A 72,089-nucleotide genomic window follows, 5' to 3' on the forward strand; every position below is an offset into this window, starting at 1 on the left:
CTTATAAATGTGAAAGTGGGACAATTGGACTCCAATAAATAACATTCTTCTTATTATGAAATGATTGTCGAAACTCAGCGATTACACTGGTCGCTGTGGTAGCGCTTCAATTAAAAATTAAGATAAAAAAGTTGTTCTTTAATGTGGGACCAATCCTATCCGTTATCGCGCGCTGAAGAAATAGCAACAGTTTCAAAAACTACATTTCATTGACTTTCTAACGGTGTCAATCCGTTTGAGTTACAACGGTTGGGTCACATATTCGTACCAACATGTATTTAGCGATAATTTTCCGATATTACTAGGTTGCATCGCTTTTAACTATGAAAAAATTGACTGTTGGACTTAATTGAATTAACTTTGGACTGTGACCTTATAAATGTGAAAGTGAGACAATTGGACTCCAAGAAATAACATTCTTCTTACTTTGAAATGATTGCCGGAAATCAGCGATTAAACTGGGCGTTGTGGTAGCGCTTCATTTAAAAATTTAGATAAATAACTCGTTTTTTACTGTGGGACCAATCCTATCCGTTATCGCGCGCTAAAGAAGTAGCGACAGTTTCAAAAACCACATTTCATTGACTTTCTAACTGTATCAATCCGTTTGAGTTACAACAGTTGAGTCACATATTCGCACCAACATGTATTTAGCGATATTTTTCCGGTATTAGTAAGTTGTATGGCTTTTAACAGTGAATCGATTGACTGTGGGACTTAATTGAACTGATTATGGACTGTGACCTTATAAATGTGAAAGTGAGACAATTGGACTCCAAGAATTAACATTCTTCTTCATTTGAAATTATTGCCGGAAATCAGCGATTAAAGTGGGCGTTGTGGTAGCGCTTCATTTAAAAAATTAGATAAATCAGTCGTTCTTTACTGTGGGACCAATCTTATCCGTTATTGCGCGCTGAAGAAAAAGCGACAGTTTCAAAAACTACGTTTCATTGACTTTCTAAGGTGTCAATCCGTTTGAGTTACAACGGTTGTGTCACATATTCGTACCAACATGTATTTAGCGATATTTTTCTGATATTACTAGGTTGTATGGCTTTTAACATTGAAACGATTGACTGTGGGACTTAATTGAACTGATTACGGACTGTGACCTTATAAATGTGAAAGTGGGACAATTGGACTCCAATAAATAACATTCTTCTTAATATGAAATGATTGTCGAAACTCAGCGATTACACTGGTCGCTGTGGTAGCGCTTCAATTAAAAATTAAGATAAAAAAGTCGTTCTTTAATGTGGGACCAATCCTATCCGTTATCGCGCGCTGAAGAAATAGCGACAGTTTCAAAAACTACATTTCATTGACTTTCTAACGGTGTCAATCCGTTTGAGTTACAACGGTTGGGTCACATATTCGTACCAACATGTATTTAGCGATAATTTTCCGATATTACTAGGTTGCATCGCTTTTAACTATGAAACAATTGACTGTTGGACTTAATTGAACTAACTTTGGACTGTGACCTTATAAATGTGAAAGTGAGACAATTGGACTCCAAGAAATAACATTCTTCTTACTTTGAAATGATTGCCGGAAATCAGCGATTAAACTGGGCGTTGTGGTAGCGCTTCATTTAAAAATTTAGATAAATAAGTCGTTCTTTACTGTGGGACCAATCCTATCCGTTATCGTGCGCTGAAGAAATAGCGACAGTTTCAAAAACTACATTTCATTGACTTTCTAACGGTGTCAATCCGTTTGAGTTACAACGGTTGGGTCACATATTCGTACCAACTTGTATTTAGCGATAATTTTCCGATATTACTAGGTTGCATCGCTTTTAACTATGAAACAATTGACTGTTGGACTTAATTGAACTAACTTTGGACTGTGACCTTATAAATGTGAAAGTGAGACAATTGGACTCCAAGAAATAACATTCTTCTTACTTTGAAATGATTGCCGGAAATCAGCGATTAAACTGGGCGTTGTGGTAGCGTTCATTTAAAAATTTAGATAAATAAGTCGTTCTTTACTGTGGGACCAATTCTATCCGTTATCGCGCGCTGAAGAAATAGCGACAGTTTCAAAAACTACATGTCATTGACTTTCTAACGGTGTCAATCCGTTTGATATACAACGGTTGGGTCACATATTCGTACCAACATGTATTTAGCGATATTTTTCTGATATTACTAGGTTGTATGGCTTTTAACAGTGAAACGATTGACTGTGGGACTTAATTGAACTGATTATGGACTGTGACCTTATAAATGTGAAAGTGAGACAATTGGACTCCAAGAAATAGCATTCTTCTTAATTTGAAATGATTGCCGGAAATCAGCGATTAAAGTGGGCGTTGTGGTAGCGCTTCATTTAAAAATTTAGATAAATAAGTCGTTCTTTACTGTGGGATCAATCCTATCCGTTATCGCGCGCTGCAAAAATAGCGACTGTTTCAAAAACTACATTTCATTCAATTTCTAATGGTGTCAATCCGGTGGAGTTACAACGGTTGAGTCACATATTCGTACCAACATGTATTTTGTGATATTTTTCCGGTACTACTAGGTTGTGTGGCTTTTAACAGTGAAACGATTGACTGTGGTACTTAATTGAACTGATTATGGACTGTCACCTGATAAATGTGATAAAGGAGACAATTGGACTCCAAGAAATAACATTCTTCTTAATTTGACATGATTGCGGAACCTCAGTGATTACACTGGGCGCTGTTGTAGCGCTTCATTTAAGAATTAAGCTAAAGAAAGTCATTTTTTTACTGTGGGACCAATCCTAGCAGTTAGCGCGCGCTGAAGAAATAGCGACAGTCTCAAAAACTACATTTCATTGACTTTCTAACGGTGTCAGTCCGTTTGAGTTACAACGGTTGGGTCACATATTCGTACCAACATGTATTTAGCGAATTGTATTTCTGATATTACTAGGTTGCATCGCTTTTAACCGTGAAACGATTGACTGTGGTACTTAATTGAACTGATTTTGGACTGTGATCTTATAAATGTTATAAGTGAGACAAGTGGACTCCAAGAAATATCATTTTTCTTAATTTGAAATGATTGCCGGAGCTCAGCGATTACACTGGCCGCTGTGGTAGCGCTTCATTTAAGAGGTTAGACAAATAAGTCATTCTTTACTGTGGTACCAATCCTATCCGTTATCGCGCGCTGAAGAAATAGCGACAGTTTCAAAAACTACATTTCATTGACTTTCTAACGGTGTCAGTCCGTTTCAGTTACAACGGTTTGGTCACATATTCGTACCAACATGTTTTTAGCGATATTTTTCTGATATTACTAGGTTGCATCGCTTTTAACTATGAAACGATTGACTGTTGGACTTAATTGAACTAACTTTGGACTGTGACCTTACAAATGTGAAAGTGAGACAATTGGACTCCAAGAAATAACATTCTTCTTAATTTGAAATGATTGCCGGAAATCAGCGATTAAACTGGACGTTGTGGTAGCGCTTCATTTAAAAATTTAGATAAATAAGTCGTTCTTTACTGTAGGACCAATCCTATCCGTTATCGCGCGCTGACGAAATAGCGACAGTTTCAAAAACTACATGTCATTGACTTTCTAACGGTGTCAATCCGTTTGAGTTACAACGGTTGGGTCACATATTCGTACCAACATGTATTTAGCGATATTTTTCTGATATTACTAGGTTGTATGGCTTTTAACAGTGAAACGATTGACTGTGGGACTTAATTGAACTGATTATGGACTGTGACCTTATAAATGTGAAAGTGAGACAATTGGACTCCAAGAAATAGCATTCTTCTTAATTTGAAATGATTGCCGGAAATCAGCGATTAAAGTGGGCGTTGTGGTAGCGCTTCATTTAAAAATTTAGATAAATAAGTCGTTCTTTACTGTAGGACCAATCCTATCCGTTATCGCGCGCTGAAGAAATAGCGACAGTTTCAAAAATTACATTTCATTGACTTTCTAACGGTGTCAATCCGTTTGAGTTACAACGGTTGGGTCACATATTCGTACCAACATGTATTTAGCGATAATTTTCCGATATTACTAGGTTGCATCGCTTTTAACTATGAAACAATTGACTGTTGGACTTAATTGAACTAACTTTGGACTGTGACCTTATAAATGTGAAAGTGAGACAATTGGACTCCAAGAAATAACATTCTTCTTACTTTGAAATGATTGCCGGAAATCAGCGATTAAACTGGGCGTTGTGGTAGCGCTTCATTTAAAAATTTAGATAAATAAGTCGTTCTTTACTGTGGGACCAATCCTATCCGTTATTGCGCGCTGAAGAAATAGCGACAGTTTCAAAAACTACATGTCATTGACTTTCTAACGGTGTCAATCCGTTTGAGTTACAACGGTTGGGTCACATATTCGTACCAACATGTATTTAGCGATATTTTTCTGATATTACTAGGTTGTATGGCTTTTAACAGTGAAACGATTGACTGTGGGACTTAATTGAACTGATTATGGACTGTGACCTTATAAATGTGAAAGTGAGACAATTGGACTCCAAGAAATAGCATTCTTCTTAATTTGAAATGATTGCCGGAAAACAGCGATTAAAGTGGGCGTTGTGGTAGCGCTTCATTTAAAAATTTAGATAAATAAGTCGTTCTTTACTGTGGGATCAATCCTATCAGTTATCGCGCGCTGCAGAAATAGCGACTGTTTCAAAAACTACATTTCATTGACTTTCTAACGGTGTCAATCCTGTGGAGTTACAACGGTTGAGTCACATATTCGTACCAACATGTATTTCGTGATATTTTTCCGGTACTACTAGGTTGTATGGCTTTTAACAGTGAAACGATTGACTGTGGTACTTAATTGAACTGATTATGGACTGTCACCTGATAAATGTGATAAAGGAGACAATTGGACTCCAAGAAATAACATTCTTCTTAATTTGACATGATTGCGGAACCTCAGTGATTACACTGGGCGCTGTTGTAGCGCTTCATTTAAGAATTAAGCTAAAGAAAGTCATTTTTTTACTGTGGGACCAATCCTAGCAGTTAGCGCGCGCTGAAGAAATAGCGACAGTCTCAAAAACTACATTTCATTGACTTTCTAACGGTGTCAGTCCGTTTGAGTTACAACGGTTGGGTCACATATTCGTACCAACATGTATTTAGCGAATTGTATTTCTGATATTACTAGGTTGCATCGCTTTTAACCGTGAAACGATTGACTGTGGTACTTAATTGAACTGATTTTGGACTGTGATCTTATAAATGTTATAAGTGAGACAAGTGGACTCCAAGAAATATCATTTTCTTTAATTTGAAATGATTGCCGGAGCTCAGCGATTACACTGGCCGCTGTGGTAGCGCTTCATTTAAGAGGTTAGACAAATAAGTCATTCTTTACTGTGGTACCAATCCTATCCGTTATCGCGCGCTGAAGAAATAGCGACAGTTTCAAAAACTACATTTCATTGACTTTCTAACGGTGTCAGTCCGTTTCAGTTACAACGGTTTGGTCACATATTCGTACCAACATGTTTTTAGCGATATTTTTCTGATATTACTAGGTTGCATCGCTTTTAACTATGAAACGATTGACTGTTGGACTTAATTGAACTAACTTTGGACTGTGACCTTACAAATGTGAAAGTGAGACAATTGGACTCCAAGAAATAACATTCTTCTTAATTTGAAATGATTGCCGGAAATCAGCGATTAAACTGGACGTTGTGGTAGCGCTTCATTTAAAAATTTAGATAAATAAGTCGTTCTTTACTGTAGGACCAATCCTATCCGTTATCGCGCGCTGACGAAATAGCGACAGTTTCAAAAACTACATGTCATTGACTTTCTAACGGTGTCAATCCGTTTGAGTTACAACGGTTGGGTCACATATTCGTACCAACATGTATTTAGCGATATTTTTCTGATATTACTAGGTTGTATGGCTTTTAACAGTGAAACGATTGACTGTGGGACTTAATTGAACTGATTATGGACTGTGACCTTATAAATGTGAAAGTGAGACAATTGGACTCCAAGAAATAGCATTCTTCTTAATTTGAAACGATTGCCGGAAAACAGCGATTAAAGTGGGCGTTGTGGTAGCGCTTCATTTAAAAATTTAGATAAATAAGTCGTTCTTTACTGTGGGATCAATCCTATCAGTTATCGCGCGCTGCAGAAATAGCGACTGTTTCAAAAACTACATTTCATTGACTTTCTAACGGTGTCAATCCGGTGGAGTTACAACGGTTGAGTCACATATTCGTACCAACATGTATTTCGTGATATTTTTCCGGTACTACTAGGTTGTATGGCTTTTAACAGTGAAACGATTGACTGTGGTACTTAATTGAACTGATTATGGACTGTCACCTGATAAATGTGATAAAGGAGACAATTGGACTCCAAGAAATAACATTCTTCTTAATTTGACATGATTGCGGAACCTCAGTGATTACACTGGGCGCTGTTGTAGCGCTTCATTTAAGAATTAAGCTAAAGAAAGTCATTTTTTTACTGTGGGACCAATCCTAGCAGTTAGCGCGCGCTGAAGAAATAGCGACAGTCTCAAAAACTACATTTCATTGACTTTCTAACGGTGTCAGTCCGTTTGAGTTACAACGGTTGGGTCACATATTCGTACCAACATGTATTTAGCGAATTGTATTTCTGATATTACTAGGTTGCATCGCTTTTAACCGTGAAACGATTGACTGTGGTACTTAATTGAACTGATTTTGGACTGTGATCTTATAAATGTTATAAGTGAGACAAGTGGACTCCAAGAAATATCATTTTTCTTAATTTGAAATGATTGCCGGAGCTCAGCGATTACACTGGCCGCTGTGGTAGCGCTTCATTTAAGAGGTTAGACAAATAAGTCATTCTTTACTGTGGTACCAATCCTATCCGTTATCGCGCGCTGAAGAAATAGCGACAGTTTCAAAAACTACATTTCATTGACTTTCTAACGGTGTCAGTCCGTTTCAGTTACAACGGTTTGGTCACATATTCGTACCAACATGTTTTTAGCGATATTTTTCTGATATTACTAGGTTGCATCGCTTTTAACTATGAAACGATTGACTGTTGGACTTAATTGAACTAACTTTGGACTGTGACCTTACAAATGTGAAAGTGAGACAATTGGACTCCAAGAAATAACATTCTTCTTAATTTGAAATGATTGCCGGAAATCAGCGATTAAACTGGACGTTGTGGTAGCGCTTCATTTAAAAATTTAGATAAATAAGTCGTTCTTTACTGTAGGACCAATCCTATCCGTTATCGCGCGCTGACGAAATAGCGACAGTTTCAAAAACTACATGTCATTGACTTTCTAACGGTGTCAATCCGTTTGAGTTACAACGGTTGGGTCACATATTCGTACCAACATGTATTTAGCGATATTTTTCTGATATTACTAGGTTGTATGGCTTTTAACAGTGAAACGATTGACTGTGGGACTTAATTGAACTGATTATGGACTGTGACCTTATAAATGTGAAAGTGAGACAATTGGACTCCAAGAAATAGCATTCTTCTTAATTTGAAATGATTGCCGGAAATCAGCGATTAAAGTGGGCGTTGTGGTAGCGCTTCATTTAAAAATTTAGATAAATAAGTCGTTCTTTACTGTAGGACCAATCCTATCCGTTATCGCGCGCTGAAGAAATAGCGACAGTTTCAAAAATTACATTTCATTGACTTTCTAACGGTGTCAATCCGTTTGAGTTACAACGGTTGGGTCACATATTCGTACCAACATGTATTTAGCAATAATTTTCCGATATTACTAGGTTGCATCGCTTTTAACTATGAAACAATTGACTGTTGGACTTAATTGAACTAACTTTGGACTGTGACCTTATAAATGTGAAAGTGAGACAATTGGACTCCAAGAAATAACATTCTTCTTACTTTGAAATGATTGCCGGAAATCAGCGATTAAACTGGGCGTTGTGGTAGCGCTTCATTTAAAAATTTAGATAAATAAGTCGTTCTTTACTGTGGGACCAATCCTATCCGTTATCGCGCGCTGAAGAAATAGCGACAGTTTCAAAAACTACATGTCATTGACTTTCTAACGGTGTCAATCCGTTTGAGTTACAACGGTTGGGTCACATATTCGTACCAACATGTATTTAGCGATATTTTTCTGATATTACTAGGTTGTATGGCTTTTAACAGTGAAACGATTGACTGTGGGACTTAATTGAACTGATTATGGACTGTCACCTGATAAATGTGATAAAGGAGACAATTGGACTCCAAGAAATAACATTCTTCTTAATTTGACATGATTGCGGAACCTCAGTGATTACACTGGGCGCTGTTGTAGCGCTTCATTTAAGAATTAGGCTAAAGAAAGTCATTTTTTTACTGTGGGACCAATCCTAGCAGTTAGCGCGCGCTAAAGAAATAGCGACAGTCTCAAAAACTACATTTCATTGACTTTCTAACGGTGTCAGTCCGTTTGAGTTACAACGGTTGGGTCACATATTCGTACCAACATGTATTTAGCGAATTGTATTTCTGATATTACTAGGTTGCATCGCTTTTAACCGTGAAACGATTGACTGTGGTACTTAATTGAACTGATTTTGGACTGTGATCTTATAAATGTTATAAGTGAGACAAGTGGACTCCAAGAAATATCATTTTTCTTAATTTGAAATGATTGCCGGAGCTCAGCGATTACACTGGCCGCTGTGGTAGCGCTTCATTTAAGAGTTTAGACAAATAAGTCATTCTTTACTGTGGGACCAATCCTATCCGTTATCGCGCGCTAAAGAAATAGCGACAGTTTCAAAAACTACATTTCATTGACTTTCTAACGGTGTCAGTCCGTTTCAGTTACAACGGTTTGGTCACATATTCGTACCAACATGTTTTTAGCGATATTTTTCTGATATTACTAGGTTGCATCTCTTTTAACTATGAAACAATTGACTGTTGGACTTAATTGAACTAACTTTGGACTGTGACCTTATAAATGTGAAAGTGAGACAATTGGACTCCAAGAAATAGCATTCTTCTTAATTTGAAATGATTGCCGGAAATCAGCGATTAAACTGGGCGTTGTGGTAGCGCTTCATTTAAAAATTTAGATAAATAAGTCGTTCTTTACTGTAGGACCAATCCTATCCGTTATCGCGCGCTGAAGAAATAGCGACAGTTTCAAAAACTACATTTCATTGACTTTCTAACGGTGTCAATCCGTTTGAGTTACAACGGTTGGGTCACATATTCGTACCAACATGTATTTAGCGATAATTTTCCGATATTACTAGGTTGCATCGCTTTTAACTATGAAACAATTGACTGTTGGACTTAATTGAACTAACTTTGGACTGTGACCTGATAAATGTGAAAGTGAGACAATTGGACTCCAAGAAATAACATTCTTCTTACTTTGAAATGATTGCCGGAAATCAGCGATTAAATTGGGCGTTGTGGTAGCGCTTCATTTAAAAATTTAGATAAATAAGTCGTTCTTTACTGTGGGACCAATCCTATCCGTTATCGCGCGCTGAAGAAATAGCGACAGTTTCAAAAACTACATGTCATTGACTTTCTAACGGTGTCAATCCGTTTGAGTTACAACGGTTGGGTCACATATTCGTACCAACATGTATTTAGCGATATTTTTCTGATATTACTAGGTTGTATGGCTTTTAACAGTGAAACGATTGACTGTGGGACTTAATTGAACTGATTATGGACTGTGACCTTATAAATGTGAAAGTGAGACAATTGGACTCCAAGAAATAGCATTCTTCTTAATTTGAAATGATTGCCGGAAATCAGCGATTAAAGTGGGCGTTGTGGTAGCGCTTCATTTAAAAATTTAGATAAATAAGTCGTTCTTTACTGTGGGACCAATCCTATCCGTTATCGCGCGCTGAAGAAATAGCGACAGTTTCAAAAACTACATGTCATTGACTTTCTAACGGTGTCAATCCGTTTGAGTTACAACGGTTGGGTCACATATTCGTACCAACATGTATTTAGCGATATTTTTCTGATATTACTAGGTTGTATGGCTTTTAACAGTGAAACGATTGACTGTGGGACTTAATTGAACTGATTATGGACTGTGACCTTATAAATGTGAAAGTGAGACAATTGGACTCCAAGAAATAGCATTCTTCTTAATTTGAAATGATTGCCGGAAATCAGCGATTAAAGTGGGCGTTGTGGTAGCGCTTCATTTAAAAATTTAGATAAATAAGTCGTTCTTTACTGTGGGATCAATCCTATCCGTTATCGCGCGCTGCAGAAATAGCGACTGTTTCAAAAACTACATTTCATTGACTTTCTAACGGTGTCAATCCGGTGGAGTTACAACGGTTGAGTCACATATTCGTACCAACATGTATTTCGTGATATTTTTCCGGTACTACTAGGTTGTATGGCTTTTAACAGTGAAACGATTGACTGTGGTACTTAATTGAACTGATTATGGACTGTCACCTGATAAATGTGATAAAGGAGACAATTGGACTCCAAGAAATAACATTCTTCTTAATTTGACATGATTGCGGAACCTCAGTGATTACACTGGGCGCTGTTGTAGCGCTTCATTTAAGAATTAGGCTAAAGAAAGTCATTTTTTTACTGTGGGACCAATCCTAGCAGTTAGCGCGTGCTAAAGAAATAGCGACAGTCTCAAAAACTACATTTCATTGACTTTCTAACGGTGTCAGTCCGTTTGAGTTACAACGGTTGGGTCACATATTCGTACCAACATGTATTTAGCGAATTGTATTTCTGATATTACTAGGTTGCATCGCTTTTAACCGTGAAACGATTGACTGTGGTACTTAATTGAACTGATTTTGGACTGTGATCTTATAAATGTTATAAGTGAGACAAGTGGACTCCAAGAAATATCATTTTTCTTAATTTGAAATGATTGCCGGAGCTCAGCGATTACACTGGCCGCTGTGGTAGCGCTTCATTTAAGAGTTTAGACAAATAAGTCATTCTTTACTGTGGGACCAATCCTATCCGTTATCGCGCGCTGAAGAAATAGCGACAGTCTCAAAAACTACATTTCATTGACTTTCTAACGCTGTCAGTCCGTTTCAGTTACAACGGTTTGGTCACATATTCGTACCAACATGTTTTTAGCGATATTTTTTTGATATTACTAGGTTGCATCGCTTTTAACTATGAAACGATTGACTGTTGGACTTAATTGAACTAACTTTGGACTGTGACCTTACAAATGTGAAAGTGAGACAATTGGACTCCAAGAAATAACATTCTTCTTAATTTGAAATGATTGCCGGAAATCAGCGATTAAACTGGACGTTGTGGTAGCGCTTCATTTAAAAATTTAGATAAATAAGTCGTTCTTTACTGTAGGACCAATCCTATCCGTTATCGCGCGCTGAAGAAATAGCGACAGTTTCAAAAACTACATTTCATTGACTTTCTAACGGTGTCAATCCGTTTGAGTTACAACGGTTGGGTCACATATTCGTACCAACATGTATTTAGCGATAATTTTCCGATATTACTAGGTTGCATCGCTTTTAACTATGAAACAATTGACTGTTGGACTTAATTGAACTAACTTTGGACTGTGACCTTATAAATGTGAAAGTGAGACAATTGGACTCCAAGAAATAGCATTCTTCTTAATTTGAAATGATTGCCGGAAATCAGCGATTAAACTGGGCGTTGTGGTAGCGCTTCATTTAAAAATTTAGATAAATAAGTCGTTCTTTACTGTAGGACCAATCCTATCCGTTATCGCGCGCTGAAGAAATAGCGACAGTTTCAAAAACTACATTTCATTGACTTTCTAACGGTGTCAATCCGTTTGAGTTACAACGGTTGGGTCACATATTCGTACCAACATGTATTTAGCGATAATTTTCCGATATTACTAGGTTGCATCGCTTTTAACTATGAAACAATTGACTGTTGGACTTAATTGAACTAACTTTGGACTGTGACCTTATAAATGTGAAAGTGAGACAATTGGACTCCAAGAAATAACATTCTTCTTACTTTGAAATGATTGCCAGAAATCAGCGATTAAACTGGGCGTTGTGGTAGCGCTTCATTTAAAAATTTAGATAAATAAGTCGTTCTTTACTGTGGGACCAATCCTATCCGTTATCGCGCGCTGAAGAAATAGCGACAGTTTCAAGAACTAATGTCATTGACTTTCTAACGGTGTCAATCCGTTTGAGTTACAACGGTTGTGTCACATATTCGTACCAACATGTATTTAGCGATATTTTTCTGATATTACTAGGTTGTATGGCTTTTAACAGTGAAACGATTGACTGTGGGACTTAATTGAACTGATTATGGACTGTGACCTTATCAATGTGAAAGTGAGACAATTGGACTCCAAGAAATAGCATTCTTCTTAATTTGAAATGATTGCCGGAAATCAGCGATTAAAGTGGGCGTTGTGGTAGCGCTTCATTTAAAAATTTAGATAAATAAGTCGTTCTTTACTGTAGGACCAATCCTATCCGTTATCGCGCGCTGAAGAAATAGCGACAGTTTCAAAAATTACATTTCATTGACTTTCTAACGGTGTCAATCCGTTTGAGTTACAACGGGTGGGTCACATATTCGTACCAACATGTATTTAGCGATAATTTTCCGATATTACTAGGTTGCATCGCTTTTAACTATGAAACAATTGACTGTTGGACTTAATTGAACTAAATTTGGACTGTGACCTTATAAATGTGAAAGTGAGACAATTGGACTCCAAGAAATAACATTCTTCTTACTTTGAAATGATTGCCGGAAATCAGCGATTAAACTGGGCGTTGTGGTAGCGCTTCATTTAAAAATATAGATAAATAAGTCGTTCTTTAATGTGGGACCAATCCTATCCGTTATCGCGCGCTGAAGAAATAGCAACAGTTTCAAAAACTACATGTCATTGACTTTCTAATGGTGTCAGTCCGTTTGAGTTACAACGGTTGGGTCACATATTCGTACCAACATGTATTTAGCGATATTTTTCTGATATTAATAGGTTGTATGGCTTTTAACAGTGAAACGATTGACTGTGGGACTTAATTGAACTGATTATGGACTGTGACCTTATAAATGTGAAAGTGAGACAATTGGACTCCAAGAAATAGCATTCTTCTTAATTTGAAATGATTGCCGGAAATCAGCGATTAAAGTGGGCGTTGTGGTAGCGCTTTATTTAAAAATTTAGATAAATAAGTCGTTTTTACTGTGGGATCAATCCTATCCGTTATCGCACGCTGCAGAAATAGCGACTGTTTCAAAAACTACATTTCATTGACTTTCTAACGGTGTCAATCCGGTGGAGTTACAACGGTTGAGTCACATATTCGTACCAACATGTATTTCGTGATATTTTTCCGGTACTACTAGGTTGTATGGCTTTTAACAGTGAAACGATTGACTGTGGTACTTAATTGAACTGATTATGGACTGTCACCTGATAAATGTGATAAAGGAGACAATTGGACTCCAAGAAGTAACATTCTTCTTAATTTGACATGATTGCGGAACCTCAGTGATTACACTGGGCGCTGTTGTAGCGCTTCATTTAAGAATTAAGCTAAAGAAAGTCATTTTTTTACTGTGGGACCAATCCTAGCAGTTAGCGCGCGCTGAAGAAATAGCGACAGTCTCAAAAACTACATTTCATTGACTTTCTAACGGTGTCAGTCCGTTTGAGTTACAACGGTTGGGTCACATATTCGTACCAACATGTATTTAGCGAATTGTATTTCTGATATTACTAGGTTGCATCGCTTTTAACCGTGAAACGATTGACTGTGGTACTTAATTGAACTGATTTTGGACTGTGATCTTATAAATGTTATAAGTGAGACAAGTGGACTCCAAGAAATATCATTTTTCTTAATTTGAAATGATTGCCGGAGCTCAGCGATTACACTGGCCGCTGTGGTAGCGCTTCATTTAAGAGTTTAGACAAATAAGTCATTCTTTACTGTGGGACCAATCCTATCCGTTATCGCGCGCTGAAGAAATAGCGACAGTTTCAAAAACTACATTTCATTGACTTTCTAACGGTGTCAGTCCGTTTCAGTTACAACGGTTTGGTCACATATTCGTACCAACATGTATTTAGCGATATTTTTCTGATATTACTAGGTTGCATCGCTTTTAACTATGAAACGATTGACTGTTGGACTTAATTGAACTAACTTTGGACTGTGACCTTACAAATGTGAAAGTGAGACAATTGGACTCCAAGAAATAACATTCTTCTTAATTTGAAATGATTGCCAGAAATCAGCGATTAAACTGGACGTTGTGGTAGCGCTTCATTTAAAAATTTAGATAAATAAGTCGTTCTTTACTGTAGGACCAATCCTATCCGTTATCGCACGCTGAAGAAATAGCGACAGTTTCAAAAACTACATTTCATTGACTTTCTAACGGTGTCAATCCGTTTGAGTTACAACGGTTGGGTCAAATATTCGTACCAACATGTATTTAGCGATATTTTTCTGATATTACTAGGTTGTATGGCTTTTAACAGTGAAACGATTGACTGTGCGACTTAATTGAACTAACTTTGGACTGTGACCTGATAAATGTGATAAATGAGACAATTGGACTCCAAGAAATAACATTCTTCTTAATTTGGCGCGATTGCCGGAACTTAGCGATTACACTGGGCGCTGTGGTAGCGCTTTATTTAAAAGTTTAGGTAAATAAGTCATTCTTTACAGTGGGACCAATCCTAGCCGTTATCGCGCGCAGAAGAAATAGCGACAGTTTCAAAAACTACATTTCATTGACTTTCTAACAGTATCAATCCATTTGAGCTACAACGGTTAAAGTCACATATTCGAACCAACATGTATTTCGTGCTATTTTTCCGGTATTACTAGGTTGTATGGCTTTTAACAGTGAAACAATTGACTGTGGGACTTAATTGAACTGATTATGGACTGTGACCTTAAAAATGTTATAAGTGAGACAATTGGACTCCAAGAAATAACATTCTTTTTAATTTGACTTGATCGCCGGAACTCAGCGATTACATTGGGCGCTGGTATAGCGCTTCATTTAAGAAGTTAGATAAATCTGTCATTCTTTACTGTGGGACCAATCCTTGCCGTTATCGCGCTGAAGAAATAGCGACAGTTTCAGAAACTAAATTTCATTGACTTTCTAACAGTATCAATCCGCTGGAGTTACAACGGTTGAGTCACATATTCGTAACAACATGTATTTCGTGATATTTTTCCGGTACTACTAGGTTGTATGGCTTTTAACAGTGAAACGATTGACTGTGGTACTTAATTAAACTGATTATGGACTGTCACCTGATAAATGTGATAAAGGAGATAATTGGACTCCAAGAAGTAACATTCTTCGTACTTTGACATGATTGCGGAACCTCAGCGATTACACTGGCCGCTGTGGTAGCGCTTCATTTAAGAGTTTAGACAAATAAGTCATTCTTTACTGTGGGACCAATCCTATCCGTTATCGCGCGCTGAAGAAATAGCGACAGTTTCAAAAACTACATTTCATTGACTTTCTAACGGTGTCAGTCCGTTTCAGTTACAACGGTTTGGTCACATATTCGTACCAACATGTATTTAGCGATATTTTTCTGATATTACTAGGTTGCATCGCTTTTAACTATGAAACGATTGACTGTTGGACTTAATTGAACTAACTTTGGACTGTGACCTTACAAATGTGAAAGTGAGACAATTGGACTCCAAGAAATAACATTCTTCTTAATTTGAAATGATTGCCGGAAATCAGCGATTAAACTGGACGTTGTGGTAGCGCTTCATTTAAAAATTTAGATAAATAAGTCGTTCTTTACTGTAGGACCAATCCTATCTGTTATCGCGCGCTGAAGAAATAGCGACAGTTTCAAAAACTACATTTCATTGACTTTCTAACGGTGTCAATCCGCTGGAGTTACAACGGTTGAGTCACATATTCGTACCAACATGTATTTCGTGATATTTTTCCGGTACTACTAGGTTGTATGGCTTTTAACAGTGAAACGATTGACTGTGGTACTTAATTAAACTGATTATGGACTGTCACCTGATAAATGTGACAAAGGAGATAATTGGACTCCAAGAAGTAACATTCTTCGTACTTTGACATGATTGCGGAACCTCAGCGATTACACTGGGCGCTGTTGTAGCGCTTCAATTAAAAATTTAGATAAATAAGTCGTTCTTTACTGTAGGACCAATCCTATCCGTTATCGCGCGCTGAAGAAATAGCGACAGTTTCAAAAATTACATTTCATTGACTTTCTAACGGTGTCAATCCGTTTGAGTTACAACGGGTGGGTCACATATTCGTACCAACATGTATTTAGCGATAATTTTCCGATATTACTAGGTTGCATCGCTTTTAACTATGAAACAATTGACTGTTGGACTTAATTGAACTAAATTTGGACTGTGACCTTATAAATGTGAAAGTGAGACAATTGGACTCCAAGAAATAACATTCTTCTTACTTTGAAATGATTGCCGGAAATCAGCGATTAAACTGGGCGTTGTGGTAGCGCTTCATTTAAAAATATAGATAAATAAGTCGTTCTTTAATGTGGGACCAATCCTATCCGTTATCGCGCGCTGAAGAAATAGCAACAGTTTCAAAAACTACATGTCATTGACTTTCTAACGGTGTCAGTCCGTTTGAGTTACAACGGTTGGGTCACATATTCGTACCAACATGTATTTAGCGATATTTTTCTGATATTAATAGGTTGTATGGCTTTTAACAGTGAAACGATTGACTGTGGGACTTAATTGAACTGATTATGGACTGTGACCTTATAAATGTGAAAGTGAGACAATTGGACTCCAAGAAATAGCATTCTTCTTAATTTGAAATGATTGCCGGAAATCAGCGATTAAAGTGGGCGTTGTGGTAGCGCTTTATTTAAAAATTTAGATAAATAAGTCGTTTTTTACTGTGGGATCAATCCTATCCGTTATCGCACGCTGCAGAAATAGCGACTGTTTCAAAAACTACATTTCATTGACTTTCTAACGGTGTCAATCCGGTGGAGTTACAACGGTTGAGTCACATATTCGTACCAACATGTATTTCGTGATATTTTTCCGGTACTACTAGGTTGTATGGCTTTTAACAGTGAAACGATTGACTGTGGTACTTAATTGAACTGATTATGGACTGTCACCTGATAAATGTGATAAAGGAGACAATTGGACTCCAAGAAGTAACATTCTTCTTAATTTGACATGATTGCGGAACCTCAGTGATTACACTGGGCGCTGTTGTAGCGCTTCATTTAAGAATTAAGCTAAAGAAAGTCATTTTTTTACTGTGGGACCAATCCTAGCAGTTAGCGCGCGCTGAAGAAATAGCGACAGTCTCAAAAACTACATTTCATTGACTTTCTAACGGTGTCAGTCCGTTTGAGTTACAACGGTTGGGTCACATATTCGTACCAACATGTATTTAGCGAATTGTATTTCTGATATTACTAGGTTGCATCGCTTTTAACCGTGAAACGATTGACTGTGGTACTTAATTGAACTGATTTTGGACTGTGATCTTATAAATGTTATAAGTGAGACAAGTGGACTCCAAGAAATATCATTTTTCTTAATTTGAAATGATTGCCGGAGCTCAGCGATTACACTGGCCGCTGTGGTAGCGCTTCATTTAAGAGTTTAGACAAATAAGTCATTCTTTACTGTGGGACCAATCCTATCCGTTATCGCGCGCTGAAGAAATAGCGACAGTTTCAAAAACTACATTTCATTGACTTTCTAACGGTGTCAGTCCGTTTCAGTTACAACGGTTTGGTCACATATTCGTACCAACATGTATTTAGCGATATTTTTCTGATATTACTAGGTTGCATCGCTTTTAACTATGAAACGATTGACTGTTGGACTTAATTGAACTAACTTTGGACTGTGACCTTACAAATGTGAAAGTGAGACAATTGGACTCCAAGAAATAACATTCTTCTTAATTTGAAATGATTGCCAGAAATCAGCGATTAAACTGGACGTTGTGGTAGCGCTTCATTTAAAAATTTAGATAAATAAGTCGTTCTTTACTGTAGGACCAATCCTATCCGTTATCGCACGCTGAAGAAATAGCGACAGTTTCAAAAACTACATTTCATTGACTTTCTAACGGTGTCAATCCGTTTGAGTTACAACGGTTGGGTCAAATATTCGTACCAACATGTATTTAGCGATATTTTTCTGATATTACTAGGTTGTATGGCTTTTAACAGTGAAACGATTGACTGTGCGACTTAATTGAACTAACTTTGGACTGTGACCTGATAAATGTGATAAATGAGACAATTGGACTCCAAGAAATAACATTCTTCTTAATTTGGCGCGATTGCCGGAACTTAGCGATTACACTGGGCGCTGTGGTAGCGCTTTATTTAAAAGTTTAGGTAAATAAGTCATTCTTTACTGTGGGACCAATCCTAGCCGTTATCGCGCGCAGAAGAAATAGCGACAGTTTCAAAAACTACATTTCATTGACTTTCTAACAGTATCAATCCATTTGAGCTACAACGGTTAAAGTCACATATTCGAACCAACATGTATTTCGTGCTATTTTTCCGGTATTACTAGGTTGTATGGCTTTTAACAGTGAAACAATTGACTGTGGGACTTAATTGAACTGATTATGGACTGTGACCTTAAAAATGTTATAAGTGAGACAATTGGACTCCAAGAAATAACATTCTTTTTAATTTGACTTGATCGCCGGAACTCAGCGATTACATTGGGCGCTGGTATAGCGCTTCATTTAAGAAGTTAGATAAATCTGTCATTCTTTACTGTGGGACCAATCCTTGCCGTTATCGCGCTGAAGAAATAGCGACAGTTTCAGAAACTAAATTTCATTGACTTTCTAACAGTATCAATCCGCTGGAGTTACAACGGTTGAGTCACATATTCGTAACAACATGTATTTCGTGATATTTTTCCGGTACTACTAGGTTGTATGGCTTTTAACAGTGAAACGATTGACTGTGGTACTTAATTAAACTGATTATGGACTGTCACCTGATAAATGTGATAAAGGAGATAATTGGACTCCAAGAAGTAACATTCTTCGTACTTTGACATGATTGCGGAACCTCAGCGATTACACTGGCCGCTGTGGTAGCGCTTCATTTAAGAGTTTAGACAAATAAGTCATTCTTTACTGTGGGACCAATCCTATCCGTTATCGCGCGCTGAAGAAATAGCGACAGTTTCAAAAACTACATTTCATTGACTTTCTAACGGTGTCAGTCCGTTTCAGTTACAACGGTTTGGTCACATATTCGTACCAACATGTATTTAGCGATATTTTTCTGATATTACTAGGTTGCATCGCTTTTAACTATGAAACGATTGACTGTTGGACTTAATTGAACTAACTTTGGACTGTGACCTTACAAATGTGAAAGTGAGACAATTGGACTCCAAGAAATAACATTCTTCTTAATTTGAAATGATTGCCGGAAATCAGCGATTAAACTGGACGTTGTGGTAGCGCTTCATTTAAAAATTTAGATAAATAAGTCGTTCTTTACTGTAGGACCAATCCTATCTGTTATCGCGCGCTGAAGAAATAGCGACAGTTTCAAAAACTACATTTCATTGACTTTCTAACGGTGTCAATCCGCTGGAGTTACAACGGTTGAGTCACATATTCGTACCAACATGTATTTCGTGATATTTTTCCGGTACTACTAGGTTGTATGGCTTTTAACAGTGAAACGATTGACTGTGGTACTTAATTAAACTGATTATGGACTGTCACCTGATAAATGTGACAAAGGAGATAATTGGACTCCAAGAAGTAACATTCTTCGTACTTTGACATGATTGCGGAACCTCAGCGATTACACTGGGCGCTGTTGTAGCGCTTCATTTAAGAATTAAGCTAAAGAAAGTCATTTTTTTACTGTGGGACCAATCCTAGCCGTTAGCGCGCGCTGAAGAAATATTGACAGTTTCATAAACTAAATTTCATTGACTTTCAAACGGTGTCAACCCCGTTTGAATTACAACGGTTGGGTCACATATTCGTACCAACATGTATTTAGCGATTTGCTTTTCTGACATTACTAGGTTGCATCACTTTAAACAATGAAACGAATGACTGTGGGACTTAATTGAACTAACTTTGGACTGTGACCTGATAAATGTGATAAATGAGACAATTGGACTCCAAGAAATAACATTCTTCTTTATTTGACGTGATTGCCAGAACTTACCGATTACACTGGCCGCTGTGGTAGCGCTTTATTTAAAAGCTTAGGTAAATAAGTCATTCTTTACTGTATGACCAATCCTAGCCGTTATCGCGCGCAGAAGAAATAGCGACAGTTTTTAAAAACTACATTTCATTGACTTTCTAACAGTATCAATCCGTTTGGGCTACAACGGTTAAGGTCACATATTCGAACCAACATGTATTTCGTGCTATTTTTCCGGTATTACTAGGTTGTATGGCTTTTAACAGTGAAACAATTGACTGTGGGACTTAATTGAACTGATTATGGACTCTGACCTTAAAAATGTTATAAGTGAGACAAATGGACTCCAAGAAATAACATTCTTTTTAATTTGACATGATTGCCGGAACTCAGCGATTACATTGGGCGCTGGTATAGCGCTTGATTTAAGAATTTAGATAAATCTGTCATTCTTTACTGTGCGACCAATCCTTGCCGTTATCGCGCGCTGAAGAAATAGCGACAGTTTCAAAAACTACATTTCATTGACTTTCTAACAGTATCAATCTGGTGGAGTTACAACGGTTAAGTCACATAATCGTACCAACATGTATTTCGTGATATTTTTCCGGTACTACTAGGTTGTATGGCTTTTAACAGTGAAACGATTGACTGTGGTACTTAATTGAACTGATTTTGGACTGTGATCTTATAAATGTTATAAGTGAGACAAGTGGACTCCAAGAAATAGCATTCTTTTTAATTTGAAATGGTTGCCGGAGCTCAGCGATTACACTGGGCGCTGTGGTAGCGCTTCATTGAAAAATTTAGATTAATAAGTCATTTTTTACTGTGGGACCAATCCTAGTAGTTATCGCGCGCTGAAGAAATAGCGACCGTTTCAAAAACTACATTTCATTGACTTTCTAACGGTGTCAATCCGTGTGGGTTACAACGGTTGGGTCACATATTCCTACCAACATGTATTTAGCGATATTTTTCTGATATTACTAGGTTGTATGGCTTTTAACAGTGAAACGATGGACTGTGGGACTTAATTGAACTGAATATTGACTGTGACCTTATAAACGTGAAAGTGAGACAATTGGACCCCAAGAAATAACATTCTTCTTAATATGAAATGATTGCCAAAAATCAGCGATTAAAGTGGGCATTGTGGTATCGTTTCAATTAAAAATTTAGATAAATAAGTCGTTTTTTACTGTGGGAACAATCCTATCCGTTATCGTGCGCTGAAGAAATAGCGACAGTTTCAAAAACTACATTTCATTGACTTTCTAACGGTGTCAATCCGTTTAAATTACAACGGTTGGGTCACATATTCGTACCAAAATGTATTTAGCGATATTTTTCTGATATTACTAGGTTGTATGGCTTTTAACAGTGAAACGATTGACTGTGGGACTTAATTGAAGTGATTATGGACTGTGACCTTATAATGTGAAAGTGAAACAATTGGACTCCAAGAGATAACCTTCTTCTTAATTTGAAATGATTGCCGGAAATCAGCGACTAAAGTGGGAGTTGTGGTAGCGCTTCATTTAAAAATTTAGATAAATACGTCGTTCTTTACTGTGGGACCAATCCTATCCGTTATCGCGCGCCGAAGAAATAGCGACAGTTTCAAAAACTACATTTCATTGACTTTCTAACTGTATCAATCCGTTTGAGTTACAACGGTTGAGTCACATATTCTTACCAACATGTATTTAGCGATATTTTTCCGGTATTACTAAGTTGTATGGCTTTTAATAGTGAAACGATTGACTGTGGGACTTAATTGAACTGAATATGGACTGTGACCTTATAAATGTGAAAGTGAGACAATTGGACTCCAAGAAATAACATTCTTCTTAATTTGAAATGATTGCCGGAAATCATTGATTAAATTGGGCGTTGTCGTAGCGCTTCATTTAAAAATTTAGATAAATAACTCGTTCTTTACTGTGGGACCAATCCTATCCGTTATCGCGCGCAGAAGAAGTAGCGACAGTTTCAAAAACTACATTTCATTGACTTTCTAACTGTATCAATCCGCTTGAGTTACAACGGTTTAGTCACATATTCGTGCCAACATGTATTTAGCGATATTTCTCCGGTATTACTAAGTTGTATGGCTTTTAACAGTGAAACGATTGACTGTGAGACTTAATTGAACTGACTATGAACTGTGATCTTATAAATGTTATAAGTGAGACAATTGGACTCCAAGAAATAACAATCTTCTTAATTTGAAATGATTGTCGGAGATCAGCGACTAAACTGGGCGTTGTGGTAGCGCTTTATTTAAAAATTTATATAAATAAGTTGTTCTTTACTGTTGGACCAATCCTATCCGTCATCGGGCACTGAAGAAATAGCAACAGTTTCAAAAACTACATTTCATTGAATTTCTAACTGTATCAATCCGTTTGAGTTACAACGGCTTAGTCACATATTCGTACCAACATGTATTTAGCGATATTTTTCCGGTATTACTAAGTTGTATGGCTTTTAACAGTGAAACGATTGACTGTGAGACTTAATTGAACTTATTATGGACTGTGACCTTATAAATGTGAAGGTGAGAAAATTGCACTCCAAGAAATAACATTCTTCTTAATATGAAATGATTGTCGAAACTCAGCGATTACACTGGTCGCTGTGATAGCGTTTCAATTAAAAATTAAGATAAAAAAGTCGTTCTTTAATGTGGGACCAATCCTATCCGTTATCACGCGCTGAAGAAATAGCGACAGTTTCAAAAACTACATTTCATTGACTTTCTAACGGTGTCAATCCGTTTGAGTTGCAGCGGTTGGGTCACATATTCGTACCAACATGTATTTAGCGATAATTTTCCGATATTACTAGGTTGCATCGCTTTTAACTATGAAACATTTGACTGATGGACTTAATTGAACTAACTTTGGACTGTGACCTTATAAATGTGAAAGTGAGACAATTGGACTCCAAGAAATAACATTCTTCTTAATTTGAAATGATTGCCGGAAATCAGCGATTAAACTGGGCGTTGTGGTAGCGCTTCATTTAAAAATTTAGATAAATAACTCGTTCTTTACTGTGGGACCAATCCTATCCGTTATCGCGCGCTGAAAAAGTAGCGAGAGTTTCAAAAATTACATTTCATTGACTTTCTAAGTGTATCAATCCGTTTGAGTTACAACGGTTGAGTCACATATTCGTACCAACATGTATTTAGCAATATTTTTCCGGTATTACTAAGTTGTATGGCTTTTAACAGTGAAACGATTGACTGTGAGACTTAATTGAACTGATTATGGACTGTGACCTTATAAATGTGAAAGTGAGAAAATTGGACTCCAAGAAATAACATTCTTCTTAATATGAAATGATTGTCGAAACTCAGCGATTACACTGGTCGCTGTGGTAGCGCTTCAATTAAAAATTAAGATAAAAAAGTCGTTCTTTAATGTGGGACCAATCCTATCCGTTATCACGCGCTGAAGAAATAGCGACAGTTTCAAAAACTACATTTCATTGACTTTCTAACGGTGTCAATCCGTTTGAGTTACAACGGTTGGGTCACATATTCGTACCAACATGTATTTAGCGATAATTTTCCGATATTACTAGGTTGCATCGCTTTTAACTATGAAACAATTGACTGTTGGACTTAATTGAACTAACTTTGGACTGTGACCTTATAAATGTGAAAGTGAGACAATTGGATTCCAAGAAATAACATTCTTCTTAATTTGAAATGATTGCCGGAAATCAGCGATTAAACTGGGCGTTGTGGTAGCGCTTCATTTAAAAATTTAGATAAATAACGCGTTCTTTACTGTGGGACCAATCCTATCCCTTATCGCGCGCTGAAAAAGTAGCGACAGTTTCAAAAACTACATTTCATTGACTTTCTAACTGTATCAATCCGTTGGAGTTACAACAGTTTAGTCACATATTCGTACCAACATGTATTTAGCGATATTTTTCCGGTATTACTAAATTGTATGGCTTTTAACAGTGAAATGATTGACTGTGAGACTTAATTGAACTGACCATGGACTGTGACCTTATAAATGTGAAAGTGAGACAATTGACTCCAAGAAATAACAATCTTCTTAATTTGAAATGATTGTCGAAACTCAGCGATTACACTGGTCGCTGTGGTAGCGCTTCAATTAAAAATTAAGATAAAAAAGTCGTTCTTTAATGTGGGACCAATCCTATCCGTTATCACGCGCTGAAGAAATAGCGACAGTTTCAAAAACTACATTTCATTGACTTTCTAACGGTGTCAATCCGTTTGAGTTACAACGGTTGGGTCACATATTCGTACCAACATGTATTTAGCGATAATTTTCCGATATTACTAGGTTGCATCGCTTTTAACTATGAAACATTTGACTGTTGGACTTAATTGAACTAACTTTGGACTGTGACCTTATAAATGTGAAAGTGAGACAATTGGACTCCAAGAAATAACATTCTTCTTAATTTGAAATGATTGCCGGAAATCAGCGATTAAACTGGGCGTTGTGGTAGCGCTTCATTTGAAAATTTAGATAAATAACTCGTTCTTTACTGTGGGACCAATCCTATCCGTTATCGCGCGCTGAAAAAGTAGCGACAGTTTCAAAAACTACATTTCATTGACTTTCTAAGTGCATCAATCCGTTTGAGTTACAACGGTTGAGTCACATATTCGTACCAATATGTATTTAGCGATATTTTTCCGGTATTACTAAGTTGTATGGCTTTTAACAGTGAAACGATTGACTGTGAGACTTAATTGAACTGATTATGGACTGTGACCTTATAAATGTGAAGGTGAGAAAATTGGACTCCAAGAAATAACATTCTTCTTAATATGAAATGATTGTCGAAACTCAGCGATTACACTGGTCGCTGTGGTAGCGCTTCAATTAAAAATTAAGATAAAAAAGTCGTTCTTTAATGTGGGACCAATCCTATCCGTTATCACGCGCTGAAGAAATAGCGACAGTTTCAAAAACTACATTTCATTGACTTTCTAACGGTGTCAATCCGTTTGAGTTACAACGGTTGGGTCACATATTCCCACCAACATGTATTTAGCGATAATTTTCCGATATTACTAGGTTGCATCGCGTTTAACTATGAAACATTTGACTGTTGGACTTCATTGAACTAACTTTGGACTGTGACCTTATAAATGTGAAAGTGAGACAATTGGACTCCAAGAAGTAACATTCTTCTTAATTTGAAATGATTGCCGGAAATCAGCGATTAAACTGGGCGTTGTGGTAGCGCTTCATTTAAAAATTTAAATAAATAACTCGTTCTTTACTGTGGGACCAATCCTATCCGTTATCGCGTGCTGAAGTAGTAGCGAGAGTTTCAAAAACTACATTTCATTGACTTTCTAACTGTATCAATCCGTTTGAGTTACAACGGTTGAGTCACATATTCGTACCAACATGTATTTAGCGATATTTTTCCGGTATTACTAAGTTGTATGGCTTTTAACAGTGAAACGATTGACTGTGAGACTTAATTGAACTGATTATGGACTGTGACCTTATAAATGTGAAAGTGAGACAATTGGACTCCAAGAAATAACATTCTTCTTAATATGAAATGATTGTCGAAACTCAGCGATTACACTGGTCGCTGTGGTAGCGCTTCAATTAAAAATTAAGATAAAAAAGTCGTTCTTTAATGTGGGACCAATCCTATCCGTTATCGCGCGCTGAAGAAATAGCGACAGTTTCAAAAACTACATTTCATTGACTTTCTAACGGTGTCAATCCGTTTGAGTTACAACGGTTGGGTCACATATTCCCACCAACATGTATTTAGCGATAATTTTCCGATATTACTAGGTTGCATCGCTTTTAACTATGAAACATTTGACTGTTGGACTTCATTGAACTAACTTTGGACTGTGACCTTATAAATGTGAAAGTGAGACAATTGGACTCCAAGAAATAACATTCTTCTTAATTTGAAATGATTGCCGGAAATCAGCGATTAAACTGGGCGTTGTGGTAGCGCTTCATTTAAAAATTTAAATAAATAACTCGTTCTTTACTGTGGGACCAATCCTATCCGTTATCGCGTGCTGAAGTAGTAGCGACAGTTTCAAAAACTACATTTCATTGACTTTCTAACTGTATCAATCCGTTTGAGTTACAACGGTTGAGTCACATATTCGTACCAACATGTATTTAGCGATATTTTTCCGGTATTACTAAGTTGTATGGCTTTTAACAGTGAAACGATTGACTGTGAGACTTAATTGAACTGATTATGGACTGTGACCTTATAAATGTGAAAGTGAGACAATTGGACTCCAAGAAATAACATTCTTCTTAATATGAAATGATTGTCGAAACTCAGCGATTACACTGGTCGCTGTGGTAGCGCTTCAATTAAAAATTAAGATGAAAAAGTCGTTCTTTAATGTGGGACCAATCCTATCCGTTATCGCGCGCTGAAGAAATAGCGACAGTTTCAAAAACTACATTTCATTGACTTTCTAACGGTGTCAATCCGTTTGAGTTACAACGGTTGGGTCACATTTTCGTACCAACATGTATTTAGCGATAATTTTCCGATATTACTAGGTTGCATCGCTTTTAACAATGAAACAATTGACTGTTGGACTTAATTGAACTAACTTTGGACTGTGACCTTATAAATGTGAAAGTGAGACAATTGGACTCCAAGAAATAACATTCTTCTTAATTTGAAATGATTGCCGGAAATCAGCGATTAAACTGGGCGTTGTGGTAGCGCATCATTTAAAAATTTAGATAAATAACTCGTTCTTTACTGTGGGAACAATCCTATCCGTTATCGCGCGCTGAAAAAGTAGCGACAGTTTCAAAAACTACATTTCATTGACTTTCTAAGTGTATCAATCCGTTTGAGTTACAACGGTTGAGTCACATATTCGTACCAACATGTATTTAGCGATATTTTTCCGGTATTACTAAGTTGAACTAATTATGGACTGTGACCTTATAAATGCAAAGGTGAGAAAATTGGACTCCAAGAAATAACATTCTTCTTAATATGAAATGATTGTCGAAAATCAGCGATTACACTGGTCGCTGTGGTAGCGCTTAAATTAAAAATTAAGATAAAAAAGTCGTTCTTTAATGTGGGACCAATCCTATCCGTTATCGCGCGCTGAAGAAATAGCGACAGTTTCAAAAACTATATTTCATTGACTTTCTAACGGTGTCAATCCGTTTGAGTTACAACGGTTGGGTCACATATTCGTACCAACATGTATTTAGCGATAATTTTCCGATATTACTAGGTTGCATGGCTTTTAACTATGAAACATTTGACTGTTGGACTTAATTGAACTAACTTTGGACTGTGACCTTATAAATGTGAAAGTGAGACAATTGGTCTCCAAGAAATAACATTCTTCTTAATTTGAAATGATTGCCGGAAATCAGCGATTAAACTGGGCGTTGTGGTAGCGCTTCATTTAAAAATTTAGATAAATAACTCGTTCTTTACTGTGGGACCAATCCTATCCGTTATCGCGCGTCATTTCATATTAAGAAGAATGTTATTTCTTGGAGTCCAATTGTCTAACTTTCACATTTATAAGGTCACAGTCCATAATCAGTTCAATTAAGTCTCACAGTCAATCGTTTCACTGTTAAAAGCCATACAACTTAGTAATACCGGAAAAATATCGCTAAATACATGTTGGTACGAATATGTGACTCAACCGTTGTAACTCAAACGGATTGATACAGTTAGAAAGTCAATGAAATGTAGTTTTTGAAACTGTCGCTACTTCCTCAGCGCGCGATAACGGATAGGATTGGTCCCACAGTAAAGAACGAGTTATTTATCTAAATTTTTAAATGAAGCGCTACCACAACGCCCAGTTTAATCGCTGATTTCCGGCAATCATTTCAAATTAAGAAGAATGTTATTTCTTGGAGTCCAATTGTCTCACTTTCACATTTATAAGGTCACAGTCCAAAGTTAGTTCAATTAAGTCCAACAGTCAAATGTTTCATAGTTAAAAGCGATGCAACCTAGTAATATCGGAAAATTATCGCTAAATACATGTTGGTGGGAATATGTGACCCAACCGTTGTAACTCAAACGGATTCACACCGTTAGAAAGTCAATGAAATGTAGTTTTTGAAACTGTCGCTATTTCTTCAGCGCGCGATAACGGATAGGATTGGTCCCACATTAAAGAACGACTTTTTTATCTTAATTTTTAATTGAAGCGCTACCACAGCGACCAGTGTAATCGCTGAGTTTCGACAATCATTTCATATTAAGAAGAATGTTATTTCTTGGAGTCCAATTTTCTCACCTTCACATTTACAAGGTCACATTCCATAATCAGTTCAATTAAGTCTCACAGTCAATCGTTTCACTGTTAAAAGCCATACAACTTAGTAATACCGGAAAAATATCGCTAAATACATGTTGGTACGAATATGTGACTCAACCGTTGTAACTCAAACGGATTGATACAGTTAGAAAGTCAATGAAATGTAGTTTTTGAAACTGTCGCTACTTCTTCAGCGCGCGATAACGGATAGGATTGGTCCCACAGTAAAGAACGAGTTATTTATTTAAATTTTTAAATGAAGCGCTACCACAACGCCCAGTTTAATCGCTGATTTCCGGCAATCATTTCAAATTAAGAAGAATGTTATTTCTTGGAGTCCAATTGTCTCACTTTCACATTTATAAGGTCACAGTCCATAGTCAGTTCAATTAAGTCTCACAGTCAATCATTTCACTGTTAAAAGCCATACAACTTAGTAATACCGGAAAAATATCGCTAAATACATGTTGGTACGAATATGTGACTAAGCCGTTGTAACTCAAACGGATTGATACAGTTAGAAAGTCAATGAAATAAAGTTTTTGAAACTGTCGCTACTTCTTCAGCGCGCGATAACGGATAGGATTGGTCCCAAAGTAAAGAACGAGTTATTTATCTAAATTTTTAAATGAAGCGCTACCACAACGCCCAGTTTAATCGCTGATTTCCGGCAATCATTTCAAATTAAGAAGAATGTTATTTCTTGGAGTCCAATTGTCTCACCTTCACATTTATAAGGTCACAGTCCATAATCAGTTCAATTAAGTCTCACAGTCAATCGTTACACAGTTAAAAGCCATACAACTTAGTAATACCGGAAAAATATCGCTAAATACATGTTGGTACAAATATGTGACTCAACCGTTGTAACTCAAACGGATTGATACAGTTGGAAAGTCAATGAAATGAAGTTTTTGAAACTGTCGCTACTTCTTCAGCGCGCGATAACGGATAGGATTGGTCCCACAGTAAAGAACGAGTTATTTATCTAAATTTTTAAATAAAGCGCTACCACATCGCCCAGTTTAATCGCTGATTTCCGGCAATCATTTCAAATTAAGAAGAATGTTATTTCTTGGAGTCCAATTGTCTCACTTTCACATTTATAAGGTCACAGTTTAAAGTTAGTTCAATTAAGTCCAACAGTCAAATGTTTCATAGTTAAAAGCGATGCAACCTAGTAATATCGGAAAATTATCGCTAAATACATGTTGGTGGGAATATGTGACCCAACCGTTGTAACTCAAACGGATTGACACCGTTAGAAAGTCAATGAAATGTAGTTTGTGAAACTGTCGCTATTTCTTCAGCGCGCGATAACGGATAGGATTGGTCCCATTTTAAAGAACGACTTTTTTATCTTAATTTTTAATTGAAGCGCTACCACAGCGACCAGTGTAATCGCTGAGTTTCGACAATCATTTCATATTAAGAAGAATGTTATTTCTTGGAGTCCAATTTTCTCACCTTTACATTTACAAGGTCACATTCCATAATCAGTTCAATTAAGTCTCACAGTGAATCGTTTCACTGTTAAAAGCCATACAACTTAGTAATACCGGAAAAATATCGCTAAATACATGTTGGTACGAATATGTGACTCAACCGTTGTAACTCAAACGGATTGATACACTTAGAAAGTCAATGAAATGTAGTTTTTGAAACTGTCGCTACTTCTTCAGCGCGCGATAACGGATAGGATTGGTCCCAAAGTAAAGAACGAGTTATTTATCTAAATTTTTAAATGAAGCGCTACCACAACGCCCAGTTTAATCGCTGATTTCCGGCAATCATTTCAAATTAAGAAGAATGTTATTTCTTGGAGTCCAATTGTCTCACCTTCACATTTATAAGGTCACAGTCCATAATCAGTTCAATTAAGTCTCACAGTCAATCGTTACACAGTTAAAAGCCATACAACTTAGTAATACCGGAAAAATATCGCTAAATACATGTTGGTACAAATATGTGACTCAACCGTTGTAACTCAAACGGATTGATACAGTTGGAAAGTCAATGAAATGAAGTTTTTGAAACTGTCGCTACTTCTTCAGCGCGCGATAACGGATAGGATTGGTCCCACAGTAAAGAACGAGTTATTTATCTAAATTTTTAAATAAAGCGCTACCACATCGCCCAGTTTAATCGCTGATTTCCGGCAATCATTTCAAATTAAGAAGAATGTTATTTCTTGGAGTCCAATTGTCTCACTTTCACATTTATAAGGTCACAGTTTAAAGTTAGTTCAATTAAGTCCAACAGTCAAATGTTTCATAGTTAAAAGCGATGCAACCTAGTAATATCGGAAAATTATCGCTAAATACATGTTGGTGGGAATATGTGACCCAACCGTTGTAACTCAAACGGATTGACACCGTTAGAAAGTCAATGAAATGTAGTTTTTGAAACTGTCGCTATTTCTTCAGCGCGCGATAACGGATAGGATTGGTCCCATTTTAAAGAACGACTTTTTTATCTTAATTTTTAATTGAAGCGCTACCACAGCGACCAGTGTAATCGCTGAGTTTCGACAATCATTTCATATTAAGAAGAATGTTATTTCTTGGAGTCCAATTTTCTCACCTTCACATTTACAAGGTCACATTCCATAATCAGTTCAATTAAGTCTCACAGTGAATCGTTTCACTGTTAAAAGCCATACAACTTAGTAATACCGGAAAAATATCGCTAAATACATGTTGGTACGAATATGTGACTCAACCGTTGTAACTCAAACGGATTGATACACTTAGAAAGTCAATGAAATGTAGTTTTTGAAACTGTCGCTACTTTTTCAGCGCGCGATAACGGATAGGATTGGTCCCACAGTAAAGAACGAGTTATTTATCTAAATTTTTAAATGAAGCGCTACCACAACGCCCAGTTTAATCGCTGATTTCCCGCAATCATTTCAAATTAAGAAGAATGTTATTTCTTGGAATCCAATTGTCTCACTTTCACATTTATAAGGTCACAGTCCAAAGTTCGTTCAATTAAGTCCAACAGTCAATTGTTTCATAGTTAAAAGCGATGCAACCTAGTAATATCGGAAAATTATCGCTAAATACATGTTGGTACGAATATGTGACCCAACCGTTGTAACTCAAATGGATTGACACCGTTAGAAAGTCAATGAAATGTAGTTTTTGAAACTGTCGCTATTTCTTCAGCGCGTGATAACGGATAGGATTGGTCCCACATTAAAGAACGACTTTTTTATCTTAATTTTTAATTGAAGCGCTACCACAGCGACCAGTGTAATCGCTGAGTTTCGACAATCATTTCATATTAAGAAGAATGTTATTTCTTGGAGTCCAATTTTCTCACCTTCACATTTATAAGGTCACAGTCCATAATCAGTTCAATTAAGTCTCACAGTCAATCGTTTCACTGTTAAAAGCCATACAACTTAGTAATACCGGAAAAATATCGCTAAATACATGTTGGTACGAATATGTGTCTCAACCGTTGTAACTCAAACGGATTGATACACTTAGAAAGTCAATGAAATGTAGTTTTTGAAACTGTCGCTACTTTTTCAGCGCGCGATAACGGATAGGATTGGTCCCACAGCAAAGGACGAGTTATTTATCTAAATTTTTAAATAAAGCGCTACCACAACGCCCAGTTTAATCGCTGATTTCCGGCAATCATTTCAAATTAAGAAGAATGTTATTTCTTGGAGTCCAATTGTCTCACTTTCACATTTAGAAGGTCACAGTCCAAAGTTAGTTCAATTAAGTCCAACAGTCAAGTGTTTCATAGTTAAAAGCGATGCAACCTAGTAATATCGGAAAATTATCGCTAAATACATGTTGGTACGAATATGTGACCCAACCGTTGTAACTCAAACGGATTGACACCGTTAGAAAGTCAATGAAATGTAGTTTTTGAAACTGTCGCTATTTCTTCAGCGCGTGATAACGGATAGGATTGGTCCCACATTAAAGAACAACTTTTCTATCTTAATTTTTAATTGAAGCGCTACCACAGCGACCAGTGTAATCGCTGAGTTTCGACAATCATTTCATATTAAGAAGAATGTTATTTCTTGGAGTCCAATTTTCTCACCTTCACATTTATAAGGTCACATTCCATAATCAGTTCAATTAAGGCTCACAGTCAATCGTTTCACTGTTAAAAGCCATACAACTTAGTAATACCGGAAAAATATCGCTAAATACATGTTGGTACGAATATGTGACTCAACCGTTGTAACTCAAACGGATTGATACACTTAGAAAGTCAATGAAATGTAGTTTTTGAAACTGTCGCTACTTTTTCAGCTCGCGATAACAGATAGGATTGGTCCCACAGTAAAGAACGAGTTATTTTTCTAAATTTTTAAATGAAGCGCTACCACAACGCCCAGTTTAATCGCTGATTTCCGGCAATCATTTCAAATTAAGAAGAATGTTATTTCTTGGAATCCAATTTTCTCACTTTCACATTTATAAGGTCACAGTCCAAAGTTAGTTCAATTAAGTCCAACAGTCAAATGTTTCATAGTTAAAAGCGATGCAACCTAGTAATATCGGAAAATTATCGCTAAATACATGTTGGTACGAATATGTGACCCAACCATTGTAAATCAAACGGATTGACACCGTTAGAAAGTCAATGAAATGTAGTTTTTGAAACTGTCGCTATTTCTTCAGCGCGTGATAACGGATAGGATTGGTCCCACAGTAAAGAACGAGTTATTTATCTAAATTTTTATATGAAGCGCTACCACAATCCGATGTTTATCTGATATTACTAGGTTGCATCGCTTTTAACAGTGAAACGATTGACTGTGGGACTTAATTGAACTAACTTTGGTCTGTGACTTGATAATTGTGATAAGTGAAAAAAATTGGACTCCAAGAAATAACATTCTTCTTAATTTGACATGATTGCCGGAACTCATCGATTACACTGGGCGCTGTGGTAGCGCTTCATTTAAAAATTTAGATTAATAAGTCATTTTTTACTGGGGGACCAATCCTAGCCGTTATCGCGCTGAAGTAATAGAGAAAGTTTCCAAAACTACATTTCATTGACTTTCTAACGGTGTCATTCCGTTTGAGTTACAACGGTTGGGTCAAATATTCGTACCAACATGTATTTAGCGAAATTTATCTGATATTACTAGGTTGCATCGCTTTTAACAGTGAAACGATTGACTGTGGCACTTAACTGAACTAACTTTGGACTGTGACCTGATAAATGTGTTAAATGAGAAAATTGGACTCCAAGAAATAACATTCTTCTTAATTTGACATGATTGCCGGAACTCAGTGATTACACTGGGCGCTGTGGTAGCGCTTCTTTTAAAAATTTAGATTAATAAGTCATTTCTTACTGTGGGACCAATCCTAGCCGTTATCGCGCGCTGAAGAAATAGCGACAGTTTCAAAAACTACAATTCATTGACTTTCTAACGGTGTCAGTTCGTTTGAGTTACAAAGGTTGGGTCACTTATTCGTACCAACATGAATTTAGCGATATTTTTTTTGATATTACTAGGTTGCATCGCTTTTAACAATGAAACGATTATCTGTGGGACTTAATTGAACTAACTTTGGACTATGACCTAATGAGTGTGATAAATGAGAAAATTGGACTCCAAGAAATAACATTCTTCTTAATTTGACATGATTGCCGGAACTAGGTGATTACACTAGGCGATGTGGTAGTGCTTCATTTAAAAATTTAGATTAATAAGTCAATATTTACTGTGGGACCAATCCTAGCCGTTATCGCGCGCTAAAGAAATAGCGATAGTTTCAAAAACTACATTTTATTGACTTTGTAGCGGTGTCAGTCCGTTTGAGTTATAACGGTTGGGTCACATATTCGTATCAACATGTATTTAGCGATATTTATCTGATGTTACTAGGTTGCATCGCTTTTAACAGTGAAACGATTGACTGTGGGACTTAACTGAACTAACTTTGGACTGTGACCTTATAAATGTGATAAATGAGAAAATTGGACTCCAAGAAATAACATTCTTCTTAATTTGACATGATTGCCGTAACTCAGCGATTACACTGGGTGCTGTGGTAGCGCTTCTTTTAAAAATTTAGATTAATAAGTCATTTTTTACTGTGGGACCAATCCTAGCCGTTATCGCGCGCTGAAGAAATAGCGACAGTTTCAAAAACTACATTTCATTGACTTTCTAACGGTGTCAGTCCGTTTGAGTTACAAAGGTTGGGTCACTTATTCGTACCAACATGTATTTAGCGATATTTTTCTGATATTACAAGGTTGCATCGCTTTTAACAATGAAAGGATTGACTGTGGGACTTAATTGAACTAACTTTGGACTGTGAACTGATAAATGTGATAAATGAAAAAAAATGGACTCCATGAAATAACATTCTTCTTAATTTGACGTAATTGCTGGAACTCAGCGATTACACTGGTCGCTGTGGTAGCGCTTCATTTAAAAATTTAGATTAATAAGTCATTTTTTACTGGGGGACCAATCCTAGCCGTTATCGCGCGCTGAAGACATAGCGACAGTTTCAAAAACTACATTTCATTGACTTTCTAACGGTGTCAGTCCGTTTAAGTTGCAACGGTTGGGTCACCAATTCGTACCAACATGAATTTAGCGATATTTTTCTGATATTACTAGGTTGCATCGCTTTTAACAATGAAACGATTATCTGTGGGACTTAATTGAACTAACTTTGGACTATGACCTTATGAGTGTGATAAATGAGAAAATTGGACTCCAAGAAATAACATTCTTCTTAATTTGACATGATTGCCGGAACTAGGCGATTACACTAGGCGATGTGGTAGTGCTTCATTTAAAAATTTAGATTAATAAGTCAATATTTACTGTGGGACCAATCCTAGCCGTTATCGCGCGCTAAAGAAATAGCGATAGTTTCAAAAACTACATTTTATTGACTTTGTAGCGGTGTCAGTCCGTTTGAGTTATAACGGTTGGGTCACATATTCGTATCAACATGTATTTAGCGATATTTATCTGATGTTACTAGGTTGCATCGCTTTTAACAGTGAAACGATTGACTGTGGGACTTAACTGAACTAACTTTGGACTGTGACCTGATAAATGTGATAAATGAGAAAATTGGACTCCAAGAAATAACATTCTTCTTAATTTGACATGATTGCCGGAACTCAGCGATTACACTGGGTGCTGTGGTAGCGCTTCTTTTAAAAATTTAGATTAATAAGTCATTTTTTACTGTGGGACCAATCCTAGCCGTTATCGCGCGCAGAAGAAATAGCGACAGTTTTAAAAACTACATTTCATTGACTTTCTAACTGTATCAATCCGTTTAAGTTGCAACGGTTGGGTCACCAATTCGTACCAACATGAATTTAGCGATATTTTTCTGATATTACTAGGTTGCATCGCGTTAAACAATGAAACAATTGACTGTGGGACTTAGTTGAACTAACTTGTACTGCGACCTGATAAATATGATAAATGAGACAATTGGACTCCAAGAAATAACATTCTTCTTAATTTGACGTGATTGCCGAAACTCAGCGATTTTACTGGGCGCTGTGGTAGCGCTTCATTTAAGAATTTAAGTCATTCTTTACTGTGGGACCAATCCTATCCGTTATCGCGCGCAGAACAAATAGCGATAGTTTCAAAAACTACATTTCATTGACTTTGTAGCGGTGTCAGTCCGTTTGAGTTTCAACAGTTGGGTCACATATTCGTACCAACATGTATTTAGCGATATTTATCTGATATTACTAGGTTGCATCGCTCTTAACAGTGAAACGATTGACTGTGGGACTTAACTGAACTAACTTTAGATTGTGACCTGATAAATGTGATAAATGTGATAAATGAGAAAATTGGACTCCAAGAAATAACATTCTTCTTAATTTGACATGATTGCCGGATCTCCGCGATTGCACTTGGCGCTGTGGTAGCGCTTTTTTTAAAAATTTAGATTAATGAGTCATTTCTTACTGTGGGACCAATCCTAGCCGTTAGCGCGCGCTGAAGTAATAGAGACAGTTTCAAATACTACATTTCACTGACTTTCTAACGGTGTCAGTCAGTTTGAGTTTCAACGGTTGTGTTACATATTCGTACCAACATGTGTTTTGCGATGTTTATCTGATATTACTAGGTTGCATCGCTTTTAACAGTGAAACGATTGACTGTGGGACTTAATTGAACAAACTTTGGTCTGTGACTTGATAATTGTGATAAGTGAAAAAAATTGGACTCCAAGAAATAACATTCTTCTTAATTTGACATGATTGCCGGAACTCAGTGATTACACTGGGCGCTGTGGTAGCGCTTCATTTAAAAATTTAGATTAATAAGTAATTTCTTACTGTGGGACCAATCCTAGCCGTTATCGCGCGCTAAAGAAATAGCGATAGTTTCAAAAACTACATTTTATTGACTTTGTAGCGGTGTCAGTCCGTTTGAGTTATAACGGTTGGGTCACATATTCGTATCAACATGTATTTAGCGATATTTATCTGATGTTACTAGGTTGCATCGCTTTTAACAGTGAAACGATTGACTGTGGGACTTAACTGAACTAACTTTGGACTGTGACCTTATAAATGTGATAAATGAGAAAATTGGACTCCAAGAAATAACATTCTTCTTAATTTGACATGATTGCCGTAACTCAGCGATTACACTGGGTGCTGTGGTAGCGCTTCTTTTAAAAATTTAGATTAATAAGTCATTTTTTACTGTGGGACCAATCCTAGCCGTTATCGCGCGCTGAAGAAATAGCGACAGTTTCAAAAACTACATTTCATTGACTTTCTAACGGTGTCAGTCCGTTTGAGTTACAAAGGTTGGGTCACTTATTCGTACCAACATGTATTTAGCGATATTTTTCTGATATTACAAGGTTGCATCGCTTTTAACAATGAAAGGATTGACTGTGGGACTTAATTGAACTAACTTTGGACTGTGAACTGATAAATGTGATAAATGAAAAAAAATGGACTCCATGAAATAACATTCTTCTTAATTTGACGTAATTGCTGGAACTCAGCGATTACACTGGTCGCTGTGGTAGCGCTTCATTTAAAAATTTAGATTAATAAGTCATTTTTTACTGGGGGACCAATCCTAGCCGTTATCGCGCGCTGAAGACATAGCGACAGTTTCAAAAACTACATTTCATTGACTTTCTAACGGTGTCAGTCCGTTTAAGTTGCAACGGTTGGGTCACCAATTCGTACCAACATGAATTTAGCGATATTTTTCTGATATTACTAGGTTGCATCGCTTTTAACAATGAAACGATTATCTGTGGGACTTAATTGAACTAACTTTGGACTATGACCTTATGAGTGTGATAAATGAGAAAATTGGACTCCAAGAAATAACATTCTTCTTAATTTGACATGATTGCCGGAACTAGGCGATTACACTAGGCGATGTGGTAGTGCTTCATTTAAAAATTTAGATTAATAAGTCAATATTTACTGTGGGACCAATCCTAGCCGTTATCGCGCGCTAAAGAAATAGCGATAGTTTCAAAAACTACATTTTATTGACTTTGTAGCGGTGTCAGTCCGTTTGAGTTATAACGGTTGGGTCACATATTCGTATCAACATGTATTTAGCGATATTTATCTGATGTTACTAGGTTGCATCGCTTTTAACAGTGAAACGATTGACTGTGGGACTTAACTGAACTAACTTTGGACTGTGACCTGATAAATGTGATAAATGAGAAAATTGGACTCCAAGAAATAACATTCTTCTTAATTTGACATGATTGCCGGAACTCAGCGATTACACTGGGTGCTGTGGTAGCGCTTCTTTTAAAAATTTAGATTAATAAGTCATTTTTTACTGTGGGACCAATCCTAGCCGTTATCGCGCGCAGAAGAAATAGCGACAGTTTTAAAAACTACATTTCATTGACTTTCTAACTGTATCAATCCGTTTAAGTTGCAACGGTTGGGTCACCAATTCGTACCAACATGAATTTAGCGATATTTTTCTGATATTACTAGGTTGCATCGCGTTAAACAATGAAACAATTGACTGTGGGACTTAGTTGAACTAACTTGTACTGCGACCTGATAAATATGATAAATGAGACAATTGGACTCCAAGAAATAACATTCTTCTTAATTTGACGTGATTGCCGAAACTCAGCGATTTTACTGGGCGCTGTGGTAGCGCTTCATTTAAGAATTTAAGTCATTCTTTACTGTGGGACCAATCCTATCCGTTATCGCGCGCAGAACAAATAGCGATAGTTTCAAAAACTACATTTCATTGACTTTGTAGCGGTGTCAGTCCGTTTGAGTTTCAACAGTTGGGTCACATATTCGTACCAACATGTATTTAGCGATATTTATCTGATATTACTAGGTTGCATCGCTCTTAACAGTGAAACGATTGACTGTGGGACTTAACTGAACTAACTTTAGATTGTGACCTGATAAATGTGATAAATGTGATAAATGAGAAAATTGGACTCCAAGAAATAACATTCTTCTTAATTTGACATGATTGCCGGATCTCCGCGATTGCACTTGGCGCTGTGGTAGCGCTTTTTTTAAAAATTTAGATTAATGAGTCATTTCTTACTGTGGGACCAATCCTAGCCGTTAGCGCGCGCTGAAGTAATAGAGACAGTTTCAAATACTACATTTCACTGACTTTCTAACGGTGTCAGTCAGTTTGAGTTTCAACGGTTGTGTTACATATTCGTACCAACATGTGTTTTGCGATGTTTATCTGATATTACTAGGTTGCATCGCTTTTAACAGTGAAACGATTGACTGTGGGACTTAATTGAACAAACTTTGGTCTGTGACTTGATAATTGTGATAAGTGAAAAAAATTGGACTCCAAGAAATAACATTCTTCTTAATTTGACATGATTGCCGGAACTCAGTGATTACACTGGGCGCTGTGGTAGCGCTTCATTTAAAAATTTAGATTAATAAGTAATTTCTTACTGTGGGACCAATCCTAGCCGTTATCGCGCGCTAAAGAAATAGCGATAGTTTCAAAAACTACATTTCATTGACTTTGTAGCGGTGTCAGTCCGTTTGAGTTTTAACGGTTGGGTCACATATTCGTACCAACATGTATTTAGCGATATTTATCTGATATTACTAGGTTGCATCGCTTTTAACAGTGAAACGATTGACTGTGGGACTTTTTCTGAACTAACTTTGGACTGTGACCTGATAAATGTGATAAATAAGAAAATTGGACTCCAAGAAATAACATTCTTCTTTATTTGACATGATTGCCGGAACTCAGCGATTATACTGGGTGCTGTGGTAGCACTTCTTTTAATAATTTAGATTAATGAGTCATTTCTTACTGTGGAAACAATCCTAGCCGTTATCGCGCGCTGAAGAAATAGCGACAGTTTCCAAAACTACATTTCATTGACTTTCTAACCGTGTCAGTCCGTTTGTGTTACAACGGTTGGGTCACATATTAGTACCAACATGTACTTAGCGATATTTTTTTTGACATTACTAGGTTGCATCGCTTTTAACAATGAAACGATTGACTGTGGGACTTATTTGAACTAACTTTGGACTGTGACCTAATAAGTGTGATAAATGAGTAAATTGGAATCCAAAAATAACATTCTTCCTAATTGGACATGATTGCCGGAACTCAGCTATTACACTGGGCGCTGTGGTAGCACTTCATTTAAGAATTAAGCTAAAAAAAGTCATTTTTTTACTGTGGGACCAATCCTAGCCGTTAGCGCGCGCTGAAGAAATAGAGACAGTTTCAAATACTACATTTCACTGACTTTCTAACGGTGTCAGTCCGTTTGAGTTTCAACGGTTGGGTCACATATTCGTACCAACATGTATTTAGCGATATTTTTCTGATATTACTAGGTTGCATCGCTTTAAACAATGAAACGATTGACTGTGTCACTTAGTTAAACTAACTTTGGACTACGACCTGAAAAATATGATAAATGAGACAAATGGACTCCAAGAAATAACATTCTTCTTAATTTGACATGATTGCCGGAACTCAGCGATTACACTGGGCGCTGTGGTAGCGCTTCATTTAAAAATTTAGATTAATAAGTCATTTTTTACTGTGGGACCAATCCTAGCCGTTATCGCGCGCAGAAGAAATAGCGACATTTTCAAAACCTACATTTCATTGACTTTCTAACGGTGTCAGTCCGTTTGAGTTACAACGGTGGGATCACCTATTCGTACCAACATGTATTTAGCAATATTTTTCTGATATTACTAGGCTGCATCGCTTTTAACTATGAAACGATTGACTGTGGGACTTAATTGAAATAACTTTGGACTGTCACCTGATAAATGTGATAAAGGAGACAATTGTACTCCAAGAAATAACATTCTTCTTAATTTGACATGATTGCCGGAACTCCGCGATTGCACTTGGCGCTGTGGTAGCGCTTTTTTTAAAAATTTAGATTAATGAGTCATTTCTTACTGTGGGACCAATCCTAGCCGTTAGCGCGCGCTGAAGTAATAGAGACAGTTTCAAATACTACATTTCACTGACTTTCTAACGGTGTCAGTCCGTTTGAGTTTCAACGGTTGTGTCACATATTCGTACCAACATGTATTTTGCGATGTTTATCTGATATTACTAGGTTGCATCGCTTTTAACAGTGAAACGATTGACTGTGGGACTTAATTGAACAAACTTTGGTCTGTGACTTGATAATTGTGATAAGTGAAAAAAATTGGACTCCAAGAAATAACATTCTTCTTAATTTGACATGATTGCCGGAACTCAGTGATTACACTGGGCGCTGTGGTAGCGCTTCATTTAAAAATTTAGATTAATAAGTAATTTCTTATTGTGGGACAAATCCTAGCCGTTATCGCGCGCTAAAGAAATAGCCATAGTTTCATTTAAAAATTTAGATTAATAAGTCAATATTTACTGTGGGACCAATCCTAGCCGTTATCGCGCGCTAAAGAAATAGCGATAGTTTCAAAATCTACATTTTATTGACTTTGTAGCGGTGTCAGTCCGTTTGAGTTATAACGGTTGTGTCACATATTCGTATCAACATGTATTTAGCGATATTTATCTGATGTTACTAGGTTGCATCGCTTTTAACAGTGAAACGATTGACTGTGGGACTTAACTGAACTAACTTTGGACTGTGACCTGATAAATGTGATAAATGAGAAAATTGGACTCCAAGAAATAACATTCTTCTTAATTTGACATGATTGCCGGAACTCAGCGATTACACTGGGTGCTGTGGTAGCGCTTCTTTTAAAAATTTAGATTAATAAGTCATTTTTTACTGTGGGACCAATCCTAGCCGTTATCGCGCGCAGAAGAAATAGCGACAGTTTCAAAAACTACATTTCATTGACTTTCTAACTGTATCAATCCGTTTAAGTTGCAACGGTTGGGTCACCAATTCGTACCAACATGAATTTAGCGATATTTTTCTGATATTACTAGGTTGCATCGCGTTAAACAATGAAACAATTGACTGTGGGACTTAGTTGAACTAACTTGTACTGCGACCTGATAAATATGATAAATGAGACAATTGGACTCCAAGAAATAACATTCTTCTTAATTTGACGTGATTGCCGAAACTCAGCGATTTTACTGGGCGCTGTGGTAGCGCTTCATTTAAGAATTTAAGTCATTCTTTACTGTGGGACCAATCCTATCCGTTATCGCGCGCAGAACAAATAGCGATAGTTTCAAAAACTACATTTCATTGACTTTGTAGCGGTGTCAGTCCGTTTGAGTTTCAACAGTTGGGTCACATATTCGTACCAACATGTATTTAGCGATATTTATCTGATATTACTAGGTTGCATCGCTCTTAACAGTGAAACGATTGACTGTGGGACTTAACTGAACTAACTTTAGATTGTGACCTGATAAATGTGATAAATGTGATAAATGAGAAAATTAGACTCCAAGAAATAACATTCTTCTTAATTTGACATGATTGCCGGATCTCCGCGATTGCACTTGGCGCTGTGGTAGCGCTTTTTTTAAAAATTTAGATTAATGAGTCATTTCTTACTGTGGGACCAATCCTAGCCGTTAGCGCGCGCTGAAGTAATAGAGACAGTTTCAAATACTACATTTCACTGACTTTCTAACGGTGTCAGTCCGTTTGAGTTTCAACGGTTGTGTCACATATTCGTACCAACATGTATTTTGCGATGTTTATCTGATATTACTAGGTTGCATCGCTTTTAACAGTGAAACGATTGACTGTGGGACTTAATTGAACAAACTTTGGTCTGTGACTTGATAATTGTGATAAGTGAAAAAAATTGGACTCCAAGAAATAACATTCTTCTTAATTTGACATGATTGCCGGAACTCAGCGATTACACTGGGTGCTGTGGTAGCGCTTCTTTTAAAAATTTAGATTAATAAGTCATTTTTTACTGTGGGACCAATCCTAGCCGTTATCGCGCGCAGAAGAAATAGCGACAGTTTCAAAAACTACATTTCATTGACTTTCTAACTGTATCAATCCGTTTAAGTTGCAACGGTTGGGTCACCAATTCGTACCAACATGAATTTAGCGATATTTTTCTGATATTACTAGGTTGCATCGCGTTAAACAATGAAACAATTGACTGTGGGACTTAGTTGAACTAACTTGTACTGCGACCTGATAAATATGATAAATGAGACAATTGGACTCCAAGAAATAACATTCTTCTTAATTTGACGTGATTGCCGAAACTCAGCGATTTTACTGGGCGCTGTGGTAGCGCTTCATTTAAGAATTTAAGTCATTCTTTACTGTGGGACCAATCCTATCCGTTATCGCGCGCAGAACAAATAGCGATAGTTTCAAAAACTACATTTCATTGACTTTGTAGCGGTGTCAGTCCGTTTGAGTTTCAACAGTTGGGTCACATATTCGTACCAACATGTATTTAGCGATATTTATCTGATATTACTAGGTTGCATCGCTCTTAACAGTGAAACGATTGACTGTGGGACTTAACTGAACTAACTTTAGATTGTGACCTGATAAATGTGATAAATGTGATAAATGAGAAAATTAGACTCCAAGAAATAACATTCTTCTTAATTTGACATGATTGCCGGATCTCCGCGATTGCACTTGGCGCTGTGGTAGCGCTTTTTTTAAAAATTTAGATTAATGAGTCATTTCTTACTGTGGGACCAATCCTAGCCGTTAGCGCGCGCTGAAGTAATAGAGACAGTTTCAAATACTACATTTCACTGACTTTCTAACGGTGTCAGTCCGTTTGAGTTTCAACGGTTGTGTCACATATTCGTACCAACATGTATTTTGCGATGTTTATCTGATATTACTAGGTTGCATCGCTTTTAACAGTGAAACGATTGACTGTGGGACTTAATTGAACAAACTTTGGTCTGTGACTTGATAATTGTGATAAGTGAAAAAAATTGGACTCCAAGAAATAACATTCTTCTTAATTTGACATGATTGCCGGAACTCAGTGATTACACTGGGCGCTGTGGTAGCGCTTCATTTAAAAATTTAGATTAATAAGTAATTTCTTACTGTGGGACCAATCCTAGCCGTTATCGCGCGCTAAAGAAATAGCGATAGTTTCAAAAACTACATTTCATTGACTTTGTAGCGGTGTCAGTCCGTTTGAGTTTTAACGGTTGGGTCACATATTCGTACCAACATGTATTTAGCGATATTTATCTGATATTACTAGGTTGCATCGCTTTTAACAGTGAAACGATTGACTGTGGGACTTTTTCTGAACTAACTTTGGACTGTGACCTGATAAATGTGATAAAGAAGAAAATTGGACTCCAAGAAATAACATTCTTCTTTATTTGACATGATTGCCGGAACTCAGCGATTATACTGGGTGCTGTGGTAGCACTTCTTTTAATAATTTAGATTAATGAGTCATTTCTTACTGTGGAAACAATCCTAGCCGTTATCGCGCGCTGAAGAAATAGCGACAGTTTCCAAAACTACATTTCATTGACTTTCTAACCGTGTCAGTCCGTTTGTGTTACAACGGTTGGGTCACATATTAGTACCAACATGTACTTAACGATATTTTTTTTGACATTACTAGGTTGCATCGCTTTTAACAATGAAACGATTGACTGTGGGACTTATTTGAACTAACTTTGGACTGTGACCTAATAAGTGTGATAAATGAGTAAATTGGAATCCAAAAATAACATTCTTCCTAATTGGACATGATTGCCGGAACTCAGCTATTACACTGGGCGCTGTGGTAGCACTTCATTTAAGAATTAAGCTAAAAAAAGTCATTTTTTTACTGTGGGACCAATCCTAGCCGTTAGCGCGCGCTGAAGAAATAGAGACAGTTTCAAATACTACATTTCACTGACTTTCTAACGGTGTCAGTCCGTTTGAGTTTCAACGGTTGGGTCACATATTCGTACCAACATGTATTTAGCGATATTTTTCTGATATTACTAGGTTGCATCGCTTTAAACAAGGAAACGATTGACTGTGTCACTTAGTTAAACTAACTTTGGACTGCGACCTGAAAAATATGATAAATGAGACAAATGGACTCCAAGAAATAACATTCTTCTTAATTTGACATGATTGCCGGAACTCAGCGATTACACTGGGCGCTGTGGTAGCGCTTCATTTAAAAATTTAGATTAATAAGTCATTTTTTACTGTGGGACCAATCCTAGCCGTTATCGCGCGCAGAAGAAATAGCGACATTTTCAAAACCTACATTTCATTGACTTTCTAACGGTGTCAGTCCGTTTGAGTTACAACGGTGGGATCACCCATTCGTACCAACATGTATTTAGCAATATTTTTCTGATATTACTAGGCTGCATCGCTTTTAACTATGAAACGATTGACTGTGGGACTTAATTGAAATAACTTTGGACTGTCACCTGATAAATGTGATAAAGGAGACAATTGTACTCCAAGAAATAACATTCTTCTTAATTTGACATGATTGCCGGAACTCCGCGATTGCACTTGGCGCTGTGGTAGCGCTTTTTTTAAAAATTTAGATTAATGAGTCATTTCTTACTGTGGGACCAATCCTAGCCGTTAGCGCGCGCTGAAGTAATAGAGACAGTTTCAAATACTACATTTCACTGACTTTCTAACGGTGTCAGTCCGTTTGAGTTTCAACGGTTGTGTCACATATTCGTACCAACATGTATTTTGCGATGTTTATCTGATATTACTAGGTTGCATCGCTTTTAACAGTGAAACGATTGACTGTGGGACTTAATTGAACAAACTTTGGTCTGTGACTTGATAATTGTGATAAGTGAAAAAAATTGGACTCCAAGAAATAACATTCTTCTTAATTTGACATGATTGCCGGAACTCAGTGATTACACTGGGCGCTGTGGTAGCGCTTCATTTAAAAATTTAGATTAATAAGTAATTTCTTACTGTGGGACCAATCCTAGCCGTTATCGCGCGCTAAAGAAATAGCGATAGTTTCAAAAACTACATTTCATTGACTTTGTAGCGGTGTCAGTCCGTTTGAGTTTTAACGGTTGGGTCACATATTCGTACCAACATGTATTTAGCGATATTTATCTGATATTACTAGGTTGCATCGCTTTTAACAGTGAAACGATTGACTGTGGGACTTTTTCTGAACTAACTTTGGACTGTGACCTGATAAATGTGATAAATGAGAAAATTGGACTCCAAGAAATAACATTCTTCTTTATTTGACATGATTGCCGGAACTCAGCGATTATACTGGGTGCTGTGGTAGCACTTCTTTTAATAATTTAGATTTATGAGTCATTTCTTACTGTGGAAACAATCCTAGCCGTTATCGCGCGCTGAAGAAATAGCGACAGTTTCCAAAACTACATTTCATTGACTTTCTAACCGTGTCAGTCCGTTTGTGTTACAACGGTTGGGTCACATATTAGTACCAACATGTACTTAGCGATATTTTTTTTGACATTACTAGGTTGCATCGCTTTTAACAATGAAACGATTGACTGTGGGACTTATTTGAACTAACTTTGGACTGTGACCTAATAAGTGTGATAAATGAGTAAATTGGAATCCAAAAATAACATTCTTCCTAATTGGACATGATTGCTGGAACTCAGCGATTACACTGGGCGCTGTGGTAGCACTTCATTTCAAAATTTAGATTAATGAGTCATTTCTTACTGTGGGACCAATCCTAGCCGTTATTGCCCGCTGAAGAAATAGAGACAGTTTCAAATACTACATTTCACTGACTTTCTAACGGTGTCAGTCCGTTTGAGTTACAACTGTTGGGTCACATATTCGTACCAACATGTATTTAGCGATATTTTTCTGATATTACTAGGTTGCATCGCTTTAAACAATGAAACGATTGACTGTGTCACTTAGTTAAACTAACTTTGGACTGCGACCTGAAAAATATGATAAATGAGACAAATGGACTCCAAGAAATAACATTCTTCTTAATTTGACATGATTGCCGGAACTCAGCGATTACACTGGGCGCTGTGGTAGCGCTTCATTTAAAAATTTAGATTAATAAGTCATTTTTTACTGTGGGACCAATCCTAGCCGTTATCGCGCGCAGAAGAAATAGCGACATTTTCAAAACCTACATTTCATTGACTTTCTAACGGTGTCAGTCCGTTTGAGTTACAACGGTGGGATCACCTATTCGTACCAACATGTATTTAGCAATATTTTTCTGATATTACTAGGCTGCATCGCTTTTAACTATGAAACGATTGACTGTGGGACTTAATTGAAATAACTTTGGACTGTCACCTGATAAATGTGATAAAGGAGACAATTGTACTCCAAGAAATAACATTCTCCTTAATTTGACATGATTGCCGGAACTCAGCGATTATACTGGGTGCTGTGGTAGCACTTCTTTTAATAATTTAGATTAATGAGTCATTTCTTACTGTGGAACCAATCCTAGCCGTTATCGCGCGCTGAAGAAATAGCGACAGTTTCCAAAACTACACTTCATTGACTTTCTAACCGTGTCAGTCCGTTTGTGTTACAACGGTTGGGTCACATATTAGTACCAACATGTACTTAGCGATATTTTTTTTGACATTACTAGGTTGCATCGCTTTTAACAATGAAACGATTGACTGTGGGACTTATTTGAACTAACTTTGGACTGTGACCTAATAAGTGTGATAAATGAGTAAATTGGAATCCAAGAAATAACATTCTTCCTAATTGGACATGATTGCCGGAACTCAGCGATTACACTGGGCGCTGTGGTAGCGCTTCATTTAAGAATTAAGCTAAAAAAAGTCATTTTTTTGCTGTGGGACCAATCCTAGCCGTTAGCGAGCGCTGAAGAAATAGAGACAGTTTCAAATACTACATTTCACTGACTTTCTAACGGTGTCAGTCCGTTTGAGTTACAACGGTGGGATCACCTATTCGTACCAACATGTATTTAGCGATATTTTTCTGATATTACTAGGCTGCATCGCTTTTAACTATGAAACGATTGACTGTGGGACTTAATTGAAATAACTTTGGACTGTCACCTGATAAATGTGATAAGGGAGACAATTGTACTCCAAGAAATAACATTCTCCTTAATTTGACACGATTGCCGAAACTCAGCGATTACACTGGGCGCTGTGGTAGCGCTTCATTTAAGAATTAAGCTAAAAAAGTCATTTTTTTACTGTGGGACCAATTCTAGCCGTTAGCGCACGCTGAAGAATTAGAGAGAGTTTCAAATACTAAATGTCACTGACTTTTTAACGGTGTTAGTCCGTTTTAGTTTCAACGGTTGGGTCACATATTCGTACCAACATGTATTTAGCGGTATTTTTCTCATATTACTAAGTTGCATCGCTTTTAACAGTGAAACGATTGACTGTGGGACTAAATTGAACTGATTTTGGACTGTGTCCTGATAAATGAAATAAATGAGACAATTGGACTCCAAGAAATAACATTCTCCTTAATTTGACATGATTGCCGAAACTCAACGATTACACTGGGCGCTGTGGTAGCGCTTCATTTAAGAATTAAGCTAAAAAAGGTTATTTTTTTACTGTGGGACCAATTCTAGCCGTAAGCGCGCGCTGAAGAAATAGAGACAGTTTCAAATACTACATTTCACTGAATTTCTAACGGTGTCAGTCCGTTTGAGTTTCAACGGTTGGGTCACATATTCGTACCAACATGTATTTAGCGATATTTTTCTCATATTACTAGGTTGCATCGCTTTTAACAGTGAAACGATTGACTGTGGGACTAAATTGAACTGACTTTGGACTGTGACCTATAAATGGGATAAATGAGACAATTGGACTCCAAGAAATAACATTCTTCTTAATTAGACGTGATTGCCGGAACTCAGCGATTACACTGGGCGCTGTGGTAGCGCTTCATTTAAAAATTTAGATTAATAAGTCAATTTTTACTGTGGGACCAATCCTAGCCGTTATCGCGCGCTGAAGAAATTGCGACAGTTTCAAAAACTACATTTCATTGACTTTCAAACGGTGCTAGTTCGTTTAAGTTGCAACGGTTGGATCACCAATGCGTACCAACATGTATTTAGCGATATTTTTCTGATATTACTAGGTTGGATCGCCTTAAACAATGAAACGATTGACTGTGGGACTTAGTTGAACTAACTTTGGACTGCAAACTGATAAATATGATAAATGAGACAATTGGACTCCAAGAAATAACATTCTTCTTAATTTGACATGATTGCCGGAACTTAGCGATTACACTGGGCGCTGTGGTAGCGCTTCATTTAAAAATTTAGATTAATAAGTCATTTTTTACTGGGGGACCAATCCTAGCCGTTATCGCGCGCTGAAGAAATAGCGACAGTTTCAAAAACTACATTTCATTGACTTTGTAGCGGTGTCAGTCTGTTTGAGTTACAACGGTTGGGTCACATATTAGTACAAACATGTACTTAGCGATATTTTTTTTGATATTACTAGGTTGCATCGCTTTTAACAATGAAACGATTGACTGTGGGACTTAATTGAACTAACTTTGGACTGTGACCTAATAAGTGTGATAAATGAGTAAATTGGAATCCAAGAACTAACATTCTCCTTAATTTGACATGATTGCCGAAACTCAGCGATTATACTGGGCGCTGTGGTAGCGCTTCTTTTCAAAATTTAGATTAATGAGTCATTTCTTACTGTGGGACCAATCCTAGCCGTTATTGCCCGCTGAAGAAATTGCGACAGTTTCAAAAAATACATTTCACTGACTTTCTAACGGTGTCAGTCCGTTTGAGTTACAACTGTTGCGTCACATATTCGTACCAACATGAATTTGCCAATATTTTTTTTGATATTACTAGGTTGCATCGCTTTTAACAATGAAACGATTGACTGTGGGACTTAATTGAACTAACTTTGGACTGTGACCTAATAAGTGTGATAAATAAGTAAATTGGAATCCAAGAAATAACATTCTTCCTAATTGGACATGATTGCCGGTACTCAGCGATTATACTGGGCGCTGTGGTAGCGCTTTATTTAAAAATTTAGATTAATAAGTCATTTTTTACTGTGGGACCAATCCTAGCCGTTATCGCGCGCTGAAGAAATTGCGACAGTTTCAAAAACTACATTTCATTGACTTTCAAACGGTGCTAGTTCGTTTAAGTTGCAACGGTTGGATCACCAATGCGTACCAACATGTATTTAGCGATATTTTTCTGATATTACTAGGTTGGATCGCCTTAAACAATGAAACGATTGACTGTGGGACTTAGTTGAACTAACTTTGGACTGCAAACTGATAAATATGATAAATGAGACAATTGGACTCCAAGAAATAACATTCTTCTTAATTTGACATGATTGCCGGAACTTAGCGATTACACTGGGCGCTGTGGTAGCGCTTCATTTAAAAATTTAGATTAATAAGTCATTTTTTACTGGGGGACCAATCCTAGCCGTTATCGCGCGCTGAAGAAATAGCGACAGTTTCAAAAACTACATTTCATTGACTTTGTAGCGGTGTCAGTCTGTTTGAGTTACAACGGTTGGGTCACATATTAGTACAAACATGTACTTAGCGATATTTTTTTTGATATTACTAGGTTGCATCGCTTTTAACAATGAAACGATTGACTGTGGGACTTAATTGAACTAACTTTGGACTGTGACCTAATAAGTGTGATAAATGAGTAAATTGGAATCCAAGAACTAACATTCTCCTTAATTTGACATGATTGCCGAAACTCAGCGATTATACTGGGCGCTGTGGTAGCGCTTCTTTTCAAAATTTAGATTAATGAGTCATTTCTTACTGTGGGACCAATCCTAGCCGTTATTGCCCGCTGAAGAAATTGCGACAGTTTCAAAAAATACATTTCACTGACTTTCTAACGGTGTCAGTCCGTTTGAGTTACAACTGTTGCGTCACATATTCGTACCAACATGAATTTGCCAATATTTTTTTTGATATTACTAGGTTGCATCGCTTTTAACAATGAAACGATTGACTGTGGGACTTAATTGAACTAACTTTGGACTGTGACCTAATAAGTGTGATAAATAAGTAAATTGGAATCCAAGAAATAACATTCTTCCTAATTGGACATGATTGCCGGTACTCAGCGATTATACTGGGCGCTGTGGTAGCGCTTTATTTAAAAATTTAGATTAATAAGTCATTTTTTACTGTGGGACCAATCCTAGCCGTTATCGCGCGCTGAAAAAATAGCGACAGTTTCAAAAACTACATTTCATTGACTTTGTAGCGGTGTCAGTCCGTTTGAGTTACAACGGTTGGGTCACATATTAGTACCAACATGTACTTAGCGATATTTTTTTTGATATTACTAGGTTGCATCGCTTTTAACAATGAAACGATTGACTGTGGGACTTAATTGAACTAACTTTTGACTGTGACCTAATAAGTGTGATAAATGAGTAAATTGGAATCCAAGAACCAACATTCTCCTTAATTTGACATGATTGCCGAAACTCAGCGAATACACTGGGCGCTGTGGTAGCGCTTCATTTAAGAATTAAGCTAAAAAAAGTTATTTTTTACTGTGGGACCAATCCTAACCGTAAGCGCGCGCTGAAGAAATAGAGACAGTTCTAAATACTACATTTCACCGACTTTCTAACGGTGCCAGTCCGTTTGAGTTTCAACGGTTGGGTCACATACTCGTACCAACATGTATTTAGCGATATTTTTCTCATATTACTAGGTTGCATCGCTTTTAACAGTGAAACGATTGACTGTGGGACTTAATTGAACTGATTTTGGACTGTGACCTGATAAATGGGATAAATGAGACAATTGGACTCCAAGAAATAACATTCTTCTTAATTAGACGTGATTGCTGGAACTCAGCGATTACACTGGGCGCTGTGGTAGCGCTTCAATTAAAAATTTAGATAAATAACTCATTCTTTACTGTGGGACTAATCCTAGCCGTTATCGCGCGCTAAAGAAATAGCGATAGTTTCAAAAACTACATTTCATTGACTTTGTAGCGGTGTCAGTCCGTTTGAGTTTTAACGGTTGGGTCACATATTCTTACCAACATGTATTTAGCGATATTTATCTCATATTACTAGATTGCATCGCTTTTAACAGTGAAACGATTGACTGTGGGACTTACCAGAACTAACTTTGGACTGTGACCTGATAAATGTGATAAATGAGAAAATTGGACTCCAAGAAATAACATTCTTCTTAATTTGACATGATTGCCGGAACTCAGCGATTACACTGGGCGCTGTGGTAGCGCTTCATTTTAAAATTTAGATTAGTAAGTCATTTTTTACTGTGGGACCAATCCTAGCCGTTATCGCGCTCTGAAGAAATAGCGACAGTTTTAAAAACTACATTTCATTGACTTTCTAACGGTGTCAGTCCGTTTGAGTTACAACAGTTGGATCACCTATTCGTACCAACATGTATTTAGCGATATTTTTCTGATATTACTAGGTTGCAGCGCTTTTAACTATGAAACGATTGACTGTGGGACTTAATTGAACTAAATTTGGACTGTCACCTGATAAATGTGATAAAGGAGACCATTGGACCCCAAGAAATAACATTCTCCTTAATTTGACATGATTGCCGAAACTCAGCGATTATACTGGGCGCTGTGGTAGCGCTTCCTTTAAAAATTTAGATTAATGAGTCATTTCTTACTGTAGGACCAACCCTAGCCGTTATCGCGCGCTGAAGAAATGGCGACAGTTTCAAAAACTACATTTCATTGACTTTCTAACGGTGTCAGTCCGTTTGAGTTACAACTGTTGCGTCACATATTCGTTCCGACATGAATGTGCCGATATTTTTTTTGATATTACTAGGTTGCATCGCTTTTAACAATGAAACGATTATCTGTGGGAATTAATTGAACTAACTTTGGACAGTGACCTAATGAGTGTGTTAAATGAGAAAATTGGACACCAAGAAATAACATTTTTCTTAATTTGACATGATTGCCGGAATTCAGCGATTACACTAGGCGCTGTGGTAGTGCTTCATTTAAAAATTTAGATTAATAAGTCAATTTTTACTGTGGGAACAATCCTAGCCGTTATCGCGCGCTAAAGAAATAGCGATAGTTTCAAAAACTACATTTCATTGACTTTGTAGCGGTGTCAGTCCGTTTGAGTTTTAACGGTTGGGTCACATATTCGTACCAACATGTATTTAGCGATATTTATCTGATATTACTAGGTTGCATCGCTTTCAACAGTGAAACCATTGACTGTGGGACTTAACTGAACTAACTTTGGACTGTGACCTGATAAATGTGATAAATGAGAAAATTGGACTCCAAGAAATAACATTCTTCTTAATTTGACATGATTGCCGGAAGTCAGCGATTACACTGGGTGCTGTGGTAGCACTTCTTTTAAAAATTTAGATTAATGAGTCATTTCTTACTGTGGGACCAATCCTAGCCGTTATCGCGCGCTGAAGAAATGGCGACAGTTTCAAAAACTACATTTCATTGACTTTCTTACAGTGTCAGTCCGTTTGAGTTACAATGGTTGGGTCACATATTAGTACCAACATGTACTTAGCGATATTTTTTTTGACATTACTAGGTTGCATCGCTTTTAACAATGAAACGATTGACTGTGGGACTTAATTGAACTAAGTTTGGACTGTGACCTAATAAGTGTAATAAATGAGTAAATTGGAATCCAAGAAATAACATTCTTCCTAATTGGACATGATTGCCGAAACTCAGCGATTACACTGGGCGCTGTGGTAGCGCTTCATTTAAAAATTTAGATTAATAAGTCATTTTTTACTATGGGACCAATACTAGCCGTTATCGCGCGCTGAAAAAATAACAACAGTTTCAAAAACTACATTTCATTGACTTTCTTAAGTGCGCGCTAACGGTTAGGATTGGTCCCACAGTAAAAAAATGACTGTTTTTAGCTTAATTCTTAAATGAAGCGCTACCACAGCGCCCAGTGTAATCGCTGAGTTTCGGCTATCATGTCAAATTAAAGAGAATGTTATTTTTTGGAGTGCAATTGTCTCCTTTATCACATTTATCAGGTAAAAGTCCAAAGTTAGTTCAATTAATTCCCACAGTCAATCGTTTCATAGTTAAAAGCGATGCAACCTAGTAATATCAGAAAAATATCGCTAAATACATGTTGGTACGAATAGATGATCCAACAGTTGTAACTCAAACGGACTGACACCGTTAGAATGTCAATGAAATGTAGTTTTTGAAACTATCGCTATTTCTTTAGCGCGCGATAACGGCTAGGATTGGTCCCACAGTAAAAATTGACTTATTAATCTAAATTTTTAAATGAAGCACTACCACAGCGCCTAGTGTAATCGCTGAATTCCGGCAATCATGTCAAATTAAGAAAAATGTTATTTCTTGGTGTCCAATTTTCTCATTTATCACACTCATTAGGTCACAGTCCAAAGTTAGTTCAATTAATTCCCACAGATAATCGTTTCATTGTTTAAAGCGATGCAACCTAGTAATATCAAAAAAAATATCGGCACATTCATGTCGGAACGAATATGTGACGCAACATTTGTAACTCAAACGGACTGACACCGTTAGAAAGTCAATGAAATGTAGTTTTTAAAACTGTCGCTATTTCTTCAGAGCGCGATAACGGCTAGGATTGGTCCCACAGTAAAAAATGACTTACTAATCTAAATTTTAAAATGAAGCGCTACCACAGCGCCCAGTGTAATCGCTGAGTTCCGGCAATCATGTCAAATTAAGAAGAATGTTATTTCTTGGAGTCAAATTTTCTCATTTATCACATTTATCAGGTCACAGTCCAAAGTTAGTTCAGTTAAGTCCCACAGTCAATCGTTTCACTGTTAAAAGCGATGCAACCTAGTAATATGAGATAAATATCGCTAAATACATGTTGGTACGAATATGTGACCCAACCGTTAAAACTCAAACGGACTGATACCGCTACAAAGTCAATGAAATGTAGTTTTGGAAACTATCGCTATTTCTTTAGCGCGCGATAACGGCTAGGATTAGTCCCACAGTAAAGAATGAGTTATTTATCTAAATTTTTAAATGAAGCGCTACCACAGCGCCCAGTGTAATCGCTGAGTTTCGGCTATCATGTCAAATTAAGGAGAATGTTATTTCTTGGAGTCCAATTATCTCCTTTATCACATTTATCAGGTGAAAGTCCAAAGTTAGTTCAATTAAGTCCCACGGTCAATCGTTTTATAGTTAAAAGCGATGCAACCTAGTAATATCAGAAAAATATCGCTAAATACATGTTGGTACGAATAGATGATCCAACAGTTGTAACTCAAACGGACTGACACCGTTAGAATGTCAATGAAATGTAGTTTTTGAAACTATCGCTATTTCTTTAGCGCGCGATAACGGCTAGGATTGGTTCCACAGTAAAAATTGACTTATTAATCTAAATTTTTAAATGAAGCAATACCACAGCGCCTAGTGTAATCGCTGAATTCCGGCAATCATGTGAAATTAAGAAAAATGTTATTTCTTGGTGTCCAATTTTCTCATTTATCACACTCATTAGGTCACAGTCCAAAGTTAGTTCAATTAATTCCCACAGATAATCGTTTCATTGTTAAAAGCGATGCAACCTAGTAATATCAAAAAAAATATCGGCACATTCATGTCGGAACGAATATGTGTTGCAACAGTTGTAACTCAAACGGACTGACACCGTTAGAAAGTCAATGAAATGTAGTTTTTGAAACTGTCGCTATTTCTTCAGCGCGCGATAACGGCTAGGGTTGGTCCCACAGTAAGAAATGACTCATTAATCTAAATTTTTAAAGGAAGCGCTACCACAGCGCCCAGTATAATCGCTGAGTTTCGGCAATCATGTCAAATTAAGGAGAATGTTATTTCTTGGGGTCCAATTGTCTCCTTTATCACATTTATCAGGTGACAGTCCAAAGTTAGTTCAATTAAGTCCCACAGTCAATCGTTTCATAGTTAAAAGCGATGCAACCTAGTAATATCAGAAAAATATCGCTAAATACATGTTGGTACGAATAGGTGATCCAACCGTTGTAACTCAAACGGACTGACACCGTTAGAAAGTCAATGAAATGTGGTTTTTAAAAATGTCGCTATTTCTTCAGAGCGCGATAACGGCTAGGATTGGTCCCCCAGTAAAAAATGACTTATTAATCTAAATGTTTAAATGAAGCGCTACTACAGCGCCCAGTGTAATCGCTGAGTTCCGGCAATCATGTCAAATTAAGAAGAATGTTATTTCTTGGAGTCCAATTTTCTCATTTATCACATTTATCAGGTCACAGTCCAAAGTTAGTTCGGTTAAGTCCCACAGTCAATCGTTTCACTGTTAAAAGCGATGCAACCTAGTAATATGAGATAAATATCGCTAAATACATGTTGGTACGAATATGTGACCCAACCGTTAAAACTCAAACGGACTGACACCGCTACAAAGTCAATGAAATGTAGTTTTTGAAACTATCGCTATTTCTTTAGCGCGCGATAACGGCTAGGATTAGTCCCACAGTAAAGAATGAGTTATTTATCTAAATTTTTAAATAAAGCGCTACCACAGCGCCCAGTGTAATCGCTGAGTTCCAGCAATCACGTCTAATTAAGAAGAATGTTATTTCTTGGAGTCCAATTGTCTCATTTATCCCATTTATCAGGTCACAGTCCAAAATCAGTTCAATTAAGTCCCACAGTCAATCGTTTCACTGTTAAAAGCGATGCAACCTAGTAATATGAGATAAATATCGCTAAATACATGTTGGTACGAATATGTGACCCAACCGTTAAAACTCAAACGGACTGACACCGCTACAAAGTCAATGAAATGTAGTTTTTGAAACTATCGCTATTTCTTTAGCGCGCGATAACGGCTAGGATTAGTCCCACAGTAAAGAATGTGTTATTTATCTAAATTTTTAAATAAAGCGCTACCACAGCGCCCAGTGTAATCGCTGAGTTCCAGCAATCACGTCTAATTAAGAAGAATGTTATTTCTTGGAGTCCAATTGTCTCATTTATCCCATTTATCAGGTCACAGTCCAAAATCAGTTCAATTAAGTCCCACAGTCAATCGTTTCACTGTTAAAAGCGATGCAACCTAGTAATATGAGAAAAATATCGCTAAATACATGTTGGTACGAGTATGTGACCCAACCGTTGAAACTCAAACGGACTGGCACCGTTAGAAAGTCGGTGAAATGTAGTATTTAAAACTGTCTCTATTTCTTCAGCGCGCGCTTACGGCTAGGATTGGTCCCACAGTATAAAATAACTTTTTTTAGCTTAATTCATAAATGAAGCGCTACCACAGCGCCCAGTGTAATCGCTGAGTTCCAGCAATCACGTCTAATTAAGAAGAATGTTATTTCTTGGAGTCCAATTGTCTCATTTCACCCATTTATCAGGTCACAGTCCAAAATCAGTTCAATTAAGTCCCACAGTTAATCGTTTCACTGTTAAAAGCGATGCAACCTAGTAATATGAGAGAAAAATCTCTCAATATACATGTTGGTAGGAGTATGTGACCCAACCGTTGAAACTCAAACGGACTGGCACCGTTAGAAAGTCGGTGAAATGTACTATTTAAAACTGTCTCTATTTCTTCAGCGCGCGATAACGGCTAGGATTGGTCCCACAGTAAAAAATGACTTACTAATCTAAGTTTTTAAATGAAGCGCTACCAAAGCGCCCAGTGTAATCGCTGAGTTCCGGCAATCATGTAAAATTAGGAAGAATGTTGGTTCTTGGATTCCAATTTACTCATTTATCACACTTATTAGGTCACAGTCCAAAGTTAGTTCAATTAAGTCCCACAGTCAATCGTTTCATTGTTAAAAGCGATGCAACCTAGTAATATCAAAAAAAATATCGCTAAATACATGTTTGTACGAATATGTGTTGCAACAGTTGTAACTCAAACGGACTGACACCGTTAGAAAGTCAATGAAATGTAGTTTTTGAAACTGTCGCTATTTCTTCAGCGCGCGATAACGGCTAGGGTTGGTCCCACAGTAAGAAATGACTCATTAATCTAAATTTTTAAAGGAAGCGCTACCACAGCGCCCAGTATAATCGCTGAGTTTCGGCAATCATGTCAAATTAAGGAGAATGTTATTTCTTGGGGTCCAATTGTCTCCTTTATCACATTTATCAGGTGACAGTCCAAAGTTAGTTCAATTAAGTCCCACAGTCAATCGTTTCATAGTTAAAAGCGATGCAACCTAGTAATATCAGAAAAATATCGCTAAATACATGTTGGTACGAATAGGTGATCCAACCGTTGTAACTCAAACGGACTGACACCGTTAGAAAGTCAATGAAATGTGGTTTTTAAAAATGTCGCTATTTCTTCAGAGCGCGATAACGGCTAGGATTGGTCCCCCAGTAAAAAATGACTTATTAATCTAAATGTTTAAATGAAGCGCTACTACAGCGCCCAGTGTAATCGCTGAGTTCCGGCAATCATGTCAAATTAAGAAGAATGTTATTTCTTGGAGTCCAATTTTCTCATTTATCACATTTATCAGGTCACAGTCCAAAGTTAGTTCGGTTAAGTCCCACAGTCAATCGTTTCACTGTTAAAAGCGATGCAACCTAGTAATATGAGATAAATATCGCTAAATACATGTTGGTACGAATATGTGACCCAACCGTTAAAACTCAAACGGACTGACACCGCTACAAAGTCAATGAAATGTAGTTTTTGAAACTATCGCTATTTCTTTAGCGCGCGATAACGGCTAGGATTAGTCCCACAGTAAAGAATGAGTTATTTATCTAAATTTTTAAATAAAGCGCTACCACAGCGCCCAGTGTAATCGCTGAGTTCCAGCAATCACGTCTAATTAAGAAGAATGTTATTTCTTGGAGTCCAATTGTCTCATTTATCCCATTTATCAGGTCACAGTCCAAAATCAGTTCAATTAAGTCCCACAGTCAATCGTTTCACTGTTAAAAGCGATGCAACCTAGTAATATGAGATAAATATCGCTAAATACATGTTGGTACGAATATGTGACCCAACCGTTAAAACTCAAACGGACTGACACCGCTACAAAGTCAATGAAATGTAGTTTTTGAAACTATCGCTATTTCTTTAGCGCGCGATAACGGCTAGGATTAGTCCCACAGTAAAGAATGTGTTATTTATCTAAATTTTTAAATAAAGCGCTACCACAGCGCCCAGTGTAATCGCTGAGTTCCAGCAATCACGTCTAATTAAGAAGAATGTTATTTCTTGGAGTCCAATTGTCTCATTTATCCCATTTATCAGGTCACAGTCCAAAATCAGTTCAATTAAGTCCCACAGTCAATCGTTTCACTGTTAAAAGCGATGCAACCTAGTAATATGAGAAAAATATCGCTAAATACATGTTGGTACGAGTATGTGACCCAACCGTTGAAACTCAAACGGACTGGCACCGTTAGAAAGTCGGTGAAATGTAGTATTTAAAACTGTCTCTATTTCTTCAGCGCGCGCTTACGGCTAGGATTGGTCCCACAGTATAAAATAACTTTTTTTAGCTTAATTCATAAATGAAGCGCTACCACAGCGCCCAGTGTAATCGCTGAGTTCCAGCAATCACGTCTAATTAAGAAGAATGTTATTTCTTGGAGTCCAATTGTCTCATTTCACCCATTTATCAGGTCACAGTCCAAAATCAGTTCAATTAAGTCCCACAGTTAATCGTTTCACTGTTAAAAGCGATGCAACCTAGTAATATGAGAGAAAAATCTCTCAATATACATGTTGGTAGGAGTATGTGACCCAACCGTTGAAACTCAAACGGACTGGCACCGTTAGAAAGTCGGTGAAATGTACTATTTAAAACTGTCTCTATTTCTTCAGCGCGCGATAACGGCTAGGATTGGTCCCACAGTAAAAAATGACTTACTAATCTAAGTTTTTAAATGAAGCGCTACCAAAGCGCCCAGTGTAATCGCTGAGTTCCGGCAATCATGTAAAATTAGGAAGAATGTTGGTTCTTGGATTCCAATTTACTCATTTATCACACTTATTAGGTCACAGTCCAAAGTTAGTTCAATTAAGTCCCACAGTCAATCGTTTCATTGTTAAAAGCGATGCAACCTAGTAATATCAAAAAAAATATCGCTAAGTACATGTTGGTACTAATATGTGACCCAACCGTTGTAACTCAAACGGACTGACACCGCTACAAAGTCAATGAAATGTAGTTTTTGAAACTGTCGCTATTTCTTCAGCGCGCGATAACGGCTAGGATTGGTCCCCCAGTAAAAAATGACTTATTAATCTAAATTTTTAAATGAAGCGCTACCACAGCGCCCAGTGTAATCGCTAAGTTCCGGCAATCATGTCAAATTAAGAAGAATGTTATTTCTTGGAGTCCAATTGTCTCATTTACCCCATTTATCAGGTCACAGTCCAAAATCAGTTCAATTTAGTCCCACAGTCAATAGTTTCACTGTTGAAAGCGATGCAACCTAGTAATATGAGAAAAAAATGGCTACATACATGTTGGTACGAATATGTGACCCAACCGTTGAAACTCAAACGGACTAACACCGTTAGAAAGTCAGTGAAATGTAGTATTTGAAACTTTCTCTATTTCTTCAGCGCGCGCTAACGGCTAGGATTGGTCCCACAGTAAAAAAATGACTTTTTTTAGTTTAATTCTCAAATGAAGCGCTACCACAGCGCCCAGTGTAATCGCTGAGTTCCGACAATCATGTCAAATTAAGAAGAATGTTATTTCTTGGAGTCCAATTGTCTCATTTACCCCATTTATCAGGTCATAGTCCAAAATCAGTTCAATTTAGTCCCACAGTCAATCGTTTCATTGTTAAAAGCGATGCAACCTAGTAATATCAAAAAAAATATTGGCAAATTCATGTTGGTACGAATATGTGACGCAACAGTTGTAACTCAAACGGACTGACACGGTTAGAAAGTCAATGAAATGTAGTTTTTGAAACTGTCGCAATTTCTTCAGCGGGCAATAACGGCTAGGATTGGTCCCACAGTAAGAAATGACTCATTAATCTAAATTTTTAAAAGAAGCGCTACCACAGCGCCCAGTATAATCGCTGAGTTTCGGCAATCATGTCAAATTAAGGAGAACGTTATTTCTTGGAGTCCAATTGTCTCCTTTATCACATTTATCAGGTGACAGTCCAAAGTTAGTTCAATTAAGTCCCACAGTCAATCGTTTCATAGTTAAAAGCGATGCAACCTAGTAATATCCGAAAAATATGGCTAAATTCATGTTGGTACGAATATGTGACGCAACCGTTGTAACTCAAACGGACTGACACCGTTAGAAAGTCAATGAAATGTAGTTTTTGAAACTGTCGCCATTTCTTCAGCGCGCGATAACGGCTAGGATTGGTCCCACAGTAAGAAATTACTTATTAATCTAAATTTTTAAATGAAGCGCTACCACAGCGCCTAGTGTAATCGCTGAATTCCGGCAATCATGTCAAATTAAGAAAAATGTTATTTCTTGGTGTCCAATTTTCTCATTTATCACACTCATTAGGTCAAAGTCCAAAGTTAGTTCAATTAATTCCCACAGATAATCGTTTCATTGTTAAAAGCGATGCAACCTAGTAATATCAAAAAAAATATCGGCACATTCATGTCGGAACGAATATGTGTTGCAACAGTTGTAACTCAAACGGACTGACACCGTTAGAAAGTCAATGAAATGTAGTTTTTGAAACTGTCGCTATTTCTTCAGCGCGCGATAACGGCTAGGGTTGGTCCCACAGTAAGAAATGACTCATTAATCTAAATTTTTAAAGGAAGCGCTACCACAGCGCCCAGTGTAATCGCTGAGTTCCGGCAATCATGTCAAATTAAGAAGAATGTTATTTCTTGGAGTCCAATTTTCTCATTTATCACATTTATCAGGTCACAGTCCAAAGTTAGTTCAGTTAAGTCCCACAGTCAATCGTTTCACTGTTAAAAGGGATGCAACCTAGTAATATGAGATAAATATCGCTAAATACATGTTGGTACGAATATGTGACCCAACCGTTAAAACTCAAACGGACTGACACCGCTACAAAGTCAATGAAATGTAGTTTTTGAAACTATCGCTATTTCTTTAGCGCGCGATAACGGCTAGGATTAGTCCCACAGTAAAGAATGAGTTATTTATCTAAATTTTTAAATAAAGCGCTACCACAGCGCCCAGTGTAATCGCTGAGTTCCAGCAATCACGTCTAATTAAGAAGAATGATATTTCTTGGAGTCCAATTGTCTCATTTATCCCATTTATCAGGTCACAGTCCAAAATCAGTTCGATTAAGTCCCACAGTCAATCGTTTCACTGTTAAAAGCGATGCAACCTAGTAATATGAGATAAATATCGCTAAATACATGTTGGTACGAATATGTGACCCAACCGTTAAAACTCAAACGGATTGACACCGCTACAAAGTCAATGAAATGTAGTTTTTGAAACTATCGCTATTTCTTTAGCGCGCGATAACGGCTAGGATTAGTCCCACAGTAAAGAATGAGTTATTTATCTAAATTTTTAAATAAAGCGCTACCACAGCGCCCAGTGTAATCGCTGAGTTCCAGCAATCACGTCTAATTAAGAAGAATGTTATTTCTTGGAGTCCAATTGTCTCATTTATCCCATTTATCAGGTCACAGTCCAAAATCAGTTCAATTAAGTCCCACAGTCAATCGTTTCACTGTTAAAAGCGATGCAACCTAGTAATATGAGAAAAATATCGCTAAATACATGTTGGTACGAGTATGTGACCCAACCGTTGAAACTCAAACGGACTGGCACCGTTAGAAAGTCGGTGAAATGTAGTATTTAAAACTGTCTCTATTTCTTCAGCGCGCGCTTACGGCTAGGATTGGTCCCACAGTATAAAATAACTTTTTTTAGCTTAATTCATAAATGAAGCGCTACCACAGCGCCCAGTGTAATCGCTGAGTTCCAGCAATCACGTCTAATTAAGAAGAATGTTATTTCTTGGAGTCCAATTGTCTCATTTCACCCATTTATCAGGTCACAGTCCAAAATCAGTTCAATTAAGTCCCACAGTTAATCGTTTCACTGTTAAAAGCGATGCAACCTAGTAATATGAGAGAAAAATCTCTCAATATACATGTTGGTACGAGTATGTGACCCAACCGTTGAAACTCAAACGGACTGGCACCGTTAGAAAGTCGGTGAAATGTACTATTTAAAACTGTCTCTATTTCTTCAGCGCGCGATAACGGCTAGGATTGGTCCCACAGTAAAAAATGACTTACTAATCTAAGTTTTTAAATGAAGCGCTACCAAAGCGCCCAGTGTAATCGCTGAGTTCCGGCAATCATGTAAAATTAGGAAGAATGTTGGTTCTTGGATTCCAATTTACTCATTTATCACACTTATTAGGTCACAGTCCAAAGTTAGTTCAATTAAGTCCCACAGTCAATCGTTTCATTGTTAAAAGCGATGCAACCTAGTAATATCAAAAAAAATATCGCTAAGTACATGTTGGTACTAATATGTGACCCAACCGTTGTAACTCAAACGGACTGACACCGCTACAAAGTCAATGAAATGTAGTTTTTGAAACTGTCGCTATTTCTTCAGCGCGCGATAACGGCTAGGATTGGTCCCCCAGTAAAAAATGACTTATTAATCTAAATTTTTATATGAAGCGCTACCACAGCGCCCAGTGTAATCGCTAAGTTCCGGCAATCATGTCAAATTAAGAAGAATGTTATTTCTTGGAGTCCAATTGTCTCATTTACCCCATTTATCAGGTCACAGTCCAAAATCAGTTCAATTTAGTCCCACAGTCAATCGTTTCACTGTTGAAAGCGATGCAACCTAGTAATATGAGAAAAAAATCGCTACATACATGTTGGTACGAATATGTGACCCAACCGTTGAAACTCAAACGGACTAACACCGTTAGAAAGTCAGTGAAATGTAGTATTTGAAACTTTCTCTATTTCTTCAGCGCGCGCTAACGGCTAGGATTGGTCCCACAGTAAAAAAATGACTTTTTTTAGTTTAATTCTCAAATGAAGCGCTACCACAGCGCCCAGTGTAATCGCTGAGTTCCGACAATCATGTCAAATTAAGAAGAATGTTATTTCTTGGAGTCCAATTGTCTCATTTACCCCATTTATCAGGTCATAGTCCAAAATCAGTTCAATTTAGTCCCACAGTCAATCGTTTCATTGTTAAAAGCGATGCAACCTAGTAATATCAAAAAAAATATTGGCAAATTCATGTTGGTACGAATATGTGACGCAACAGTTGTAACTCAAACGGACTGACACGGTTAGAAAGTCAATGAAATGTAGTTTTTGAAACTGTCGCAATTTCTTCAGCGGGCAATAACGGCTAGGATTGGTCCCACAGTAAGAAATGACTCATTAATCTAAATTTTTAAAAGAAGCGCTACCACAGCGCCCAGTATAATCGCTGAGTTTCGGCAATCATGTCAAATTAAGGAGAACGTTATTTCTTGGAGTCCAATTGTCTCCTTTATCACATTTATCAGGTGACAGTCCAAAGTTAGTTCAATTAAGTCCCACAGTCAATCGTTTCATAGTTAAAAGCGATGCAACCTAGTAATATCCGAAAAATATCGCTAAATTCATGTTGGTACGAATATGTGACACAACCGTTGAAACTCAATCGGACTGACACCGTTAGAAAGTCAATGAAATGTAGTTTTTGAAACTGTCGCCATTTCTTCAGCGCGCGATAACGGCTAGGATTGGTCCCACAGTAAGAAATGACTCATTAATCTAAATTTTTAAAAAAAGCGCTACCACAGCGCCAAGTGCAATCGCGGAGTTCCGGCAATCATGTCAAATTAAGAAGAATGTTATTTCTTGGAGTCCAATTTTCTCATTTATCACACTCATTAGGTAATAGTTCAAAGTTAGTTCAATTAAGTCCCACAGATAATCGTTTCATTGTTAAAAGCGATGCAACCTAGTAATATCAGAAAAATATCGCTAAATACATGTTGGTACGAATAAGTGACCCAACCTTTGTAACTCAAACGGACTGACACCGTTAGAAAGTCAATGAAATATAGTTTTTGAAACTGTCGCTATTTCTTCAGCGCGCGATAACGGCTAGGATTGGTCCCACAGTAAATATTGACTTATTAATCTAAATTTTTAAATGAAGCACTACCACATCGCCTAGTGTAATCGCCTAGCTCCGGCAATCATGTCAAATTAAGAAGAATGTTATTTCTTGGAGTCCAATTTTCTCATTTATCACACTCATTAGGTAATAGTTCAAAGTTAGTTCAATTAAGTCCCACAGATAATCGTTTCATTGGTAAAAGCGATGCAACCTAGTAATATCAAAAGAAATATCGCTAAATTCATGTTGGTACGAATATGTGACGCAACCGTTGTAACTCAAACGGACTGACACCGTTAGAAAGTCAATGAAATGTAGTTTTTGAAACTGTCGCCATTTCTTCAGCGCGCGATAACGGCTAGGATTGGTCCCACAGTAAGAAATGACTTATTAATCTAAATTTTTAAAAGAAGCGCTACCACAGCGCCCAGTGTAATCACTGAGTTCCGGCAATCATGTCAAATTAAGAAAAATGTTATTTCTTGGAGTCCAATTTTCTCATTTAACACATTTATCAGGTCACAGTCCAAAGTTAGTTCAGTTAAGTTCCACAGTCAATCGTTTCACTGTTAAAAGCGATGCAACCTAGTAATATCAGATAAATATCGCTAAATACATGTTGGTACAAATATTTGACCCAACCGTTGTAACTCAAACGGACTGACACCGTTTGAAAGTCAATGGAATGTAGTTTTGGAAACTTTCTCTATTACTTCAGCGCGATAACGGCTAGGATTGGTCCCCCAGTAAAAAATGACTTATTAATCTAAATTTTTAAATGAAGCGCTACCACAGCGCCCAGTGTAATCGCTGAGTTCCGGCAATCATGTCAAATTAAGAAGAATGTTATTTCTTGGAGTCCAATTTTGTTCACTTATCACAATTATCAAGTCACAGACCAAAGTTAGTTCAATTAAGTCCCACAGTCAATCGTTTCACTGTTAAAAGCGATGCAACCTAGTAATATCAGATAAACATCGCGAAATACATGTTGGTACGAATATGTGACACAACCGTTGAAACTCAAACGGACTGACACCGTTAGAAAGTCAGTGAAATGTAGTATTTGAAACTGTCTCTATTACTTCAGCGCGCGCTAACGGCTAGGATTGGTCCCACAGTAAGAAATGACTCAATAATCTAAATTTTTAAAAAAAGCGCTACCACAGCGCCAAGTGCAATCGCTGAGTTCCGGCAATCATGTCAAATTAAGAAGAATGTTATATCTTGGAGTCCAATTTTTTCATTTATCACATTTATCACATTTATCAGGTCACAATCCAAAGTTAGTTCAGTTAAGTCCCACAGTCAATCGTTTCACTGTTAAAAGCGATGCAACCTAGTAATATCATTTAAATATCGCTAAATACATGTTGGTACGAATATGTGACCCAACCGTTGTAACTCAAACGGACTGACACCGCTACAAAGTCAATGAAATGTAGTTTTTGAAACTATCGCTATTTGTTCAGCGCGCAATAACGGATAGGATTGGTCCCACAGTAAAGAATGACTTATTTATCTAAATTCTTAAATGAAGCGCTACCACAGCGCCCAGTATAATCGCTGAGTTCCGGCAATCACGTCAAATTAAGAAGAATGTTATTTCTTGGAGTCCAATTGTCTCATTTATCATATTTATCAGGTCGCAGTCCAAAGTTAGTTCAACTAAGTCCCACAGTCAATTGTTTCATTGTTTAACGCGATGCAACCTAGTAATATCAGAAAAATATTGCTAAATTCATGTTGGTACGAATTGGTGAACCAACCGTTGCAACTTAAACGGACTGACACCGTTAGAAAGTCAATGAAATGTAGTATTTGAAACTGTCTCTATTACTTCAGCGCACGCTAACGGCAGGATTTGTCCCACTGTAAAAAATGACTGTTTTATCTTAATTTTTAATTGAAGCGCTACCACAGCGCCTAGTGTAATCGCTGAGTTTCGGCAGTCATGTCAAATTAAGAAGAATGTTATTTCTTGGAGTACAATTTTCTCACTTATAACATTTATATGGTCACAGTCCAAAATCAGTTCAATTATGTGCCACAGTCAATCATTTCACTGTTAAAAGCGATGGAACTTAGTAATATGAGAAAAAAATCGCTAAATACATGTTGGTACGAATATGTGACGCAACCGTCGTAACTGAAGCGGATTGATACCGTTAGAAAGTCAATGAAATGTTGTTTTGAAACTGTCGCTATTTCTTCAGCGCGCGATAATGGCTAGGATTGGTCCCACAGTAAAAAATGACTTATTAATCTAAATTTGTAAATGTAGCGCTACCACAGCACTCAGTATAATCGCTGAGTTCCGGCAATCACGTCAAATTAAGAAAAATGTTATTTCTTGGAGTCCAATTGTCTCATTTATCATATTTATCAGGCCGCAGTCCAAAGTTAGTTCAATTAAGTCCCACAGTCAATCCTTTCATTGTTAAAAGCAATGCAACCTAGTAATATCAGAAAAATATCGCTAAATACATGTTGGTACGAATAGGTGACCCAACCTTTGTAACTCAAACGGACTGAGACCGTTAGAAAGTCAATGAAATGTAGTTTTTGAAACTGTCGCTATTCCTTCAGCGCACGATAACGGCTAGGATTGGTCCCACAGTAAAAAATGACTTATTAATCTAAATTTTTCAATGAAGCGCTACCACAGCGCCCAGTGTAAACGCTGAGTTCCGGCAATCATGTCAAATTAAGAAGAATGTTATTTCTTGGTGTCCAATTGTCTCACTTTCACATTTGTAAAGGTCACAATCCATAATCAGTTCAATTAAGTTCCACAGACAATCGTTTCACTGCTAAAAGCGATGCAACCTAGTAATATCAGATAAATATCGCTAAATACATGTTGCTACGAATAGGTGACCCAACCGTTGTAACTCAAACGGACTGACACCGTTAGAAAGTCAATGAAATGTAGTTTTTGAAACGGTCGCTATTTCTTCAGCGCGCGATAACTACTAGGATTGGTCCCACAGTAAAAAATGACTTATTAATCTAAATTTTTCAATGAAGCGCTACCACAGCGCCCAGTGTAATCGCTGAGTTCCAGCAATCATGTTAAATTAAGAAAAATGTTATTTCTTGGAATCCAATTTTTTTCATTTATCACACTTATCAGGTCATAGTCCAAAGTTAGTTCAATTAAGTCCCACAGACAGTCGTTTCACTGCTAAAAGCGATGCAACCTAGTAATATCAGACAAATATCGCTAAATACATGTTGGTACGAATATGTGAAACAACCATTGAAACTCAAACGGACTGACACTGTTAGAAATTCAGTGAAATGTAGTATTTGAAACTGTATCTATTACTTCAGCGCGCGATAACGGCTAGGATTGGTCCCACAGTAAAAAATGACTTACTAATCTAAGTTTTTAAATGAAGCGCTACCACAGCGCCCAGTGTAATCGCTGAGTTCCGGCAATCATGTCCAATTAGGAAGAATGTTAGTCCTTGGATTCAAATTTACTCATTTATCACACTTATTAGGTCACAGTCCAAAGTTAGTTCAATTAAGTCCCACAGTCAATCGTTTCATTGTTAAAAGCGATGCAACCTAGTAATATCAAAAAAAATATCGCTAAGTACATGTTGGTACTAATATGTGACCCAACCGTTGTAACTCAAACGGACTGACACCGCTACAAAGTCAATGAAATGTAGTTTTTGAAACTGTCGCTATTTCTTCAGCGCGCGCTAACGGCTAGGATTGGTCCCACAGTAAAAAAATGACTTTTTTTAGCTTAATTCTTAAATGAAGCGCTACCACAGCGCCCAGTGTAATCGCTGAGTTCCGGCAATCATGTCAAATTAAGAAGAATGCTATCTCTTGGAGTCCAATTGTCTCATTTATCATATTTATCAGGCTGCAGTCCAAAGTTAGTTCAATTAAGTCCCACAGTCAATCGTTTCCTTGTTAAAAGCGATGCAACCTAGTAATATCAGAAAAATATCGCTAAATACATGTTGGTACGAATAAGTGACCCAACCTTTGTAACTCAAACGGACTGACACCGTTAGAAAGTCAATGAAATATAGTTTTTGAAACTGTCGCTATTTCTTCAGCGCGCGATAACGGCTAGGATTGGTCCCACAGTAAATATTGACTTATTAATCTAAATTTTTAAATGAAGCACTACCACATCGCCTAGTGTAATCGCCTAGTTCCGGCAATCATGTCAAATTAAGAAGAATGTTATTTCTTGGAGTCCAATTTTCTCATTTATCACACTCATTAGGTAATAGTTCAAAGTTAGTTCAATTAAGTCCCACAGATAATCGTTTCATTGTTAAAAGCGATGCAACCTAGTAATATCAAAAGAAATATCGCTAAATTCATGTTGGTACGAATATGTGACGCAACCGTTGTAACTCAAACGGACTGACACCGTTAGAAAGTCAATGAAATGTAGTTTTTGAAACTGTCGCCATTTCTTCAGCGCGCGATAACGGCTAGGATTGGTCCCACAGTAAGAAATGACTTATTAATCTAAATTTTTAAAAGAAGCGCTACCACAGCGCCCAGTGTAATCACTGAGTTCCGGCAATCATGTCAAATTAAGAAAAATGTTATTTCTTGGAGTCCAATTTTCTCATTTAACACATTTATCAGGTCACAGTCCAAAGTTAGTTCAGTTAAGTTCCACAGTCAATCGTTTCACTGTTAAAAGCGATGCAACCTAGTAATATCAGATAAATATCGCTAAATACATGTTGGTACAAATATTTGACCCAACCGTTGTAACTCAAACGGACTGACACCGTTTGAAAGTCAATGGAATGTAGTTTTGGAAACTTTCTCTATTACTTCAGCGCGATAACGGCTAGGATTGGTCCCCCAGTAAAAAATGACTTATTAATCTAAATTTTTATATGAAGCGCTACCACAGCGCCCAGTGTAATCGCTGAGTTCCGGCAATCATGTCAAATTAAGAAGAATGTTATTTCTTGGAGTCCAATTTTGTTCACTTATCACAATTATCAAGTCACAGACCAAAGTTAGTTCAATTAAGTCCCACAGTCAATCGTTTCACTGTTAAAAGCGATGCAACCTAGTAATATCAGATAAACATCGCGAAATACATGTTGGTACGAATATGTGACACAACCGTTGAAACTCAAACGGACTGACACCGTTAGAAAGTCAGTGAAATGTAGTATTTGAAACTGTCTCTATTACTTCAGCGCGCGCTAACGGCTAGGATTGGTCCCACAGTAAGAAATGACTCAATAATCTAAATTTTTAAAAAAAGCGCTACCACAGCGCCAAGTGCAATCGCTGAGTTCCGGCAATCATGTCAAATTAAGAAGAATGTTATTTCTTGGAGTCCAATTTTTTCATTTATCACATTTATCACATTTATCAGGTCACAATCCAAAGTTAGTTCAGTTAAGTCCCACAGTCAATCGTTTCACTGTTAAAAGCGATGCAACCTAGTAATATCATTTAAATATCGCTAAATACATGTTGGTACGAATATGTGACCCAACCGTTGTAACTCAAACGGACTGACACCGCTACAAAGTCAATGAAATGTAGTTTTTGAAACTATCGCTATTTGTTCAGCGCGCAATAACGGATAGGATTGGTCCCACAGTAAAGAATGACTTATTTATCTAAATTCTTAAATGAAGCGCTACCACAGCGCCCAGTATAATCGCTGAGTTCCGGCAATCACGTCAAATTAAGAAGAATGTTATTTCTTGGAGTCCAATTGTCTCATTTATCATATTTATCAGGTCGCAGTCCAAAGTTAGTTCAACTAAGTCCCACAGTCAATTGTTTCATTGTTTAACGCGATGCAACCTAGTAATATCAGAAAAATATTGCTAAATTCATGTTGGTACGAATTGGTGAACCAACCGTTGCAACTTAAACGGACTGACACCGTTAGAAAGTCAATGAAATGTAGTATTTGAAACTGTCTCTATTACTTCAGCGCACGCTAACGGCAGGATTTGTCCCACTGTAAAAAATGACTGTTTTATCTTAATTTTTAATTGAAGCGCTACCACAGCGCCTAGTGTAATCGCTGAGTTTCGGCAGTCATGTCAAATTAAGAAGAATGTTATTTCTTGGAGTACAATTTTCTCACTTATAACATTTATATGGTCACAGTCCAAAATCAGTTCAATTATGTGCCACAGTCAATCATTTCACTGTTAAAAGCGATGGAACTTAGTAATATGAGAAAAAAATCGCTAAATACATGTTGGTACGAATATGTGACGCAACCGTCGTAACTGAAGCGGATTGATACCGTTAGAAAGTCAATGAAATGTTGTTTTGAAACTGTCGCTATTTCTTCAGCGCGCGATAATGGCTAGGATTGGTCCCACAGTAAAAAATGACTTATTAATCTAAATTTGTAAATGTAGCGCTACCACAGCACTCAGTATAATCGCTGAGTTCCGGCAATCACGTCAAATTAAGAAAAATGTTATTTCTTGGAGTCCAATTGTCTCATTTATCATATTTATCAGGCCGCAGTCCAAAGTTAGTTCAATTAAGTCCCACAGTCAATCCTTTCATTGTTAAAAGCAATGCAACCTAGTAATATCAGAAAAATATCGCTAAATACATGTTGGTACGAATAGGTGACCCAACCTTTGTAACTCAAACGGACTGAGACCGTTAGAAAGTCAATGAAATGTAGTTTTTGAAACTGTCGCTATTCCTTCAGCGCACGATAACGGCTAGGATTGGTCCCACAGTAAAAAATGACTTATTAATCTAAATTTTTCAATGAAGCGCTACCACAGCGCCCAGTGTAAACGCTGAGTTCCGGCAATCATGTCAAATTAAGAAGAATGTTATTTCTTGGTGTCCAATTGTCTCACTTTCACATTTGTAAAGGTCACAATCCATAATCAGTTCAATTAAGTTCCACAGACAATCGTTTCACTGCTAAAAGCGATGCAACCTAGTAATATCAGACAAATATCGCTGAATACATGTTGGTACGAATATGTGACCAACCGTTATAACTCAAAC

This window comes from Hydractinia symbiolongicarpus, chromosome 7, assembly GCF_029227915.1.
Source record: "Hydractinia symbiolongicarpus strain clone_291-10 chromosome 7, HSymV2.1, whole genome shotgun sequence".
NCBI classification, from domain to species: domain Eukaryota; kingdom Metazoa; phylum Cnidaria; class Hydrozoa; order Anthoathecata; family Hydractiniidae; genus Hydractinia; species Hydractinia symbiolongicarpus.